This window comes from Strongylocentrotus purpuratus, unplaced genomic scaffold (genome assembly GCF_000002235.5).
Source record: "Strongylocentrotus purpuratus isolate Spur 01 unplaced genomic scaffold, Spur_5.0 spur5_scaffold_17, whole genome shotgun sequence".
Lineage (NCBI taxonomy): Eukaryota > Metazoa > Echinodermata > Echinoidea > Camarodonta > Strongylocentrotidae > Strongylocentrotus > Strongylocentrotus purpuratus.
In genome coordinates, this window is record NW_022145602.1 from 27388557 (window position 1) to 27449504 (window position 60948).

The window sequence follows — 60948 nt, forward strand, 5'->3', positions numbered from 1 at the left end:
CATTTCAGACTTGTTGACTATTTATAACTCACAAACTAATTTGCGATCTGCAGGTAAATACCTGCTTGAGAGTCCCCGAACACACTCTCTTCTAGGGGATCGATCATTTACTGCCTGTGCAATAAGGTACCGAAGCTGTGACATAAAAATAAATTTTCAGAATTTCTCAACTTTCTCAACTTCATTACAGAAAGGGCATCAAAAATAATGCCCAAATGCCCAATGTCGAAAAGCAATTGAACATGTTAAGTTTTTGCTGAGATATGACCATTTGAATAAATTGATTTCCTATAGGAACTCAGTGTTATTTTGCTCTAAATCCTAAAGGTATATTTGGTAAGGATGGTAGAGCAGGTTCACAAATGATAACTACATACTACCAGTCTTTGGTCATTATTTAAAAAAAAATGCACCTCAAGATCGTAAAATTTACTTCGTTTAAGGCCTGATCAGATCTCGTCGCCGCCGACTACGATAACTGTAATGATAAATTAACCATCCCCAAATTGCTCCCCTGTTGTACATGCGGAAACTTGTTGTAGGTCAGACCTAAACGATTTATGCCGATGAGCCTCCCTGAACAATTTTATCGTTTCTTTGGGATATCCCGGCCATATTTTTTTTTGGTGGGGGAAATATCTGTGATGGTGAGCTAACAACTTTATTTTTGTAAAACATTATGAGCCCTGGCCACTTTTATTATTATTGTTTTTGTCATTAAACCATTGTCAAAATACATTATATAGTTTACTGTTATTGATGAGGTCCATTGATGAAGGCCTTAAGACAGCGATCTGTGCGAAATTCAAATATTATTTATACAAGGCTGAAAGAGATTAGAGGGGTTATTATATCACTCCCATTTAGTCATGGTGGAATAAACTGTACATTTCTAAATGTTCATAATGAAAGGAATTTATAACATCAAAGAGTTTAGCCTCCTCTGGAGGACATATGTGAAGTGGAAGTTCTCAGTGAATTCCTACTCTTCTTTACTTCTATTTATTTGTGTCAAAATGCCAGCAAGATTATCGGGCTGTTCCTGACATTGTATAGAAATTCTCGAAAAATAAAACACTCATGAAAATAACAACGGATACTGCATCTTATTCAAGTACTACAGGGACATAAATAAAGTGGAAGCTCTCACTGAATTCCTACTCTTTTTAACTTCAATTCTTTTGTGTCAAAATGCCAGCAAGAATATCGGGCTGTCCCTGGCATTGCATAGAGATTCTCGAAAATAAAACACTCATGAAAACAACAGCAGATACCACATTTCGTTCATTTAAGAGTTCAGTTTACTATGAGGGACACGCAAAATGGAAGCTAGCTCTCAATGAATTCCTACTTTTCTTTACTTCTATTCTTTTGTGTCAAAATGCCAGCAAGACTGTCAGGCTGTCCCTGGCATTGTATAGAGGATCTTGAAAATAAAATACTCATGAAAACAACAGCAGATACCACATTTTTTTCATTTAAGAGTTCAGTTTACTACGAGGGACATTCAAAGTGGAAGAATGAATGGGTTCTTCTTTACTTTCTTCAATTCTTTTTTGTCAAAATGCCAGCAGGATTATCTGGCTGTCCATTGCATTGTATAGTGATCGCTTATTGATCGCTTCCTTCTATTGTTATCCAAGTGTAGATGACGTCATCATGGTTATACCAATCAATAATGGTTGCGTTCTTGGAGTGTGTACTCTGTAGAGAACCGGCAAGTTATTTTGAATTATTGATCAGGTGGTAGATTCTAATCCCGTAGTCGTGTTGGGAAGGCCGGACCAGCAACATATAAACAAAAGGAGGACAACTTGTGGAATGCTGGATCCACTCAACAGCACTAACATGAATATGCACCAATGGGACAATACATTATTATGGTGGATAAGTTGTTAATGCTGATGATCCATACAAAAAAATCATGTTATTTTGTATCCATTACTTTTAATAAATAATGCAAATTTTAAGAGTTTAGTCAGTTATAACATGGTAATACTAAACATAATATTTTGATAATTTTATAAATATATTTTGTTGATACTCACCTCGAAGAGTAGGTTGTTGTGACTTAATCAAGTGCAATGCATACCACTAATACACAAGCTTCAAAACATGCATTATTTTGGATTTGCCACTCTCCATCCAAGTGTTAATTGGGTACTTGTATTCCCTGCATGCTATTAGCAATGAAATTTGTAGCCTAACTAGACAAGAGTGCAGTATTAGAGCGCCCTGAACTTCATTGTAATGTACATATGAGCACTTTAATAGTATCCAATATTACTGTTTTTACCGCCATCAATGCCTAGTTTTAATTCTTACCTAAATGAATAAATAGTTGAATAAATTACATTTTACTGTTACACTGTGCTTTGTACCATTTGGTACTCTTTTTTTTTAGATACCCTGTAGTGGTCGTTTAACATGAGCTCAGGTGTGCCTGGTTTCCACTTTATTTATAATGGTCATTTATCTCTAAGGATGAGGCATAGCGAACCCCACTTTCACACTAACAGGTTTCATCGTATAGCGATAAAAGAATGGTAGAAAGCTATACGATAAGTCCACAATTACCTTTTTTGAAAGTCTTATAATGATAATGATGATAATAATGAGTCACCCTGTCTAAATATCAGAAATAAATAAATAAATAAAAAGATGTCTTGAATACCCAGGATAGCTCATCAGTATTTGTACTGTTTTTTGGAGTCTTATAATAATGATAATGATAATAATAAGATGTCTTGAATACCCAAGGTAGCTCATAGGTATTCGTACTTTTTTTTGAAGTCTTATTATGATAAAAATGATAATAATATGTCTTGTTTACCTAGGGTAGCCTCAATTCAGTATTCATACAGTTCTCCTTGATTGCCCGGCAATCATTAATGTTGTATATAAAAATGTTGTATGATGAAACGTTATATATCAAAACGCATCCTTGAGCATCATTTCGAATGAATACTCAATATCGAATCAGGGTCTGTTCTAGTGTGAATACCATACCATTCAAAGATTGTATAACTTGGCGGGGCATATCAGGAGGGTGCACTGATGACTGACCAACTATCTTATCAACTAGTTTCTTTATAGGATGTTGTTACTGTAGACTAGACGTTATACCCCTTTTGTTTTATGTACAATCATTCTTTATACAATGTTTCTGTATACAAGTTTTGTATAAATTTACCTTAGTCTGAAGGGGCTTATCAGTTTGTGGGAGATTTTCATGATTAGGCAATTCTCAGGCTTTTATTTGCCAACTTGAAGTGCAATCGCATGCCATCAAAAGTTAAGTGTTCTGATAATAACTAGTCTTCACCTGAGTCACTGTTTTCAATCACAGACATCGATCGACCTGTGAAGGTCCATTGATATCAATGCCCGCCCCCCCCCCCACTCAGTGTTATTTAGGGTACGCATATGCTTGTTCCCTCTTTTTGAAAGCACCGCCTATCTGAGGACTGCCAACATTTCCGAACCCCCCTTTCGCGGGCTTTTCACAGGCTTTTCCTGCCTTGGAGACCCCCCTAAATCAGGAAAAATGCTTAATGTACCCCCCTAAATTCGGAATAACTTCTCAGGAGTCCAAAGAGATGAGAGAAAAAAAGGAAAAACACCCCCTTTTTAAAGAAATCTCCCGGTGAAAAGTCAAATACACCCCTTTTTTTACAGTTCTCGGGCCGGACTTTGTCGCACGAAAAGTACCCCTTTACCAGACATTTTGGCAACAATTATGCGGTCATTCCGACCCCGGAGTGTGGGGGGGGGGGGGGGGTATCAATGTCTATAAATCTTCATAAACATAGGCCTATCGTATTAAAGGGATTAGGTAACTTTGTCTCAGATTCTGAAACAAAATCCTGGATTTAGCTCATGCAGCAATGATAATTATAAACCTTTTGGTCAGTCAGGAACCCCATGATTTTTACAAGCCTGTCTGTTCTTTAAGATATTTATGCTTGAAAATCGAAATGTCATTTTTCATTTTCCTAATGGTTTTGTATAACACGTACTACAGTCTATTGGGGAAAATGAGTATGTTAAAACCGGTCACTCAAAGATTCTGCTTTTTTTGAGGCACTTCATGATCATTTTGAAGTGCAATTTTTTAGGGCTTTAATATTACACCATATCACAGACACTGACAACATGTAGGGCAATGCATCTCAGATTTAACATTGTTAAACGATGTCTTTAATGGAATAAAGTTATAGAAAATATATATAGCTAGCTGAAGAAATGGAAGTATACCAAGGAGTTATTTAACTCCTGTTGACTCTTGGCATTTACATGGCAGCTGCTTGATCACTCCCTTTAAGGTGCAACGATCAAAGAACACAAGCTAATTAGCATTCTGGAAGATGAGCGTTAACGATCGGGGAACGCTTACTCCGTTGACAGGTACTAAATGCCTTCAACGTCGTACAGACACCCTTCCACTGCTCTTCACGTTACAAGCTGGCAGCACACGTAATGTAATAGTGCTATCTCACGCCTTTTGTATCTCGGCACCGTCGCGGCACCCTCCCACCCTCTTCATCCCTACCCACCGGGGTTTGGTCTTCGTTTCAGCATGGGAAATGTATTAATTCATGTCTTTATTGAATTCTATACTCATTACATGTACACTGTATGTCCCTGGTAATGTCATACTGTTAAGTAAATTTAGAATTATCAGTGTAATTTTGTGAATGTAAGAAATACCATCTAGTATAAAACATGTGTACATTTTGTTCTAATTTACATTTTTTGATTGGTATACAAACAAAATTGTTTACATCTTTCAGGTTTTGTTTTCACTGTTTTTCATCTTTTAAAAAAAAAAAAAAAAAATTTAATTTCTACATGCACTAAGGTTTTTACTCATATTTTACTTTAATTTCTTGAGTTCCTAAAAGTTCAATGTTGTAATGTTATCTTGTACCCGTTATTTGTCAAATAAGTCCTCATTATGCTACTCCTTCTCCTTTATTCACAATTTTGTTGTTTAGTCAATCTTCATATCTTGTGCTCAGAGCAAGAAGGGCATTAATTAGATCTGTGTTAAATAAAAATTAGGAATTAGTGTCCTTCTGGTTCCAAACAGATGACATTATCCCTGTTACCCCTCTATTTTTTTCCCCATATCTGTCTTTTTTTCCCCATATCTGTCTTTTTTTCCCCATATCCGTCTTTTTTTCCCCCCATATCTGTCTTTTTTCCCCCCCATATCTGTCTTTTTTAAAAATTATCCTTCACTTTCTTTTCATATACCGGTATCCTACTTCTTTTTTTCTTTTTTTACTGTGTAATAATATTTTGGTCATTTCAGCTCATTTTAGATTTGTGAATGCAAAAGAGACATACCCTCGATATGATATTCATGGGTCTTGTGTTGTTGTCATTTTCCCACAATATTTATCATTGATTTCACTCTTTCAATCTCATTTTGTCTCATTCTCTTATCTCATGTTTTCCTAAGCTTGAGGAATGATTTGCAAGAGAGCCTCAAAAATCATTTGAGAAAGAAAATAACATCAGAATGTCATGGTACGCCTACACATTAGCCACTGTGCAACACAAATATCAGCTCTGATATGTGACAAATAATGACTTTAAATACGTCATGAAGCTTTTTGTCATTTACTCTATAATCAGCCAGACCTGAAAACTGTCACAATAATGAAGAGTATAATTTATCAAATTGTATGAACCTGTCTATTTGATTGATATAATAAATATCGTAAATTATTGAAATTATTGAAAATAACAATTTGCTTTGAGTTGTGCTAGGGTTTAATCGACAAGGAGTCAATAAAGCATAGAATTGGTGCAAAAAAGTGACATATGTATATAAAAAGACAAAAATAGAAACGCCTGCAGAGATGATTTTTTTGTTTAGCCTTAATAAATTAATTGTTTATAAGATGGAACCAACTAAAAATAAGTTGTCATTTCCAGTCATTCTATAAGTCATGAGAACTGCTAGATGAGAGTAAGAGAAAGAGTTATATGTAATTATCCCTTTAACTTTGCGGTTCGTAAGATGTTGATAAGCCAGAATCAGAAGTATGAATTGAAGATCAAATTGCCAATTAGAACACTTTCATGTTACCGCCCGCCTTCATAAATAATGTTGTCGACAGAATCATGGCCCTGTTTCACAAAACTTTCATTACATATATTGCTATGTGTGAGTCTCAAAAGCAGATATTCTACCTGTAGTTATCTTGGCTCATACAAAGGCATGTTTTTTTAATTTAAACATATGCTTAGAAATTAGGATTTGTGTATTTTATTATAATGATGAACATGATACTGATAATGATAACGATAGTGATGATGATGATAATGATATACATGTAATACTAATAATTATAATGATAATAATGATAGTGATAATGATAAAATTGATGATGATAATGATATTGATAATGATGATGATAATGATTTAAGATAATAATGATAACAGTGATAATGATAATGATGATGGTAATGTTAATAATAATGATAATGCTAATGATAATTACAATGATAATTAATAATAATGAGAATGATGATGATATTGTTAATAATGATGATAATAATAATAACAATAATAATGATAAATAGAACAACAACAACTGGATTAATTTTGCACTTTTTCAGAGGATACAAGGCCTTTATAGTGTAAGAAAAAATTATGTATGCACCCTGAAGATGAGAGAAACCAGATGAATTTGCTCTCTGCGGTTTACCAAAGCTATACATGGTTTTAGGAGAGACAAGCAAATTTCAGACTAGCGACTGCGAAGAGCTGAAACTTGAGCTTTTTGAAGAACACTGAAAATATCATGAATCCAATTTAAGATCTGAAGAATAGGAGGGAAAAAGAAGATGGGGAGATCAAACAGAAGATGCTGGAAGAAAAGGCCTGTCCTCATCAGCTCGAGATTGCCAAATAATCCGCTATTTAAACTATCCCAATCACAAATCATCCAGCTAATTTGCATCAGCTCGAAGTTGCAATTAGCGGGATATTTGGTCGAAATAATCATCCCAAGATATCTAGGGCTAGTTTGCAAAATATCCCGCTATTTGTCTGGTGCGTCTTAACCAGCCCGAAGACTTCCACTAAGCGCAAATGCTGAGCAAAATATCTTGAGCTAATTTCTCAAGCTCGAGTTTCAAGTTTCAAGTTTCGATGACGAGGTTTGAGCTGATGAAGATGCGATTTATAACTTCGGGATTATTTCCCAAATCAGAAATATTGGGCTATTTGGTAATCTCAAGATGATGAAGACGTACCTAAGACGAGAAGAGGAGGGCCGGTCTGATACATTACAACCTGCTGAATAGCAGCTTGGGTTTTAAGTTACATCAATTTGCTCTGTCAATTACTTGGTTTCCTTGGCGATGTGACTCGTACGGAGACGGATTACGCAGTCTGCCCAAGTAAATATGAAAGGGATACACAGAGTTCCATCCGCAAGGCTGATGATTGTGAGGGCTCGCTGTCTTTCATTTTTTGTTTCGATATTGAAATGCAGGCTTTCCGCAAAATCTGGCGACCCCTCTTCCCGGGTTGTTTCGCAACCCGAGACCTTCAGATTTGGATTTGAGATGAAAAGTGATGCAGGAGCAATGGTTGGTTTATGTTCTAATGCTGATGAATTGAATGTTATTTGTTAGGATTGCATTTGTCTCTCTTCTTTAACCTCTAGTTTTTTGTTCTTTTAGTCTCGATGTCTCAGCAATTATGTCATGGCTCTTTTTCAATGTCAGCCATGAATTTTATAAAGGATTTAGTGAATTGTTCAACTATCTTTTTCGAAATTGCTTTTCTCGTTCTGTCTGTTTCTCTCGGTCTGTCTGTCTCTCTCTCTCCATCTCTTTCTCTTTCTCTCTCTCTCTCCCTCTCTCTCTCTGTCTGTCTCTTTCCATGGCTTTTTCTCTGACAATAATATGATATTTATATTTAATGTCAGACTGGTAGCTTGTGGGATTTAGTGAACTCAACCATACCGGTAAGCTCTATTTTTAATTTTTTTTTTTTGTCTCAATGGCTCAGCAATCATACCGTTACGTCATGGCCTTTTTTTTCCAATGTCAGCCATGTGCCCTTTGACGACTAAGTGTATTGTTCTTTTCTAAATAGATCTCTCGCTTTTTTTTTTTCTCTCTCTCTTTCTCTCTCTGTCTCTTTCCATCCGTTTGTCTCTTTCCATGGCTTTTTCTCTGACAATCACAATATCACATCATGATATTTTGTACATCTTTTAAATTTTTTTTTTCACTCTGTCTCCTTCTCTCTCTGGCTTTCTGTCTTATTCCCCCCTCTCTCTCTCTTTCTCTCTCTCTCTCTCTCTCTCTCTTCCCATTGCCTTTTCTCTGACAATAATATGATATTTATTTGTAATGTCAGACTGTAGCTTGTGGGATTTAGTGAACTCAACCATAATCTCTGAAGAAATTGTATTTTTTTGCTGTCTCTGTCACTCTCTCAGGCAATCATGTCATATTTTCCAAGTCCATAACATATCGTGCAGGATTTAGTGAACCGAACCGCAACCTTTCCAGAAAACATGTTTTTCTTTCTTTTCTGTCTGCCAGTTGCTATCTCTGACACTTATGTGATGTTCCTTTTCATAACACTCACATTTAGTAAATAGGACTGATGCAATTAGATTTTTTTCTCTGTCTCTCTCCCCCTCTCCCTCCTTCTTTCTCTTTCTATCTCTTTTATTTTCTCTCTATCTTTATTCTCCTTTCCTTTCTGTCTTTCTCCTTCCCCGGCTCCACCTCTCCCCTCTCCTCTTGCTGTTAATATCTCTACCCCCTTCCACCTCTCTCCCTCTTATTCTCTTCCCTCCCATGTCTCTATACCCTCTCTCTGACTTACAGTAATATTTGATCTTGTGATATCGAGTCTTTGTAGGAGCTCTTTAGTAATTAGCGTTATATTACCAGAGCCATGTCTCATAAAGACTTGATATTAATCTCAACTTATTTGCAATTGATATCGATCACAACTATGTACATAAGACACAGGAGATGCACATTTGTGATCGATTGGAGGACTTGCGATTGATTTAGATCAATCACAACCGTTTAAAGATACTATGTCTCTTTTGCAGCCAACATCAAATTCTGTAGAACTTTGCAGGAATTATGAATATGTTATGTATGTCCTATCTGTGAAATTTAAACGTTAGCAGTGTCCTAATATTCAAATTATGCAAGGAAACCTGTTTACTTGCTAGACTTCACTGTCAGACACTATTGAGTGACTGACTGGCTTTTTTATGCCTCCGCCACCGAAGGTGGTGCCGGAGGCATCATGTTTTCGGGTTGTCCGTCCGTACGTCCGTACGTCCGTACGTCCGTCCGTCCGTCCGTACGTCCGTCCGTCCGTCCCGTTTGACCGTTATCACAATATCTCAAGAACCATTTAAGATTTAAACTTAAGACTCAGGAATAGTATTTATCACCATAGGAAGACGATCTGATTAGATTTTGGAGTACGTAGGTCAAAGGTCACAGGTCACAGAGGTCAACTTATGAAATTCCTTGTATTGAGTTTGTTAGCGCGATATCTCAAGAACCATTTGAGATTTAAACTTCAAACTTAAGGATAGTATGTATCACCATAGGAAGACGATCTGATTAGATTTTGGAGCACGTATGTCAAAGGTCAAGGGTCACAGAGGTCAACTTATGAAATTCCATACATTGAGATTGTTATCATGATATCTCAAGAACCACTCGAGATTTAAACTTCAAACTTAGTGATAGTGTGTATCACTATAGGAAAACAATCTGATTAGATTTTGGAGCACGTATGTCAAAGGTCAAGGGTCACAGAGGTCAACTTATGAAATTCCATACATTGAGATTGTTATCATGATATCTCAAGAACCACTGGAGATTTAAACTTCAAACTTAGTGATAGTGTGTATCACTATAGGAAAACAATCTGATTAGATTTTGGAGCACGTAGGTCAAAGGTCAAGGGTCACAGAGGTCAACTTATGAAATTCCATACATTGAGATTGTTATCATAATATCTCAAGAACCACTAGAGATTTAAACTTCAAACTTAATGATAGTGTGTATCACCATAGGAAGACAATCTGATTAGATTTTGGAGCACGTAGGTCAAAGGTCAAGGGTCACAGAGGTCAACTTATGAAATTCCATACATTGAGATTGTTATCATGATATCTCAAGAACCACTGGAGATTTAAACTCCAAACTTGTTTAAATTGCTCTATTGCGGAGGCATCATTTTTGACTGCGCGCAGTCAAAATTCCATCTAGTTTTCTTCTTTGGTAATAATTAAATGAACTGTAAAGGGTACATGAGCATTTGTCTACACACTTCTTGTAATGGCCAAAATTGAACTTATTGAATCTTTGGCAGCATAAAACGTATGACCATTCGGTACAATGGTCTGAAAATCAGACTATTACTTACTGGCTCTATAGCTCTTAAGTCGATTTGACAACTAATAGTCGTTAAATTTCCCTAAATTAGTATTATCTTTCACATGCCTTCGGAAATTAACCTTTTCATTTTTTTTTGGCCTGCAAATGAGACATGTACCTTTAAAAGATCAGGCCCTGATCTTTTTTTCTCTTACCTATATTTGAGTTTTCCAGAGCTGAATCGCTCTTTGCCTTTGTGTATTTTTTTTACCGACTCCCAAGAGATTTGGGACGGGGACAATCAAAATTAATAGTTTCCTTTAAATTTTCAAATTATTATGTTATCTTGGGCTCCAATCAAACTGTTTGTCACAGTGATCCGGATTGATTTATTAATGGTTCCTATGAGTGGAGTTCCCTGTTTTGAACTATCAAAATGTTTCATCTAGGCATTGTTTATTGCTAATGTTTACTTTAAAAAAAAAAAAAATTATATTCCTTCATTTGTCCTTATAGATTTAATTTCAAACCAAACAATTTAAATGTCAATAAGATAAATTATCCTGAACTTAAAGGGCAAGTCCACTCCGAAAAAAACTTACTTTCAATAAAAGCAGAAAAATCAGACAAACCAATCAAAAAAAGTTTGAGCAAAATCGGATAACTAATAAAAAAGTTATGAATTTTTGAAAAAGTATGTAAAACTATGGAACAATGAGAATCACGACACAAATTGCCAAGATGGTTATCAGTTTGTGACGTAATGTCCTCACAACTTATCAATTGCTTTACATAGTATAATCTCATTAATTACCCTTTTTATCCCCCAAAACTTGATTTCCCCATGCCTTTGCCCAGGTTTATGATTTGTATCATATTGCGTGCATGACATTTCCCAAAAACTTTTATGAATTTTGAAGAATTGATACTATTTTCTGAATATTGTATTTCATAATTATTGATTTTTATATAAATAGTTTATCAATATTCAATTTTTTCATGATTTAACTTGACAAAAATTACTCTTTATTTGTGCATCCACACAAAAACATATTACTTACAATCTAACTTGGATGCTGGTGTGGAGAAATAAGATTCTTAGGGTGAAAATAGGAAATTTATATTATCAATATACAGAAAATAATTAGTGGATAGTGAGGACTATACGTCACAGACTCATAAGTGAGTTGCCAATTTGTGTAGTGATTTTCAAAGCTTTTCATGTCATTAAAAATTCATAACTTTCTTATTAGTTATCCGATTTTACTCAAACGTTTTTCGATTGATTTGTCTGATTTTTCTGGTTCTATTGAAAGTAAGTTATTTTTGGAGTGGACTTGGGCTTTAATGTATTATAGGAGGCACCTGTCTAATTGAAGAAAAAAAATACAACTTATGTAGCTCATTTGGATCTCAGCCAACAGTATATAGTATGAAGTACCCTGAAAAACACTACTGAAATATTATTAATATTGGGATCAATTTAATACTTCCACATTTTTGCTCAAATGTAAAATGGCTGAATAGTAGCTTGTAATATATACACTTGCATCTTGAAACCTTAAAGCAAATCTTGAGCTCTGGTATGGGAATCGTAAAGTCCAACATGATTTAACCCATTCATGATGTCTAGAGGCCAACATCTTCTTGGGGGTGTGTCAATGAAAATCATCGATTGATGGGCAATTCGTCCCTAATTACATGTTTATACGCTGCCTAACCATCACGCCGCACTCAGTCAAAAACCAATTAATTCCATGACAAGAGTGAAACATTCCCAGAGAGGGAGAGAACATGTATGCTTTGCAGTCAAATATTCATGCTCAGTCGTGCTGTTGGCCTCTTACGTCTTTTCTTGGCGATGGCAGGATCGGGGGCTAGACGAAAAAGACACTTAACCGATTTTCCTGTCGGAATGCCGAATGAAGCGCCTTGCGGATCACGTGGCGAGGGATTGTCGGTTTTGAATTCACATTGGAAAGGTGTGTGGGAACTGGGAGGTAACACTCAGCATTGTTTGTTCGCAGCTGAGAATAAGACGTGCCGATTTGGAGAATATGTTATCCTATAGCAGTTTTTTCTCATGTTCTGAATTAATAAATTTCCCTTCCTCCTCTGTTTTCCACCACTTCAGAGTTCGAAATATAGATTCAAATTCAAATTCAAATGAACATTTATTTTCTTTCATTCAATTTGACAACATATTTGACATCTGTTCAAACAATACAATTTATACGTAGGAACATAAATATAATTGAAGAACCTGTTTTACAAGGAAGAAGGCGCGAAACCCGGTAAGCAGAGCTTGTAATGGGTGTGCCCGAATACACAAAAACATATTAATTATAAGTAGAAGAAAAGAGGAAAGGAAGAAAGGGATAGGCAAAGAGGAGAGAAGATATGGTTATCAGATGAACCAAAGTGAACAAGAATTGCAAATTTAATCCTAAAGATGTCAATTTGTACAAGATTATAGTGTTTCTTTAATTTTTTGCACTGCTCAACAAATTTAGAGACTTTAATGATTTCTTTCAATAAAATTGCACTTATTCTAGAATGGCGCAATGCACTGCATTAGAAATATACTGGAAAATTTCTGTGATTTTTGTGAGTGATCTCATATTTGAAACATTCTTAAATTCTTATTATTGGTTTGATTTATTTCAAGCTTTCACCATTCTGCTTCTCTTATAGTTCTGCTTTCATTCAGATGAACTTATTACAAGGGTTTGATTGCCTTTTAATATGAAAGTAATTCATATATATGGCAGTTGCAGCACTTGATGTACCTTTTGCCAGAAGACATAGTCATGTGGGTTGGACTTGAACATGTGCATACAATGTAGACACACTAATTTTCATGTAGACTCTACATGTTGGATAATTTGCTTCATGAAAGTGGGAAGCATATATTGGAATTGTTGGCATTAATTCAATTTAAATTGTATAATTAAGAATTGATTGAATGCAGGGTCTACAAAAGGAGGCGAAAAGAAAAATCAATCACTAAACTACTGTGTATTCTGATAGAAAATTGTAAAAAGCACATACCTTGATTGCGTGTTGATTTCCCAATCTATGATTATACACTGCATAGCTGTATTGTGGGAATCTGGAGAGATTTACATTCAATCATTGATTATCTCTTAGACCATGTTTTGAAGTCAATATTTCATTGAATGTCAGAGGTTACTTTTTTTATTCAAATGATTTCATTTCTCATGCAAAACATAACACAATAAATAATTATATCACTAAAAGTATGCAATGAAACGACAAATATAATAGAAAAAGCACAAGAAAAGAGGAACTAACTAGAAGCAGAGTTTGTTGAAGTGTTAGTTTCTCAGATGCTGTTTTACATTATAACATAAATAAATTATGCTTAGAAATCAATAAATAGACAAATATGTAGCTAAGAAATTCTAGATTTTAGGCGGGGGGGGGGGGGGGGGGGGGGGGAGGAGGAAAATAGTAGAAGGTAAAAAGAAAGAAAGATACAAAAAGAAAAATGAATGATTGTAAAAGCTTTAGAAAAAGGAAATTAGATCAGTAGAATGAGGGAGGAAGAGATTGAGAAAGAGATTAATTGAGCCAAAGATTGATGGAAGATTGCAAAAGAAATTTTGGTCAGGGAGCTAAATCAGTTAATCAGGGATTTGCTTTTTATTTAAGTGAGCTACTGGGCAGTTTGTTTGTGTTAAATGCAGCTTAGAGCAATTGAAAATATATCTTCCTACCTCTTTTAAAACTGTATACCATCCCAAATTATCAACAATGACAAATCCCGCCAAAAGCATGATATGATGGTGTATTCCTACATGTATATAGGCATGTATTGCATTTTTAACACTTGCATGTATTGCATTTTTAACACGTGCATGTATTTTATTGTTCTCCTTTTCATCATAATAAATGACAAATGTTTGCCTCTAACTCGCAATTTATCTTCATCGATTGGAGTACTTTGTCATTAATCAGCTATGCCTTCAAGTCTTCTGCCGTTTCCATAGCGATCGCAGGACCCGTTTCATAAGTGAAGGAATACCTGCTTTATGATAGCAGCTGTTGATTCATCGTTCCATTGCTCAGAGGCATTAAGGGCGTTCAAGTGGTCGACGACTTCTGGTAATGGCCAAAATGAGAGCGTTTTCATCCTTTTAAAGGCATTGTTTATTAAACAATGTTTCTGGTTCTACAAATCTGAGATGCAATTAGGCCCTACGTGTTATCAGTGTCTAAATTGCGCTTCAAAATGATTCATGAAGTGCCTCAAAAAAGTAACAATCTTTGAGTGACCGGTTTTACCATACTCATTTTCCCCTATAGACTGTAGTGTTATAAAAACTGTTGGGAAAATGAAAAATGAAATTTTGATTTCCAATCATAAATATCTTGATAATCAGACAGGCAATCGGCTTGTAAAAGTCATGGGATTCCTGACTGACCTAAAGGTTTATAATTATGATTGCAGCATGAGCTAAATCCAGGACTTTGTTTAGAATCTGAGGCAAAGATACCCAATCCCTTTAAGATGGAAGAGTGTTAAAGTATCAGTGAAGCAGTCAAACCTGCTTTAGCGACCACCTTTCTGTTTCCTATGAAAGTGGTTTCTTATTGAAACAGAACGTGTTTATACATGTAGAGACAACCTGCCTTTTAAGACCACATGTTGTCTTTAAATTCAGGTTTTACTGTTTATGATTGCTCTTGAAAAGTTGAAATTCCCTTGAATATTCACTAAAAATGGACCAAAATTTGATGCAAAATGTTATTGTAGTTTGTATGTGTCCAAATTTGGGTGCATTTTTTTTTTGACACTGTATGCTTTTTGTTGACCTGACATTTGTTCAGATTTTATTTTGGTGAAGGGTTAGGTTTGTAAGGCAGTCCAACCTTTGTAATAAGTCAATTTGTATGGAAACAGAGAAATAAGGAATCTGATCTCTTATCAGATTTTCATCAAAACTTACACCGATCTTCTGTTTTCATTTTTCTGCTTTTTTGAGGGTGGACTTAATTTCCCTCTATAATGGGCCTTAAATAGCTCTTGCCCTCATTTTGTTCAGCACCTCATACAGCCCCAGGACACTAGATAAATGATGCATCATGTCTGTAGAGGGCAGTATTTATTCAATTAGCTACAGCGTCGGTTTCGTTAATGGTATCCCGGGGGACTTCGTTATAAAAACTAACCAAGATGGGGCAGCTAGGAAACAAGGCCAACTTGAATAATTTCTGTATATTTCTTTTCATTTGTGTTGCTTTTGTGAACAGATGTACATTATTAGAGAGATTCAAAACAGTTTTGACCTTTTCCTTGACTATGTATGATCTACACAGCACATTTCAGTCTGCACATTTTCAAAATCTTCCCGCTATTAAAATAAGAAATTGTCGCATTTGACAAAATGTGTGGTTGTGAGTTGTGACACTGCTGATATGCACTTGATCATGAACTTGATCATGAACATATAGCAAGGTGATACAGAGTATATATATCAAGCCCTTATATCTGGCTGTTGGTCAATTATATGTACCTGTAGTTCTATATGACATGCACATATTGAGGTACTGGTATATTTAAAATGATTTTTTTAATCATTTTAAATTGCAATGATATATAGGAAGGATTTATTTAAGACGTTGAACAAAAGTTGGGCGTTTAAAAAAAAATCACTTTCTTTTTATTGATCAAACTTGGACATTAAAGGAGACATACATGTAATGGCCCAGGACAAAACCAAAGATAAAGGTAGATAGACTGCATATAAAAAGCTATGATATACATGTACATGTAGGCCCATGTGTACACGGAGGACTTACTAGAATTACGCAGATAGGTTGTGCAAATGCTTCACCATATGGTGTCTCTGTTCTGGTTCGATGTTGTGTCTGAGACGAGGAGTTTGCGGAGAATGGTTTATTTTTAGGATGGAGTGGGGCTCTCAGGTTTGATTTAAATTCCTAGGCTTTGAAGAGACGGACTCAGCGACAGTCTTGACCTTGTCGCCATATATACATCCCCTTTCATATCTTAAAGCCCCACTGCATTACTTATAGCTACTTGCGCCCTCTATATAGGAAACAATGCCGAATCGGTGCCTGTTGGTCCCCCATGATCCCATTTTTCTTATGTTAATTGAGAGCTGATTTGATGAGATAACCACCTGACCTTGCAGGGAGGTCTAATCCCCCTGACCAAACTAGTGCAGACAGGCTTTAATAGTTATCTTCGGGTTTGATGTAAGAAGAAAAACAATAGATATTCTATCAAGACTTTTCTTTTGAGGCCGCCACCCTAGTCAAACGTTGTTTATGATTGCAGTCTCCTGCACTGTATTTGCAGATAGTTTGGATAATACTTTAAATTATAATGATATGTAATAGAAATATTATGTTTGTTATTATTTGTTTATAAGTAAATCACAGTTTGACATGAAGTAATATCATTGTTTGTATATTTGTATTATACCTTACGTTTGTATGTTCTTTATTATCCAGTTATTGTATTTAGAAAAATGCAGAATCAAAATCACGGATGCTGCCTCTTGCACATGTGACTAATAGTCTGATAATATGATTTGTTTCTGTGCTGACATATTTTATTTCTTTTTTTGTCTCCCTTTCCTTTCTTTGCTCATCATGCAAACTTGGAAATGCTGCATCATCTTATAGGTAAGTCATGTTTGTTACTAAGCAACTCATTTTAAAACTAATGTCCTGTAATTTTCATATTTTAGATTTCTTGTCGTCGGTTGACCGGTAAAAGGGCGCGTAGCGTGGGTGCTGGTAAAAAAGGGGGAACCGAGAAAAACGCTTTTGAAATTTTAACACCGACTTCAAGTGCTAAAAACGTCAATGTTTCTATATTCTATGTTGCCAAAACTATTCTTAGAGAAAGATATTTACCTGATTTATTATGTTCTCAAATTTATTTGTAAATAAAATATCTCTTTTGCTACACTTTCTTTTACTGGAAACAAAAAAAGCTTGAACACACAATTTAACTTCCCGGCAAAAGGTAATGTAGTACTATGCAACATTTTGCCAGGCAACCGACGTTGTATCGTTCAGTAAAGCCTTTTTATTGCCTTTCCAGAGTCTCATTCCCTGTTAAACTGTTTTTCTTCAATTGATCTTGATAGCAATTTAGTGCAAGCAGAATGCCTGCCCTTTTTTCTCTCCTATAATACAATGAGTCAAAAGGACAAAATGAGACAGCACATTTGTGAATACAATCTCTATGGGTTTGTATGAACTAGTGAACTTTGCATTTATACTCAATCTGATCACCACTAATGTTTGGAGTGAGTGCCCTCTACAGGTGAAAATGTTATAGTCCTTATCCAGACACAGCTGGTGCCTTGTACCTCCAGCTTTAGAAAATATTAAATTATTAGGTTTTTTTCTTTTCTTTCTTTATCCATTTATTCATTAATTTATTAATTTGTTTGTTTGTTCATTCGTTTGTCAAAAAGCTATAGTGAGAGGTACTAAAGTACAATTACATGTACATATGATCTTTTTTTGTAAGTGTTGAAATTATGAATAAAAATAGGAGAGCAACTTAAGAAAGCATTTTAACAAAGCTCTTTATTCAGAATATTTATTTCATATTTCTTGTTTATGAAAAATGATACGTGAAAAACTCAGGATGAAACCCCCCCCCCCCCCTCAATTCCTCCATCAATCGTGTCTGTAAGGCTTATACAACTTTTCATTGTAAAGAGAGACTGGTCTCAGTTTTTTTAAAAGCCAACTATTTTGTAAATCTGTTCTTTTCCTATTCCAGCTTTCGCGTCTATATTGCCCAAGACTCTAAATGCTAAATTCATAATGTCCTTGGCATTATCAGAACTAATTTACAGAAATTGAACAAAGTTATCCTGATACACTGTAGTGTATAGGCTTTCCTCACAGACATCTAGACAGGAAATGTTATGGACAAAAGTAGTAGTTGAAGAAAGTGAAAGGAATTTGATTTTTTTTCTTCTTATAAATACCTGTCTGCATGCTCTCGTACTGTCTCAATAGACCAGTTTAATAATATATTCACATTTTATGCAAGCTTTTTAAATAAAGGTTGTTCTTGACAACCTGAGAGACTGCCTAAGGCTTTCCCAACATAGCAACAAGTAATCTATGCAGACTGGATTCCAAGTATTGTAGTTCATTTATTGATAACAGATTATTGGAATATCTTGTTACTAGGTCCCCAGGAAAGAAATATCCATAGATTTAAATATGTTACTAAACCGATCTATTATATACCGTATGAAAATGAACATGAATCAGGATATGTTAATTGTCTATAGATGGACTTGGATGAATAATGTGTCGGGCCTAAATCATGAAAAAGAAAATGTCCCTATTTTAATCCTACATGAGGTTATGGTTCACAGACATGACTCTCGCACTTTCCTCAATTTTGTTTGGTCTCATGCATGCCTGTATAAAGTCCCCTTCCTATCGCTGAATTTTATTGCGTGTGAATGCATCCAACTCTGGATGATTTAGTGTTCCAGGCTTGTCATTACCACAAATCGCTGAATTGTATTCCCATAAGAACGCATCCATCCCTGGAAGGTTTGATGCCTAAGGCATGTGGTTACCACAAATCGCTGAAGTGTGTTGCCATGTGGACACATTCATCCCTGGAAGGTATTGCCTTTTGTGATCACAAATCACTCAATTGTATTGCCTTGTGAACGCACCCACCCCTTTTAGAGTTAATAGTGCCTGACGTCTATCGCTCTCACAAATCACTTAATTTTACTTTTATATGAACACACCCATCCCTGGAAGGCTTAGTTCCTAAGGCATGTGGTTACCACAAATCGCTCAGTTGTAGCACCCAAAAAACTCACCTGCATGTACGTCAAAAAGGTCGAGTGGATTAGGCCGGGAAAAATGCTCAATTATGGTACCCCGTGAAAGGAGGCTATGGTAAGCGCAGATCACTGACTAGCATTGCTGTGTTAACGCACTCACCCCAGGAAGGTTGAATGCCTAGGGCCTGTGGTTAGTGCACCTGTCTGTGACACGCAAAGCCAGGGCCTCGTTCAGATCCAGGGTTACCACCGCCGTCAGGGCCGTCCTGTCATATCGTGTGTGCTCGTTAGTCATCCCTGTATGACAATGACAGACCTTGAACTTGTAGCTTCCCTAATTGCATATTAAGGATGAGGGGGAGAGAGAATAAAGGTGTATGTGTATTAAAAAGAGAAAGAGAAAGAGAGGGAGGAAGGGGGAGTGGAGAGAGAAAGGGAGAGTGGAGAGAGAAAGGGGAGGGAGTGAGAGAAGGGGGGGGGGCAGACTGAGAATTGTACAACTGCACAAAGGATGATCAAATTGAAAGTCAGACTTTCAATTAATGGAGGTGTTTCCGAGGAGGGAATTAAGCAAGAGTTTAATAGTGGGGTGAGTGTGTGTGTGTGTGTGTGTGTGTGTGTGTGAATGTTTGAGTGGGAGAGAGAGAGAGAGTTAGATAGAGAAAGAGAGAAAGAGAGAGCGATAGAGAGAGTGAGAGAATGAGTGAGGGACTGAGAGAAAGAGAGTGACTCACTCTCCCATCAATGCACACTTCTTGCGAAGTCACACATTTGAAGGGATGAGGAGCATCTTCAAAGTTATGAAAGTGTTTAATCAAGAAAAAGGGAGAGAAAAAACAAAGAAATACACCTGTAGAGATAGACATAGAAAATATATTGAGATACAGATTTAAAAGAGCAAAAGGAAGAGATAAAGAGAGAGAGAGGGCAAACGGGAGGTAGAGACAGATAGAAACTGTTACCTTGATTATGGTATGAGCAAATCAAAGTGACAAAATTAATCATTCATTTATTCTTCACCATCAATTCAGTGACATATTCACCATCAGTGCAGTGACAGATTCACCATTAATTCAGTGACATATTCAACATCAACTATCAATTCAGTGACAGATTCACCATCAATTCAGTGACATATTCACCATCAATTCAGTGACGTATTCACCATGAATTCAGTGACGTATTCACCATCAATTCAGTGACAGAGTCACCATGAATTCAGTGACATATTCACCATCTATTCAGTGCCATATTCACCATCAATTTAGTGACAGATTTACCATCAATTCAGTGACATATTCACCATTGATTCAGTGACATATACACCATCTATTTAGTGACATATTCACCATCAATTCAGTGACATATTCACCATCGATTCAGTGACATATACACCATCAATTTAGTGACGGATTCATCATCAATTCAGTGACATATTATTCACCAACAATTCAGTGACATATTCACCATCTATTCAGTGACATATTCACCATCAATTCAGTGAGGTGTTCACCATTAATTCAGTGACGTATTCACCATGAATTCAGTGACAGAGTCACCATGAATTCAGTGACATATTCACCATCAATTCAGTGACATTTTCACCATCAATTCAGTGATAGATTCACCATCAATTCAGTGCCATATTTACCATCAATTCATTGACAGACTCACCATCAATTCAGTGACGAGTTCACCATCAATTCAGTGACAGATTCACCATCATTTCAGTGACAGATTCACCATCAATTCAGTGACAGATTCACCATCAATTCAGTGACATATTCACCATTTATTCAGTGACATATTCTTTATCAATTCAGTGACATATTCACCGTCGATTCAGTGACATCTAGCCCAATGTCAAACATTATTGAGCACCTTTAAAATTGTAGCCGTTCATGAGAGACGAAAGACGAGAGACCTAGACCCAATTTTTGCTCTTGAACCCTCACGCTAGATCGCTGGATAGTCTCGTTGAGCGGAAGCACCCTTCAAATCCCTCTAACATCAAAATTTATCCATCCTTCCCCCTCCGAAGAGTTTGGTTGTGTATCACCCATCCCTATCCTTCCCGTCCCCCAATGTCGTCATGTGACGTTGACCATGTGATTCATGGAGGTCACCAACAAATCTAGTTCAGCGATAGCCAGGGTTAAAGATAAGCTGGGTGATGTGTGTAAAGTTAAAAGGCCTGTCCTCATCAGCTCAAGATTACCAAATAGCCCGCTATTTCTGATTTGGGAAATTACCCCGAAGTTACAATTCACGTCTTCCTCAGCTTGAGACTTGAGATATTTTGCTCAGCGTTCGTGCATAGTGCGAGTCTTCGGGCTGGTGAAGACGCACCAGCTTAATAGCGAGATATTTTGCCAAATAGCGGGATATTTTGCAAACTAGCCCAAGATATATTGGGATGATTATCTCTACCAAATATGCCACTAATTGCAACTTCGGGCTGATGAGGACGCAAATTAACTGGATAATTTGTGATCTGGATATAGTTCAAATAGCAGGATATTTAGCAATCTCGAGCTGATGAAGACAGGCCGAAAGTCTCTTAACCCTGATCGACAAGGAATTTTGTGTGTGTTATTGAAATGATAATCAAAATGTTCACTGAATAGACAAGGTGGAACAGACAATGTGGAACAAAATGTTTCATGTGATTCATAGGAGTCCAATGTTGAAAGGTTTGACAGATTTGTTTTCTTTCTTTATGGCCCCACCTGGGGCATGGAAGAAATACAGATAAATGGTACAAAAATATGCTTCAACAAAGACAGTAAACAAAGAACATCTCACAAAAGAAAGGTTTTTTGGCAATGTGTTCATTTGAACCAAATTCATGACCCCATACCAAAACTTTGCATAACCTTTAATGCTATGTTATGTTTGCATTTTAAAAACAGAAGTACAAAAAACACATATAAAAATATCTGGATGTCAGATATAATTTTCCAATTAAATTACACACTGTATATACATATTTTTTTCCTTTCTGTACGAATGATTTGAGTTAACCCTTGTGGGGCAGAGACTTTATTTAAGCATAATTCAATAACAGGAGAAGAGATCCATACACCACATTGAACTGTGGGGATGTTTTTTGCAAATCTTTAATTGATCTGTCAACCAGAAGTCGTCTTATGACTCGGCTATCTTCACCAGTAAATGTTAATTACTAATAGCACCTTCGTGAAGGAGGGGGACAAACACTTTAAGTGAATACATCCCATCACCTTCACCCAAATTTGTCTAATTCTGCAAGACATGGAAACACTCAAAAATACTTTGAAAGTAGAAACTCGCCTGACCCCAGCTGTCCTATATAGTTTGCAGTGGTCATTTTTGTAGCAGGGAACTTTCGCTTACTGGTATTGCAAAATGTCGATGACGTAATTGACTAATTTAGCACTGCTCAGGGAAATTTTGGACAACTTGAACACATTCAATTTTCTTTTAAATGATTTGTTTGGTAAAGTTTCTGGTTTGTTTTAGTCTCAACAGACTTTGCTCCAGATGTTGTTGTAGATCGAACATCATGTTTTAGGCTTGCTGGTTTATGATGCGGCAAAATCGGTGGGGTCTCCTTTTAGGCTTTAAAAAAAAAAAAAATTTAAATCTTCAAATGACACTGCGAAAATTTACCCTAGCAACACTAAACATTTTAAAGCAGTCTTTCAATCTCTTCCATTTCGTTATTCCTTATTCTGTATTGTTCTTTTATTCTTTAGAAATAAGTGCAGATAAGATATATGCAAGATATTGTAGTAATTAAGAGGATAATTGGGGTAAAATGAAGGGTTGTTGAGAAAGGCTTTTATTTTGAAAAAAGTACAGAGTGGAGCCACATGAATATGCTTTGCTTTTCTTTTCTTTTCCAATGTATCTCCTTCCATTTCTTTCCTTTCTAATCCCCCATGTTCTCTTTAATCGAATTACGCAGTTTATGCAAAAGTTTTCCGCATGATACTCTAGACTCTGGGTCGTTGTGCATGTGACTTATGTGGTTTCCTGCAAGAGAAAGTATCTCCATCATAGGCCTGTTTACATCAGCTCGAGTTTGCCAAATAACCAGCTATTTTAACTTTAAGACGCAGGATATTTTCCCGTTGCTCGAAATTGCATCATCACCAGACCGATTCGCTCATCACAAACTACAGTGTAGCTCGAAAAATAAACCAGAGATTGGCGCATGCACGCGCACTTCAGAGACCGACTGTATATAAGGGCACAGATTTTAGGTTTTACCCGCGCTGTAAAACATGTGTCGTACACACATGTATAGTTTTTTTTACAAACACTGAAAACTGGAAATCGTGCCTGGTGGGATCGAGCAGACTTCGTACTTCTGTCTGATGAAGGCGAGTGCAAATTAACCTGTTATTTCGCAAATAGCAAGCTATATTTTGGAAAGACCAAGATGTCTAGGGATATTTTCTCGACCAAATAACCAGCTATTTGCATCTGCGGGCTGATGAGGACGCAAATTGACTGGCTAATTTGAGATCGGGCTAGTTAAAATAGCGGGTTATTTGGCAAACTCGAGCTGATGAAAACAGGCCTATTACATAGAGGACTGTACAAACGTCTGTGTGTGCCTCCTGTATTTTTATCCTGAATCACTGTGCTGCTTCGCAACCAACACTGAAAACATCATTACGGCTGCTTTCACACCAGTTATGTTATCAATTTTTCAAAGAACCTAAGAACACTTGCAAAATTCTAAAAAATGTTATGTATAGTAATGGTTCTGGTTTTCTCAACAGACTTTGCTACAGATTTTGTTGTAGATTGAACATCTGTTATTGTTACCCATTAAGGCTCATTAAGATGTGATGGACAACAACTGGCAGGGGCCTTCGTTGATACTAAATGGATTGTCCAACATCTTTTAGGTAAAAGGAGCCACTTTCCTAAGCTTTCCGGGCCAATTTCTGAGCCAGTTAGATCTATTAAGTGCTGTGGAAGTGTAACCCAAGAACAGTGAAATCTTTAAAATAGTTCTTCTATCTACCGGTAATAAGATCTATACATCCCTTGTCTGCCTTTTATTTGCGCCCTCTCCTACTACTTTTTTGTTGTTGAATTCAAGTATAAGAAAACTGGCCCATTACACCTGAAAGTTTTGATTCTCTTAGTTGATGTAGCATTGAGAATTATGATTTGATGAAAAATTCCCCCTTTTCTTTCTTTTGCATTGGTAGCCAGTTGAGCTTCCAATCATTCTTTTTGTTCACTGATTAAAAAATCACCCCAAAAAATCATTCTGATGATAAAGTTGTTCGTGATAATGATAATGACTCATCTGTTTGGGGCTAGAGGGACATTAACTCATATTTGAACAGAGAGTTAGTGCCCTTCTGCTTCTCAATACACAAAATAATGATTAGTAATTAGGACTGCTAGATAATGATCCCCTGATGGAAATACAGTCAGGTCTCTGTATAGAGTTGCTATGGTGAATTTCCTCTCAGAGGAAATTGTAGCTTATTAGAAATTTCGCTGAAAATGTAAATGATCTGCTTTCTATGGTGTGACACATCTTAAGTTAAGTACTTAGAGTTATGAAACTGAATAAAATATTGAGACAAAAAGGGATATCATGAATGTCATAAATGAACAATATAAGAATCATAACAGAACTACAGATTTGTTTGTATAAAACTTTTTAGTTTCATAGTTTTTAATATGCAGCTACATGTTTGCAGTTTGTAATAGAGTTTTGTTTTAAATAGAAATTTGAGCATTTGCTATGTTGCAAAGTATTTGCAAAGTATAGATGTATGGAGTCTTTGTCAGCCCTTTGGCTTTTGTGAATTTGACCAGTTTTGTTTGAGTGCACAATGTGCATACACGTTAATATTTTTTTGAACAAAAGAAATTGGATTGTTTGTAATAAAAATTATGTCAGGTATGACAAGACTTTGTTAAGCCAGAGGTATTTATTTGTCAAACCAGAGGTGTTTATTTGTTAGATTATTCAGTTTTATATGATTTTGCAATGGTTGAAAAACTCAAAACCAAAGAAAATGCATTGTTCGTGACTAAATGTCATTTGAGCATGACGATAATGAATTAAATTAACAAATTAACCGTCAGTGAATCAGCGTGAGATAGTGAACAATGTTAATAAAAGGGGAAATTTCTACATGGTGTGAAACCCCCTTGCAATGACCTTTGGTTGAACAGGGTATGGGGAGGGGGGCAACTGAGAGAAGCGAAAGTAAGAAAAGCTAAGAGATGATTCAGTTTGTCAATGACTACATATTCATTTCCTCCCCAGCTCACCCTCACTTCCTGTGGCAGGAAACCCCCCTCTTAGGGTGAATGGTATAGCCCATCGAGTTGTGAGCTTGTTTTTCTTGTTGTTCTCTATCTCTTGCAAGACTTTCTGCAGCTGGCACATCAACTGCAGTACGTAACTTTTCCCTTGCAGTTAATAGAGTGGGCTTGATTTTCATGCCGCTAGGGAATAGGAATTCAACATAGTCTCCAACTTGGCCAATCATAAGTTGTCTGGTAGAGACTTCATACAAACTTTTCATGCCACGTAGGGTTACAGTTGCAGGTACATTTGTGCACCCCGTTTGCAGGAATCACCAGGAACAAGCCCATTTACCTTACAGGAATGATATATGCAGTTAACGCACGACGGACGAACTACGACTAACCGCTGCTTTGTTAATGACTGTCATGGGATGTGATGAATATGCTGATGAGGACTTCCTTACAGAGATCATGGTGATATGACGTGCCGCCGCTGGGATCGACTTGTTTTGTTTTTATCTGGAAAGATCTGAGACGGTCATGTGGTGCTTTCCAAGTCACGTTTCGCTTTAAAGTTCTGTGTGCTCTGCGGACGTCAAAGACTTGCCAAGTATTGAGCAGTTTGTCAAGGAAGGCGCAGCATTGCCAACACACAATTGACATGGTTTCAGGGAAAAACAATGTATATATAGGTTTATAACCTATGACGAAAGGATATATTACACACGTAGTATGATGTTAAGTCTATTGGACTTTGGAAGCGTATAAATAACTCATTTTTGTCTGGCACGATGTTGGATGTACTCTGAAAAAGTGTATTAAGACGGAAGGTTTGAAAGGTTAATTTCGTGAATTTCAGACTCTGTGCTGTACCCCGTGGATATCATGTTCATTTGAAACTTGTCAAGTTTGTCGTTGGGGATATTTAAGTGTGATTTGTTATTCCAGAAAGGACACGATGTGCTTCGGATTCTGAATTGTCAGCTAGGAGTATAACAGGATCATGCATGCACATAGTGCCAAGCTCAGCCACCCTCATGGGTCTGGGAAGAAAGCAAAGCGATCCCTCTCTCATGAGCATATGCGGACACACTCAAAGGAGAGCAAGGACCAACCGGACCTAGGGGGTGCAAGGTCAGGCATGGAGCCGAAGCCTGTGCCTCATCCGATTGATATTTCTTCCAACCATCACAATTATGCAGAAGCACACCCCAATTTCCAGGATGGGAAGGGGAATTTCTTGAGCAGGGATGGTCTAAGATTGAGCAAGGAAAAACAGAGGTCACATGATGCTCCATGTTCACCAAGGTTTAAGGAATCGTACATGCACCTTGCAGATTCCAGTGGCTCACCCCGATCTAAAGATTCTTACATGCATCATGCAGATTCCTCCAGATCTCCCAGACTTAAAGACTCATACATGCATCATGCTAAGCCGCAGTCTCCCAGATCCCCCTTGTCTCCAAAATCGCCCAAGATCAAGGATTCCCATTTCAGCTTTTGGCCGAATTCCCCAAAGTCTAAAGAATCATACACGCATCATGCAGAAGTTCCGAAGTCGCCAAGATCAAAGGAGCCAAATAGACATTCCGGTCATGGACACCAATCCCCAAATGCAAAAGATGTGCATAGGATGCAGGATCCTGGGTCCCCAAAACACAAAGGGAAAGACCCACATCATCAATGCCCCTCAGACGCTAGTAGTAAGGATTCAAGGTTCCAAAGAAAAAATTCTGCAGAGAAGCCTAGCCCAGGAAAGGGCGGTGACATAGACAATCAACATGATCCTTTGGTTCCTGTGCATTCTGGCTCGCCACCAGTGATACGAGCAAAAGATGCCAATGGACATGTCCAGCTTCGAGAGGCTTATGCTCATCGAAGAAGAACGGGTGCCATGTCCCACCCAAATCTCCACCACAAGCACCTCAACGGCTGCAAATCTAGGGGTGAAGACCCTCGCGATCCACCATCACCTGAACTACCAGCAAAGTCTTCCCGGAGGAGGGCTGCTAGCTCAGAGGACACGACTACCATTGGACCCAAGTCACCAGACCTAACTCCACTGATTATAGGGGTGAGGCAAAGCAGTGAATCTGTGGAACACAAGAGGCAGTCATCATCAGCTCCAATTTCTCCCCAGAGGTTTTTTCAAGATAGCCATGACTCTGCTGGACAGAGTTCCCCAGAATTACCAGCAAGGGCACGTCGTAAAAAACAAGATAAAGCTGGAAAATCAAATGCGCACCAATCTCCAGAGCTGCCACTACGTGTGAATGGAAAGGAAAAGAATTGCAATGTCTTTGATAGTTCAAAGAAGCAAGGGCCAAATGCAAATCATAAAACTAATGAAAAAGGTGTCCGTCAAGATAATACCAAAGATGTGTCGGAAAATAATTCTTCCGTTTTCAAAAACTCTGATAAACTATCTGACGGTTCCTTTAAAGGGCTGGAACGTGATACCCATTCTGAAGTTGGGAAACAGAAGAGAAGTGATAAAGTGGACCGTGATGTCGTTGTAAAAGAAGTAAAGCCAAAGGTTACTGATCAGTCAACCACAATGTCAATACCTGTTATTGTAGCTGATAAAGAAGCCAAGCCACTGACAGGAAACAGAGTCCCCTTTGGGGAAGAAAACCAGAAGGAACTCCTGGACATGATTGACAATGATTGCAGGACCAAGCTTCATCCAGGACGCCTGGATGATCGTTACCTCGGAGGAGGTATGGTCGGTGGCCACCTTGGTGTCTACCGGTCAGCCTCAATGCCAGGGTTCACTGACAGCTCCCGTCAACTGGTCAGTCGTGCCACCTGCATGTCCAGCGGAGGTGGTCTCATCAGTGGCCTCACCAGGAGCTCCATGACCCGCAAAACCTTACGTCAGAAGCAGACCAAGTCGTGGACAGGATGTGGTGATGGCTCTCCGGGATGTTCCGATAACTGGAGATTCTGTCCGGTGCACAAGGTTGGTTTAAATGTACATTAGCAGTGCATGTGAAATTTTTCCCCCTCCTCAAGAAATTGTTGAATTGGAAAGGGCTGTAAACATGCCTGGAAACCTCTGTATTTGCTCTAGCAAAAAAGAAAGAAAAAAGAAAAAGAAGTTTACTAAGAAGACTTCATTTTGCGTGGGATGCATGTATGGGGTGAGGGTGATGTTTTTACTAGGATTCTGCCTCGTAGTTCAAGGTTGAAGTTAGGAATTTTACCAGGCAGCAAATGTTGCTGGAGCATGTTTTGTAAAACCCATTCATTCTTTAGTTAGTATACAAATAATACACAGCAGAGACAACCCTATGTCCCAGTATGAAAGGGTCAAGACAAAAATTTGGAAATCCTTGGAAATGTCTGAGGTGCCGACTCAAGTACATATGTGAATCATTGCTGAGCTCTCGCTGCTCTTGATTCAGTGACCTGTATATCAGTAATTGTAATCTTCTTTTGGTTACTGGTCCATGGATGCTTAGCACATGATCCACTGGTGACTGCATTGGACTTGCATGTACCTTTGGTGGTCCAAACCATAAGGACAATGTATAGAACAATCGAGGGTAGTGTGATCTGAGTTTGGGTGCTTAAGAAGTGGTTTCATTTTTTATTTATTTATTTATTTATTTATTTATTTTTTTTTTTTTTTTTTGGGGGGGGGGGGGGGTATTAATGATATATATGCCGGTATACTTAAGATAGGGTGCTGCAAAATGCTCTAAAACTGGATGCATTATGAGAGGGTAACTGATTAATATAAGGAGTTTTATATACTCTTGTATTGCTATTGAAACAATTTTGTTGGAGTCAGAGTTACTTACATGTAACTCACTATCCTCCACCAAATAGGCCCCTTGATTCAAAGCACGTGGGACTACATGTCTACAGCGCTGGTAAATCAATGTTGCTTAGATCAGTTTCCGCTGTTTTAGAGGCCCCACGAAATGGAGCACATGGGACTACAAACTTCTTTAACTGGTACAATTTTAGGGTTTCCTGCAAAATTTTGAGTCATTTTGTCTGGAAAGGGAGACATTCTTAGAAGCCTTTCCGCCCGGAGCATTACCATGAGACATTGATGTGACAATTGCTCTAGTGACATTAGCGCCAAGCTTTGTTTTGTTGTGAATGTAGCATTAGGATTACTCTTTGGTTTTAGGTTAAAGCCCATCTGCACGAGTTTGGCCAGGAGGGATTAGACCACCCTGCAAGGTCACTGACAGGTGGTTATCTCATCAAATCAGCTCTCAATTAACATCAGAAAAAGGGCATCATGGGGAATCAAAGGGTACCGCTTAGGCATTGTTGGCTATACAGAGGGCTCAAGGAGATATAAGTAGTGCAGTCCCACTTTAAAGTTAAGGAGTTATAGGGTTATTACGCTTAGTGTTTGGTTCAGGGTTAAAATCTGGGCCAGCAGTACAATTGTGTTTTAAAGCGATACTGCACAGATGGACTTTCTGGTGCATTATAGTACATTGTGGTTTAAAGTAAAGATTAAAATTAGGGTTAGGGTTACATGTAGGTGTAGTGTCTGGTCCAGGGTTGATGTTCATAATTGGTTCAATGCAGGATATTTACTGCGGAACAATTGTCGCCTGAGCATGTGTCATAGAATCCATCATACCCCCACCTGTGAAGGAAGAAAAAACATAAAACAAGGGCAGGTCATTTTCATAAGTGGCAAAAAAAAGAGAACGGGAGATTAAATGTGATGAAATTAAAACAATGATCCAGTTGAGGTGGTTATAATGAAGATGAAAGAATGCTGCATGTATCTAGGCTAGTAGACTTTCAAATGTCACAAGTAGAGTAGATTTAATTGCAATCTGCCCTATATTCTGGAGACAAAATGGTTTAAAGTGATACTCTAAACTATGGTGTAAATTAGGTCCTCCAAGAGCTACATTTCAGATCAGTCCCTTGATGAGTGTAATGGACTCCTATAATTGATTTCTTCCACAATTTCTCAATTTTAAGCCCTTTTCACACATGATAAACATGGCAAAATGCAGAATGCCATGATGTATCATAGTGCTCTTCAGATCTGTGTATCTTATAACATAGTCCTACATGTTTGGTTCGCCGGGATCTGCAATTTAGACCAGTCCTGTTTTGCGTGTAATTGCCTCCTATTATTGATTTCTTCCCCAACCTCTTCATCTTGAAGTCTCTTTTACCCCCGATGTGATCAAATTTTGGAACAGAAAAATACGCTGCAGCAAAGTGCATTTTTGTATCGTAATATATGCTTTAGATTTCAGTATCTTATACCAACCATAGGTGTGGTGCGTAACGGGTTGTGTTTGTGTGACGCTACTGCTTCTTAGCCTTTGCCATTCAGTCACTGGTAGGAATGTCCTATTTTTTCTATTTTTCTACGGTGGTATTCTTTTAAACCGTTTATTTTGTTGTGTCTAAACGAGGCTGTCTAGGTGTGAAGTTAGGTCAAGGGTATGGCAGCTGATATCCTTGAGCTTTGTCCATTTTCTTGCAGGATGCACATCAATGACCTTGTCAACGTCATTGTCCCTGACCCTTATTTCACAAGAGGATGGTTCAGATTATGACGTTGTAGAACTTTCAGGTGCTAGCGATTATCATGAAGTGTCAGGATTGGGATATTACTCTGTTCTTTCTCTCTCCATTTCTTTCTCGCTGTCTTTGATTTTCTTCAATTTTACAGGTATGTAAACGTCATTATCCCTGACCCTCTTTTAACGAAAGTAGGTTTCGGATGATGACGTTGTAGGATGTTCAGGTGCTAGCGATTATCATGAAGTGGCAGCAGTGGGATATTACCCGTACTCTGTTCTCTCTCCATTTCTTACTTCTCTCTGTCTTTGATTTTCTTAAAATTTAAGGGAATTTGAGTTTACCAGTAATAACGTCATTGTCCCTGACCGTCATTTAACGAAAGTAGGTTTTGGATGATGACGTTGTAGGATGTTCAGGTGCTAGCGATTAACATCAAGTGTCAGGATTGGGATATTACTCTGCTTTCTCTCTCTCTACATCTCTTTTTTTCCCGCTTTCTTTGATTTTCTTAAATTTTAAAGGAATTTGAGTTTACCAGTAATAACGTCATTGTCCCTAACCCTCATTTACCGAAAGTAGGTTTTGGATGATGACGTTGTAGGATGTTCAGGTGCTAGCGATTAACATCAAGTGTCAGGATTGGGATATTACTCTGCTTTCTCTCTCTCTACATCTCTTTTTTTCCCGCTTTCTTTGATTTTCTTAAATTTTAAAGGAATTTGAGTTTACCAGTAATAACGTCATTGTCCCTGCATGACCCTCATTTACCGAAAGTAGGTTTTGGACTATGACGTTGTAGGATGTTCAGGTGCTAGCAAGTGTCATGAAATGTCAGGAGTGGGATACCCTGTTCTCTCTTTACCATTACAGAAACTTAACCTTGCAGCAAACTTGTTGCAAGCTTGCGGCAAACTTGCTGCAAGCTTGCAGGCAAAGCAGGCAATTATAAGCTTGCAATCCAAATTTATGCTTTCATAACTTGCTCGCAACCTTACAACAAACTTGCTGCAAGCTTGCAGGCCAAGAAGACATGCCCCGCAAGCTTACAGAAGCGCAATCTAAAGCCCTTGCAATCTTGCAGGCCGACAGTGTATCTCTTTCTCTGTCTTTCTCGATACGTTTAATTCTCCTAAATTTCACAGGTATTGAAGTTTACCCATCACCAGAACATGTTTTGCTCTTAATGTACGGGGTTGCATGTGGCTATACTATCTTTTAACATAGGAGCTGGGAATATATTACTTCTTCAAGGAGATACAGTAACGATTTTACAATTTAAATACACTCTCTGTAAACATAAAAATGACTTGTTGAGTAGACGAGTCAACGGACACATACATGCTTGTGTAGAATAAGGAGCGCATGGAATCTAAGTCGCACTGGGGTTTTGATGTATCGGATCAGAATTTTATACTACATCAGTTTTTTTTTTCTTTCTTTTTGTTCTCTTTAAAAATGAAATTGTTCGAAAGCGAAACTGATTTTTATTTGCATGGATGGCACATACATTGTACTTGATTTCAACAGCTACAAGTACCAATTTCATTGCAAATCAATATCTAGCATGATGGTGAAATTGAATACGCTTGTTTTTCTCAAAACCATCACGTTGAACTAAGCTCTTGTTATATGCCACAAATGGAACTTGACTGTACTTAAAGGGATCTGATAACTTTTTCTTAAATCCTTTAAACAAATCCTTGATTTAGGTCATTCTGCAACAATAATTATAAACCTTAAGGTCAGTCAGGAACCCCATGACTTTTACAAGCTGATCGCCTGTCTGATTATCATTATATTTATGATTGAAAATCAAAATCAAATTTTGCGTTTACTTCATAACACTACAGTCTATTGGGGAAAACAAGTATGGTAAAACCGGTCATTCAAAGGTTTTTACTTTTTTGAGGCTCTTCTTGATCATTTTGAAGCGCAATTTTTTTAGGGCTTCAATATAACACCATATCACAGACTCTGATAACACGTAGGGTGGTGCATCTCAGATTTAACAATGTTAAACGATCCCTTGAAGACTGAGATTTCTGTGTACGCTTCACCAGTGATGTCAGACTGTGTTGCAATACTACTGAGGCAGGGGAAAGGAGAGGGTGTAGGATCGGCAAACACTCAGCTGTCTCTAATTGCAGTTTCCTGGCAAAAATCATGAAGGATATTGATAAACGTTTGCATAATGATCACAAAAAATAGAAAAGATGCACTGTTTTACGGTAAAATCTTTTACAAATTGGGGTCTGGAGTGCTCTGGACATGGATTTTTGGTGCCCATGTGTCCTGGGTTCCTAGTGTCGATCACTGCATCATACAAACCAAATATAAAGATGTGCAATTGAAAATAAGGACACCGCAAAATAAGATTGTTGCCCATTAAAGCCTGTCTTCATCAGACCAAAGTTACAAAATATCCTGCTATTTTCAGACTCTGGATATTTTTCATAAGCTCAAAATTGCGTCTTCACCAGACCGATACGTTCATCACAAACTTGATGAAGACAGGCGCATATTAGCCTGCTATTTCCCAAATAGCGGGCTATCTTGGAACCAAGACCAAGAGATCTTGAGATATTTTCTCGACCGAATAACCCTCGAATTGCAACTGCAGGCTGATGAAGACGCAAATTAGCTGGCTAATTTGAGATTGGGCTACCGGTAGTTAAAATAGCGAGTTATTTTGCAACTTCGGTGTGATGAAGACAGGCCTATTGTGACGTCATGACAACTTGTCATGACGGCACTGATCTACAATCCGCCCTTGTTTATTAAGTAGGGAATATGCCTTTAATCTTGTGCATTGTTTCTGGCACATAACCAGGTTTGGAAGCAGACAGACTGTCTGTCTGATGCTGAAGTGTGGTCATTAATTAATTGTGACCGCTGATAGCACCATCCCAGGGGTGTTTACTGTCTCCTTATTGATCAAAATACGTTTACTAGATCAACAGTTAGCCTCCGTTCAGACGACAAAAATTCACTTTATATCTATATAACAATGACATAGACAATTTTAAACAAAACATATAACAAAACATATTTGAGCATCATTTTGAACGAAATCTTGATAAAGAATCAGGGTCCTGCTCAAGTCTGAACATCATATCGAGGAGCCAGTGACACAAAGACGTAACTCCATTTTGGCCATTCTGAGAAAAAGTGGTTTAAGTGTCACTGAGCACTTGGGCCGTAAGGAGTTAGGTCTATGTTTCACTAGCCTTTGACTTTAATGTGGTGTTGGGCGAAATTTAGTCTTTGTGTTTCCTGGAAAGCCCACATTTTTCTTAATATTTTGATATCAAATACTCATTTTGGCAAAATATGGAGTTAAGTCTTTGTGTCACTTAACCCTCGATATCATACAAAACGGTATAACAGATTTGACTGTACAATATTTCTTTATACAAGCTTCATATACCAGTAAATCCCTCTTGTCTGAATAGCCTACATGTACCTCCTTGTTGACAGCAACACGTTCACTCCAAACAACTTTCCAACCGATGTACGAGAGGGTTCTTTGAACTGTATTATTGTGACTCTAGGACAATACCCCTAGGGAGTGTTTCACAAAGGCTAAGATCGACTTTAAGTTAAACGTAACTATGGCAGGCTGTCCATGCCACTTGTTGCTCTCACCATTGGTCTCTCAAGAGACGTCACAAATCTACAGAATTGAAATTTGTTGGTAGTTCATTGTTGAAGAAAAAAAAGTTACTTAAATTTGTAACTTTGACTTTGACTTAGGTGCATAGGACGGTGTGTCCCCTTGCTCCCCTTCGAGAAATCATGCTCCAGTCTGATCTGTCCTGGGCTCGTTGCTCTGCCTCTTGTGTGGATAATCCCACATCGCATTGAACCTGGTCCTTCCATCTCTTTGGAGGGCGTCCTTGTGGTCTGCGTCCATTAAAGTCATTTTGGAATGCTTGGTATGGTAGGCGGTGATGCGGCATGCGTAAAACATGGCCAAACCATTTCAAGCGACGTTTGGTTATATCCTCGCATATGGTGCTTGGGACATTCAGTCTCTGCCTGATCGCATCGTTCCTTATCTTGTCCATTAGGTGAACTCCAAGGATGGTCCGGAGACACCTCATTTCAAATACCTCAAGCTTATCTCTATCAGACTTTCGGAGAGTCCAGGATTCTGCTTATTTCTGCTATATAACTTAAGTTATATATTTAAGACTTTTTTTTCTTCAACAATGGTGAGAGCAAACGGTGGCTTGAACGGCCTGCCATAGTTTAGTCCAACTTAAGTCAATCTTAGTCTTTGTGAAACACCCACCTGGTCATCTACCACCTGTACTTCAGGGCTTGACATAGACCACTGTCTAGACTGTTTCCGTGTCACGCGCCCCATCAGCTGAGAAAATAGCTCGCCCTCAATGCTAGAACGGAGACAGTCCTTTGATTCTTCCACTGGATGAGGTGTATTTTCAGGGAGACTTTGCACTTTGTGTGGGATGTAAGGGAGGAGAAAAATTATGATTGAAGTGAGAAAATAAAATTTAAAAAGGACAGAACCTGGACTAGGCTTGACACTAAGGTTGCGTTTATCTAGCAAATTTTTGGCTAGAATCAGGTTTCTCAAACGTCTTTCAGGCAAATTTAGAAGTAGATAAACGCAAAGCCTTTTTCAAACGTCTTTAGATATGGGCATATCTAAAGACGCAAAAAGGTGCGTTTTGAATGTGACATACAGCCAGAATCACGTTTCTGAGAGATCGATAAACGCAAAGCTGTTTTGAACCTCACATACAAATATGACCACCCAGGTGTTGTGTACAAGCATACGTGTGAAGTTGACCTCCGAGAAACTGTCTGCTTCCCGGGTCAAAACAGCTGGGCAGACACAAGGCCTTTATTTTGAATCGTGAAGGGTCGATAAACGCGACATCCCGCAAATCACGATCGTATAGTGGGGTACGATAGTGGGGTTCGATAGTGGGGTACGATATGTACATATCTAGTGGCAAGCCTAGATAAACGCGCTCTAAAAGGGATGTGGTTCACCAAGGCTTCCAATTTTAGTTCTGGTTGCGTCACCAATCCAAAAATCAAACAGGTGTCCCTTAATAGACAAATCGACCTCATACACACTCCAAGAGACAGAAGTCAATGTGGAGCCCTGCTTAACACCTGGATTAGTGAGACAACCACCTGACTATGAGACGACCACCTGACTATGAGACGACCACCTGACTATTACCGGTTTGTTGTTTTTTGGTCTACTCCCAGCCTGTCTGCTATCCACATGGTCTAATAATCATTTAATCATTAAATGATTATTAGACCTTATGGATGAAATGGGCAGTAGACAAACTGGGAATTAGACTACCGGTAACGGGTTATTATACTAAATAAACAATATATGAAATGAGTAGAAGACTAATTGAAGATTAGACCGTATGCAAATTAGTCCCTGTCCCAGTACTCTTTCAGAGCTTTCCAAAGCTAAGTTGCTCACTGCTCATGTATAATTTTTTTTCTTCTCAGACAAGAACATATAAGGTTGTGACAGTGTCATGCACTGTGAGTGATGCGGAGTTACTTTTTAAACCATTATGCAGAACACAACATTTGATTCTCCCCCCCCCCTCTCTCTCTCTGCCTCTCTCTGTTTCTCCAGGTATGCAATTCAGTGGTAGACATAACCGTTAATGGCATTCATAGCCTTCATATAAAGTTGTGATAATGTCATGCAATGTTGTACTGTGAGTGGTGACAAGTTATTTTGTATACCATTATGCAGAACACAAAATTTAATTCTCTCTCTCTCTCTCTCTCTTGTCCAGGTATGCAATTCCGTGGTCGACATCGCCGTCATGCAGGAGGCGCACGGCCTCATCATGGACATGCTGGCCGACTCCACCCTCCCACCGAACGTCGTCAGCGGTTTGAAGGCGGTTAGCTCCCTCTTGAGTCCGCCCACCAACTACAACACCTTGCAGAGGCCCAAGATCAGCCCCTTGGTGGCCCTCAGTGAGAGCATGTACACGTCGGATATTGATGACTCGCCCTATGTAGGGGAGCGCCCTCTGTCGTTACCAAAGGTGAGGTCTTTGGTCCTTAGTTTTTTTTCTCAATGTAATTATGGCCTAAACACCTGCTTTAAAGCCCATCTGTACTAGTTTACAGGAGGGATTAGACCACCCTGCAAGGTCACTGACAGGTGGTTATCTCATTAAATCAGCTCTCACTTAAAATAAGAAAAAGAGGATCATGGGGGACCAATGGTCACCGATTAGCCATTGTTTGCTATAAAGAGTGCGCAAGTAGCTATAAATAGTGCAGTGGACCCCAAAGTCTTTTTGTGATCTTGTTTATTGAATGTTTATCCACTGTCTGAGCATCCATTTTGCTTCTCTACAATGTATCAGACACTACAGCAACATCACTTAATTAGGATTCTCTATCTTCTAACAGTTTCTTTTGAACCTTATTTCATAACTATACTCTTTGTGTAATTTGTTTCTGAACAGAGATTAAGAAGAAGTCTGCCACCGAGTTTGATACGACGGATGTCAACAACTTGGACCACTACAACTTCAGCTACAGGTGGGTCTATTAAAGTAAAAATGTGAAGAATAATGAGAAATAAGAAGAAAAAATATATAGAAGTAATGGAAAGCTAAAGAACTCCAATAGATAAAATAAAAATATTTCCTATAGGAGATCTATTCATTCAGATGGTCATCTCACCAATACTTACCTTTTTAAGTGGTTTTCAACATTTTGACATTATTTTGTATGCTTTTTCGGAAAATGAAGAAAAAATTGATAAATTCTAAAAATAGATTTTTGATGACGTCACACTTCACCCCTCTATGAAGTTCAAAAGATCTGCACAAAAATGTATAGGGTACATTTGCATGTATCTGATACTGATACAAGGAAGTATTACAGTTATATCGTAGCATATACATGCAAAGAGAAATCCCATCATCATTCCTTCTCTCTCTCTCTCCCTCTCCCTCTCTGCCTCTCTCTCTTTATTCTCTTCCCCCCTCTGCCCATTCATTCCGTTCATGTATACCTCTCCCCTCCCCATCCACCCCCTCTCCCTCTCTCTTTTCCCTTTCTTTTTCTCTCTCTTTCACTTTCTCTCCATTTGTCTTTCTTCTTTATCATCACGCACAGAAAGTATAGAGTATTTAGATCTCTTTTTTAAATGTATTACTGAGGTTACAAGAAAAATTGGTTGTGTTTTAGACTTTTAGTTTAGTTTTAGGTTCAAGTTACTTTAATTCATATTTCAATGAGAAACTCTGTTCAAGGGAAACATAAAAATATGGTCTTAAGAGACAGGTGGTTGCTCAAAGCAGATTTGTCACTGCAAGGGAAGATAAGTCAATCTGAATTAATGAACAAAATAAACTTATACTTTGTATACATGCAATTGTTAAGGTGAAGTTGAACAGGCATAAAACAAAACAGCTTAAAAACAATTCACCCTGTCTACAGTCTTGCTGCTTGAAAGAAGGGCATATATTTCCAAGTTCAGGATACTTTGTATGTGTCTGATACAGCTGAACAGGCATAAAACACAACAGCTTAAAAACAATTTACCCTGTAATCAGTCTTGCTGCTTCAAAAGAGGGTATATATTTCCAAGTTCAGGATATTTTGTAATGTGTCTGATATGTTATCGCCGAGTTGCATAGCCATGCATCCTTAGCATTAGAAAATTGGCTGAATTACGTTAATTTTGACTGACAATTCCACACGACCATGCAGCCAATTACGTCGTTTCCTCTCGCTGAAAGCCGGTGACTACGTCATCACTCCTTGTTTACGACATAAACAGAGAAACGCCTTGAGAGCATTAGGCCTGTCCTCATCAGCTCAAGATTGCCAAATATCACGCTATTTCAACTATCCCGATCGCAATTATCCAGTTAATTTGCGTCTTCATCAGCCCGAAGTTACAATTAGTGGGATATTTGGTCGAGATAATCATCCCAAAATATCCTGCTATTTGTCCGGTGCGTCTTCACCACCCCGAAGACTCGTACTACATGTATGTGGGAACGCTGAGCAAAATATCTCGAGCTAATGTCTTGAGCTCGAGTTTCAAGTTTCGAGGTTAAGTCTCGAGCTGATGAAGACGCGATTCGTAACTTTGGGATTATTTCCCAAATCAGAAATAGCGGGCTATATGGCAATCTCGAGCTGATGAGGACAGGCCTATTGAGATGCCTGCCGTACAAACGGGTTATCTTGTCGATAAGACAGAATGAGGACGGCCCTGTAGTGTCGTTCAAACACTACTTGACTCTTTCCCAAATTGGCAACACCGTCTCAAACACTCGTCTGCAGTCCAATTAACATGCCCTAGTAAAAGGAAGTCCACCGTGCTGTCAAGATTATTTCATTGAAAATGGAAAAATTAAGGCAAAGGCTCTATTAGTTTTAAAAAATCAAGTCAATTTAATTTAGTTTTTAATTTAGTTTATTCATTTCCATAAAATCACATTACATGAACACAATTTTTTGCAAATAGTACTGTAAATAACATGCAAAATCTTTCACTAAAATGTATATGAGTACATTAAAATATTAAACAATAATGGAAGAAGGGAAGTTATAAAAACCCAGATAAATGAGTTTGTTTGAGATGTCTTCCAAAAAACGAATTAAACAAAATGTGATTAACATAATAAAGATTTGAAATTACATAAAATCTGATGCAGAATGGAAAAATCCCTTTCAAAAATTTAGTAAGTGCTCACAAATGAAAGCATAAGAACAAAACTTGTTAAGAGATTTTCAGAACAGAATACATTTTTTGATATGGGAAATAGTTTACCCACTGTACCTACATGAAAAAGAAAGAAAAACAAATTTGGTTGATTTTAATTTCAAGATTCAATTCAAGATTCAAGATAATTTATTGTCTGATTTTAAAAAATAAAATGAAAACAAATTTATTTACTTATAATACTTAAAGATGTGCTTATCGACATGTTGATAAGACATACTCTAATAATCTGTAGTATAGTATGGAGGTTTTTTGCTTGTGCCTCAAAGTCAGATGAGATATTATTTGAACGTGAACTGCATTATTTTAACATTAAGCCTTTTTATAAAGAAGACACAGTATTTCATTTCAGTTTCTCATTACCTGGAAAAGTTCACTGGTATGAGTGGAAGAATAACTTGGAATGAGGGCAAGTGACAAGAGCACATGCTGAAGTTGTTTTTCAATTAATAAACGATAACCCTCTTGGTAGCTTTTTGTTGTTGAATGACTCGTATTTAAAGGGGAAGTTTTCAATAGTGATAAATAAATTGGCAGCACTGTGACATACATGTATCTTGTTCTGTGCTGAAAATTTCATAAAGTTTCATTTTCTTAGTTATTGCTGACGGAAAAGATTTGTTTCGTACAGGGGTTGAGCAGAAACATGTTTGCATTAATCATATTTGGGGTGCATGTATGACTTACCATTTTCTGAAGGGCAAAAAGAGATTCCTGATTTCTTTTTGTATAGTACGAACGATGCGTTCATACGAATCTCCCTGTTTTTTCATTGTCTTTCTGAATGTCCATTGTCTGAAAATCATTCGTACCGCGTTTGTAGCAGTTTCTTAATGGCATTTGTGACCGAGGCTTATTAAACCTGTTTCTCTCATTTTCTGCTTGTATTAAAACAACTTGATATCAGACGGCGCTTCTTTTTTAAAGTGACATGTTCTTTAATGTGTTTAAATACATCTAACTTTTATGTCTGATTTCAACATCTTTGCAGGTATGCCAACGTTAGAACCGCAGCCTCTCAGGACCCGCAGCTCAAGTTTCCGCCATTCTCGCGATCTCACATCCTCCCCAAGCCCTGGCAACAGTCGCTCCAGTAGCCCCGCCCCATTATCGCGGCAAGGAGGAGGAGATGGCTCCTTAAAGTCGCGGTCGTTCTCCGTCGGCACGGGAGGTCTCGGTCAACGATCGCCATCCCCGAATCTCATGCCGCCCGACGGGAAAGGGTTACGGTCCTCCTCGCTACGGGGATCGCTCGGAGGCAGTTCGATGCCCACGTTGCTCAAAACTGAAAATGGACAATCGCCAAGACTAGACGACTCGTTGGACGCCGCGGAGGAAAGCGACGATGACACGTCGCGGCTGGAGGAGCTATCAAATCAGCCGATCACGCTGACGATAACGCCCGACGACGCCGTGAAAGATGCATCAGAGAACGTAGAGAATGCAGAAAGCACCGCTGCGCCAACAGACAATAATAATACAAACAATGTTGAGAAAAGTGAAGAACCCTCAACCCTTGGGTCCTCTCTTAAACCTAGGGGGAGCAGCAAAAAGAGGGGTAGCGTGACAATAAGCGAACATGCTACTATCATTGAGGAAGGCATGGCTAGGACGATACCAGTAGACGAGACCGCCATCACGGAAGCGACAGAAGAGCAGGTAGGAAAATCTAAGAAATTATTATATTTGTTTTCTCCATTCTTTGAGCTGATGTTGAAATTCATTTATAAGTATGATAAAGAAAGGATAAAAAGCAACAACAACAAAAAGGAAAAAGGAAAAATAAAAACAACAATGCATACATGTATCGGCAAATCTGTCTAAATATTTGAATATTGAGCAATAATCTCAAAAGCCTTGTGTAAAATTAGAAAAGTACATTATTTATATACTTGTATGTACATGTATCTACATGTATCTTAATCTATCTTTCTATATATTTATGTTCCTTCCATCTATCTTTCTTAATATCTATCAACCTGTCTATCTGTCCTTCCATTCATCCATCCATCTAACTATCTATCTATCTATCTATCTATCCATCCATCCATCCATCCATCTATCTGTTTATCCATCTATCTATCCATCTGTGTATTTATTTATCTATCTGTCTATCTCTCTTTGTATCTGTCCATCTACCTATCTTTCTATCTATCTATCCATCTGTGTATTTATTTATCTATCTGTCTATCTTTCTTTGTATCTGTCCATCTACCTATCTTTCTATCCAACTATCTATCTTTCTATCCATCTATCTGTCTATCTTTCTTTATATGTTCATCTATTTATCTATCTATCTATCTATCCATCTATCTATCCATCCTTTCATCTATCTATTTATCGATCCATCTATCTGTCTATCTGCCATGCAGGATGAGGAGTTAGCAGTAGATGAAAGCCTAGAAGAAGAAGTAGATCCAACACATGGAGAGTGCAGGGAGCTCTTAGGAAGGTTGGATGAATGGGACTTCCCCATATTTGAAATCTCAGAACTATCAGAAAACCAAGTACTCAGTCAAGTAAGTATTACAGAAGGAAAGATAGGAAGAGAGAAAGAGAGACAGAGAGAGAGAGATCTTAAGAAGGTTGGTTGAATGGGACTTCCCCATATTTGAAATCTCAGAACTATCAGAAAACCAAGTACTCAGTCAAGTAAGTATTACAGAGGGAAAATGAGAGATAGGGGAAGAAAGCTTCCTACCACAGACCGTTTTTGTTCTGCCGAGAGTGCGCTTACTTCCAACATGAACATGGACATTCACATCCAAAAATTACTGAAAGAATTCCATGCAAATGCTATAATATATTTCAGTTATCTAAATTTGTCATGATTTTCTCAGAAAAGACCAATAGGGAAGACTGTATAAGAGTTTAAAATGAGTGTCAATTGTGTGGTCATATTTTTAAAGATGTTTATAATTTTCAGTTTTTATCAACGAAATCCATTCTCATGCCTGATTTATGGATTTTTTTTCCTGGGGACCTAGAGTGATGAGCTATTCCATTAAACTTTTATTAATGAATGAACTGCAATACTTGGAATCCATTCCGCATTCATTACTTGTTGCTTTGTCGGACAAGCCTCAGGAAGGTTTTAAGGTTGTCGAGAACAATCTTTGTTGAAAAAGTATGCACAAAATTTGAATATGTAAGTAAACTGGTCTATTGGATATATTGCACCTCTCATTCTTCATTACATTGCTTTGTTTTCCCAACAGGTTGCATACCGATTGTTCACCGATGCTGGCATCTTTGAAACATTCCGAATCTCTCTCCCAGAATTCATGAACTATTTCCGAGCGCTGGAATGCGGCTACAGGCATAAACCTTGTAAGTTTTCGTTGATCATCGGTTTACGTTTCATAGAAATTTGTATTGACAAAGGCCCTTTCTCAGGGCTGTTGAGTTTCATTTAATTTTATTTCTTCTACATTGTGCAGTATGAAAGAACATACAGGTTTCTAAGCGCTTTACATTTTAATTATTATTACCCGGTCGAGTAGTTTAAGTACTTGACATGCAATTCAAAGGACGTGGTTCAATCTCCGATACGGCGCTAATGTCCTTTGGCATGGCATTAATCTTCATTTGCCACACTCAACCCAGGTGAGGTAAATGGGTACCTGGCAGGAATTAATGCTAGAGCGCTGTAATGGCAACTAGGTTAAAGCCGGGGTAATAATTAATAAGCCACGGAATAAAATTTCTACATAGACGGCGCTACAGATAATGTGCCCGATATCAATCTAGCCATGACTATCCATTGTTCTCTTGTCTTCTCTCTCTGTCAGACCACAATCGTATCCACGCTGCTGACGTCCTTCATGGCTGCTACTACATGTCAACGCAGCAGATCCCTGGCTTCACCCAGGTCAATCCAGAGGACCTCGATCCTATGGGGCGACAGGACGGTAAGAACCACCGTTGCGTAGATGGTTTATTGTCATAACAAAGATTTCATCAAGTATTTACACCATCTGTAGGCTAGAAAATGTTGTCCGTCTGTCCAGTATGATTTCCTAAGCTTACTTGCTTAGTAGGTTTACTCCACAAATACCATAATAATATCATTTTTTCAATTAAAGATAGTGTGGTCTAATGTATCAATGGCTTTACTTAAATCTAAAAAAAGTTTATAAAGAGTGTTGAATAAAATTTGAATAAACTTTGAACCCATCTTTAAATCATCAGCATTTGACCATTTTCTTTATCCAGATGACCCAGACAGTTTTCACACACCAACCGTGACGCCAAGAGCGAGTATATCGTCAGATTCGAGCTACGGCATCCTTGCAGGGAATCTCCCCGCGCTGGAGCTGATGGCGCTCTACACAGCGGCTGCCATGCATGACTACGATCATCCTGGCAGGACGAATGCATTCTTGGTTGCTACCAGTGCATCACAGGTGAGTGGAAGATAGTCTTCTCTGTGCCTTAGGTTCATCCGTTGATTTATTCATCCATTGATTTATTGATCGATCAGTTTGTTGAGTTATTAATTGATTGATTGATAGATTGATCGATTGTTTCGTTTATACAGGCATTCATTCAATCGATCGATCGTTCATTCAGTCAGTCAGTCAGTCAGTCAGTCAGTCATTCATTGATTGATTCATTGATTCATTGATTCGTTCATTCATTCATTCATTCATACAGATATTCAAAAAGGCATTCATAGAGGCATTCATTCAATCGATCAATCAGTCCGTCAGTCAGTCAGTCATTCATTCATTTATACAGGCATTTAAAAAGGCATTCATTCAATCGATCAATCGTTCAGTCAGTCATTTATTCATTCATTCATTCATTCATACAGATAATCAAACAGGCATTCATAAAGGCATTCATTCAATTAATCAATCAGTCAGTCAGTCAATCATTCATTCATTCATTCATTCATTCATATAGGCATTCATTCAATCGATCGTTCATTCATTCAGTCAGTCAGTCAGTCAGTCAGTCAGTCAGTCAGTCATTTATTCAGTCAGTCATTTATTCATTCATTCATTCATTCATTCATAGAGATATTCAAACAGGCATTCATAAAGGCATTCATTCAATTAATCGATCATTCAGTCAGTCATTCATTCATTCATACAGGCATTCATGAAAGCATTCATAAAGGCATTCATTCATTCATTCAATCAATCAATCAATCAGTCAGTAGTTCATTAATGATTCATTACTTCATTGATTGTTTGATTCTTAATCTTATTTTTGAGAATATATCATATCAAAAGTTTAATCATTTTGGAAACATTCACCGTACCAGGTGCGTAGAATTCTAATGCACTCAACAATTCCTAGAAATTTCACTTTCTTATCAATATTCTCATCTCTCTCTCTCCCTCTCTCTCTCTACAGGCCATTCTGTACAATGACCGGTCAGTTCTTGAGAACCACCACGCCGCTGCGTCATGGTCCCTCTTCCTCTCCAAGCCAGAGTACAACTTCCTGTCGTCGCTGGACATCGCCGAATTCAAACGATTCCGCTTCCTGGTGGTCGAGTACATCCTCGCCACGGACCTCAAGAGACATTTTGACTTCTTGGTGGAGTTCAACTCAAAGGTCAGCAAAGGTCAAGCTCTCGTATGAGTTTCATTGCAAGTTTCTAGGAGATTTGTGGTTTTTATAATATGACTCTTCCATTTTTGTTTGCCAGATGCTCTCATATGGCTTTGTTTGTTCCTTTATCTGTTCCCTTTTCCTACATGTAGCAAGAAAAAAGGTTTATTAAAAGTAATGTCTCCCCTGCTCTCTCTTTCTCATATTCTCTCTCTCTCTCTATCTCTCTCTCTTTATCTGTCTTTCTCTGTCTGTCTCTTTCTTTCTCTCTCTCTCTCTCTTTCTCTCTCTCTCTTCTTTGTCCACTGACTCTCTACATACAGGTTCATGTTTGCACATATTTATTGATATCTCTTGGTTGTCTCAATACCACGCACTCTATGACCTCTACATTTGAACTTTTCTACTTGTACCTTTTCTTTCTATTTTTTTCGTTGGGGGGGGGGGGGGGGAGAAAGAAAGAAAGAAAAAAGGAAAGAAAAGATTAATGCCATAACTTAGACAGTTGATCAACAGTCATAACAGATAAAAGACTTTAAACTTTAAAACACGGCTGGTTGCATAAAATATAAATTACTTGTAGCCCAGGGTACAAATATGATTAAATGAAAACTGGTAGTGGACCTATAAAATTACTGATTTCTATTTTTTTCTTTTCTTTCTGATAGGTCAATGATGTAGATGCTCCGGGCATCAACTGGGCAGTGGAGAGTGACCGTTTACTGGTCTGTCAGATGTGTATCAAGCTGGCCGATATCTCCGGACCGACCAAGATCAAAGATCTCCATTGTAACTGGACGTACAGGATATCAGAGGAGTTCTACGAACAGGTATGCAAGAAAAAAGACAATAGGATGTAGGCAGATATTCTTGAAAGCCACCCAACATCAGACAAAGTGTTCACCCGGCAGAGAAGGTTAAGTTCTAGGAAGAGGTGACGAATAATTTGTGAGCGTTATTATTGTTATTATGCAAGCGTGGAAAAATATCAGAGAAAAAAAATGTTCCCTGAAAAGCATGGCTCTTTAAATGCCTTCATATTCTAGGTATGACAAGTAACAGCTTATAAATAAGGGCTGAGTTTTTTGCCACATGTTTGTGTAGTCCCATATATTTCTTTCTGTGTACAGTGTATGTTACTTTACCAAGACTAGGCCAAATTCCTTATCATTTTGATGACTCCAGAACCTTGCAGTACACACTAATACTTATATGCTAGATGATCAACTTTTCTGATCGATTTAACGCCATTTCTTTCACAATGCAATCGCATGACCAGATCTTGGGCCACTTTAGAGCTGGATGCACATGAGTAAAGTTAAAAGAGACATACATGTACGGTATGCGCGAGGACCAGTATTTATTCTGTCATCACTAAATCTATGATATATTGAAAGTTTCATGTGGTGTAGTTTATTTCACGGTTTCAATCTTTTGCGATCTTAATGTTTTTTTTCATAGGGTGATGATGAGAGAAACCTAGGCCTGACGGTGTCCCCCTACATGGACCGCAACGCACCACAGCTTGCCAAACTCCAAGAAGGATTCATCAATCACCTGGTCGCACCCCTCTGCAATGCTTACGGATCGGCCGGACTACTCCCTGGACGATGGCTCGATGAGGAGGATGACGACCGTAAGTATCGTCCTTCTTGTCCAGTTGGTGGCTCGATATTATGGAATAGTGTGCAACATTCAGTATGAAATTGAACAACTGAGGGATCCTTTATTCCTTCAAACTGATGAATGCATATACATGTACCATAAATGTCATGTTTCTAAACTATCAGCACCAACAACTTGGTATACCAGTAGTTTGACTCTTCATATAATTCGTGTTTATGACACCTTGTGTATTTATCTGTATTTCAACAGTGCAGTGCATGCCACTGATGGGGCTATCACATATAGATTCCTGGAAATTTTATTTCAAAAAAATTCCAACAGTGACTGCCTTTTTTCAAAATATGTTAAACACACTTCTATTGAATTTATGTATGTCCATCAAAGTGTGAAAATATTTTGTTTTCCTCTAATTTTGATTTCCATAAGCTTTAAATGTTTAGAAGTTTATCACGTCATGACTACACCCTTACAGTATTTAATGTAGCTAATCAATGCAAATGGTTTGTGTGTGTTTAAATTGGGTTTTTACAGACGCATATTAATCAGATATATTACCGTCTTTACAATGCGCTTTACAATTATGTTTACAACCGAAGAGGTGAGTTTTAAGATGTTTTCTGTATCCAGAGATTGCTGTTTGCAAAGAAATCTGGGTAGGTTATTTCACAGTTATGACAAATCCCATTTTTTGGACCATGTGTAGTATGATCCCACCTTAGATACATTTTTCACTACCTAATAAAGAGTAAAGAAAATAATTTGATAATGATAAATAGGAGAAGGTGAAGAAGAGAAGGAAGAAGAAGAAGAGGAAGAAGAGGCAGAAGAAGAAGAAGCAAATTGATGAAATCAAAGGCATGGCAAAGTAGCAAAAACAAAGTCTGTATAACACCTGTACAATCCTACATGACATCTACATTTATACATTTAAATGTCCAGCATATACATGCTTCCTTTTTGTACCGCCTTCATCAGCTTCTTTCCTCTGCTTGCACTTTCATTTTTCACACCCTGCCTTTCTCTTGTTCCATCTGTAGATGCTGCGCAGTCAGAACCCAAGGAAGAAAGTGAGATGAGAGAGTTCAGCGACAAGGACAACGATGACGATGATGATGATGATGATGACAATGATGAAGAATCTAATGATGGTCAGTTTGTGATGGAATTGAGATAAATAGGGCCTTGTTTCATTAAAAATACTTGTTGTCATTAACAAATTCTAAAATTCTGTGACAAATTTGCTCTCAGTCAATCACATCATAAATGCAATAATTTCAGTAGCTTATAACAGTTATTGTAACTTGTTAATGTTATAATACAGTATAACATGGACATGCTGCACCACTTTTGTGAAACAAGCAACTCTGTAACAAAATAAACATGAATCGCCTAGAAACTGAGTTTTTGTTTTAATACACAGATAGACTAATGTTGTATTCCCTATATAAACAAGTATGTAATTTAATCTCTATAGCCTTGAATGTATCTGTAGCATATACAGTCAAACCTTGCTATTGAGGCTATCCAATGCAAAGAGAGAAATTGGCCACTGTGGACAGGTGGTCTTTCTAGACAGGTTTTACAACAAGTTTCTTATTTGAGGGATACAAAATACATGACCACTATAGAAAGGTGACCACTATAGAGAGATGGCCACTAAGACAGGATTGACTGTAGTTGTATTTGTAAGAAAGTATATTATTGTAGTGCCTCCAATGATACTACTTTGCACTTTGAAATTGATGCTATTATTGCTTTCCTTATTACCATCTTTACCAGGTGATAGCAAGTTGAATCTAAAGAGCGCCGGTCAGCAGAAGACTAGGAAGATGGTAGTGCATTAAGTCATATTACTTATAGCTATATTAACACTATCATTATCATCCCCATTGTTATTACCATTATAATCAGGTGATTCCAAGTTGAGGCTAAAGAGCGCCGGTCAGCAGAAGACGAGGAAGATGGTCAGTATCTTGACCAAGCACCTCAAGGAGAACCATGAGATGTGGCTCAAGGTCTTGAAGGAGGAGGAGGCGGAAAAGAGGAGGACGGAGAACCCAGACGGTCTTCCTCCGTCACCGACGTCCAAGGACAAAGAAGATGGGATGGTAAGGTTTTCAGATCTTAATATCTCAGAGTAGATTTTTTGAGGGGAACAACTGCAGAAAACTACACCTCAATAGTTACCTCGCATATCAAGGCTTAGATTTAGAGTTAGGATGAAAGTTAAGATCAGGGTTAGGTATAAAAGAGGAGGAGGCGGAGAAGAGGAGGACAGAGAACCCAGACGGTCTTCCCCCGTCACCGACGTCCAAGGATAAAGAAGATGGGATGGTAAGGTTTCCAGATTAATTTTTTTTTTAAATGAATGATGAATTTGGGGATCAACTGCAGAATACTACACCACACTGGTATCCAGGGGGCCATTTTCTGTGTTTCTATGGGACATCTGCGAGCTAAGACTCATGACGGTTTTGACAAGGGGTCAATACCCTAACCCTAGTGTAGGGCCTGATTTTAAACTTAATCTTAATCCCAGCCCTAACCTTAAACCTAACCCTAGCCCTAAACCTAAATCTAAACCTAAACCTAAACCCTGATATGCAAAGTGGGGTATTCTGTAGTTTAGCCTCAGATTTGTTGTTTGAGACAGTTTTTTTAATCAATTATGAATCTTTATGGGTTCTACAGATGTGTTGGAACCATATCAAAGATGAGACTCTAGAAATATTTCAAGAAGGAAGAAATAACCTTGACATTCCAGAATACCTACCTGGCATACAATCTGATTCTTAGAAATCAAACTACATGTACGTGTGAATTAGTACATGATATCACGCTGTGAAATCCAACAAAATCAGAAAAACTTTACCAGATTGCATAACGTATGTACATGTACATGTACTTTTAACTACATATAAATGTACACATGTACATGTATGTACTTGTGTGTACATGTATGTGGTCATGATATACAGTACATGCATTTAGATATACAATTGTCTACTTTTGTAGAACTTTGTATTGACGACTGTTGTAAAGGTATTGAAATGGCAGACATGGAAGGTTGCAAAAAGCCATGATTGTGATTGAATTTGCCATATGACCTCACTGTGACCATATTGTATCGTCCGTCTTTATGCAGATATTATGATGGAGCTAATATTCCAGAATATTGTGTAGTATTTATTTAATAATCTTTGTCATTAGGCGTAACAAAAAAAAGATGTTGTATTGCCCATTGCGACAGACCCAAATATCTTAACATTTACGGTCATCTTTTTAATAAAGCTTTTGATTTTACTGGTTTTTTAGAAGAAAAACAAATGTTTGATGAATAATAAAGATGTATTGTGTTTGTTTAAATGGGACATAAATGCATGAAATGAACAAGTAGACCCCGGCCTGTGTACTGTATAGCATGCACTTTACTAGCAAGATTTGGGCGACGTTCCCGGTTTAGAGTTTTTTTGACGACGGTCGCTGTTTTGACGGGAGAAAAAAATGAAGGAAGAAAATGGAAAAAGAGATTTCCGACTGACCGATCAACCCAGGTTCTGCCACCTCAAGGGCAATACAACACCTTTTTGTTAGGCCTTAAGTCCATACTTTTATGTCATGATTTATTTTTGTTTTTCTTTGAAGAACTTAAGTGCAATCCATACTCCCAACCACGAGATTATAAGACAGGTTTTTATTCCAAGGGGCCAGGTAATAGTTCACAAACATTTGATTTATTATTTTATTTCTATCCCTCCTCTATTTTACATAAAGTTTGCTTTCATTGAAATAAATGGGATAAATATACCCAGCTTTGCTTTTTTTGATTGGTGCATTTTTCGATTAAAGAAATGCACAACTGACTTGGGATTTGCCGTGACAAGTGATGATTTGCATTTTGCGGACACTATTGAAATCGGAAAGTATTCATTAAATGCATTGTGGTTGTAAGTCATATCTGCATAATGAAATAAACAATAACATCAATATTCATTGAATCGGACATGTATTTTCACATATCAGTGGGAATTACATCAATTAATGTGTGTTTGGTTAAGGGTTAATTTTTGCTGTGATCTCTTTTTTACAGGGTGTATATTGAAGAAATTTAACAAAAAATGGTTAACAGGTGACTGATTTGCACAGGTGAACTGACTGGCTTTTGAATTAATTTACATTAATCAAAGCTTCAAATATTTTGAAATCTTGATTTAAGAGAAAGAAGATGAATACCGTAGGTATAAAATTCTATCGATTGATGCCAGAATTTATCAACAGTAAAGCATCATGCACGTAAGACAGTATTTTTTATTTTAAATACCAAAAATATGTCCCCCTCCCCCAAGGTACTGTTTAAACATATCTGTTTTATCATGTTTCTCTGGCCTTAATACCTTTAGTTTCAATTCATGAGAATTATTCTTGCTTAGAAAATTATATGAAATAATCGCTCATTCTTCTTACAAGAAATTGAAAGCAAGCCAAAAGTTCTGTGCAAATTTGTTTATCTTTCAAGATTGTACAACTTGCTTGAAATTCTCTCCTATTTTTGTTTTCAAAATGCTACTGTTGAAACTATTTATCAACTAAAAGCAAAACCACATTTGTATCAAACTGCATATATTCATACATACACCTGTACATGTATATCATATGTAAGACATATGTTGTAAATAATATCATCTTTCTATCAAATTCCCTTCCTTGTTATATATTTAAAGACACTTTCTTTGAAAGATTGTCTCCATTCCTGAATAAAATCTGGTATTCCTCAAAGTGAACACTAATTTTTCTCTCCTACCCCTGTATTAAAGTGCCATGTTCCATTAAATGTGTGTATCGGCTTGCATGGTGATGTAGATATACAGTAGGCTTACGGTTGCACCATGTGAGAGAGGGGGAGCATTGGGAAGTCCTGAAAAGGACTGTCGAGCCCCTCCTACTACCCATCCTCTCCAACAGGCTCTATACATATAGTTCTCTTTAGAACTATAAGCTCAAGAAAGATTACCAACAGTCCTTTTCAAGACTACACACACTCGAGAAAGAAATATTACCGGCAGTCCTTTTCAGGACTCCCCAATAACCCCCCCCCCCCCTCACATGGTGCAACCGTAAGGTTACTGTATATCTACATCACCATGCAAGCCGATACTTTAAGCAGCATATAAGATTATTTTGTGGACTTTCCATGAAACATTACAAGATGTGCATGTTTCAAGGGGATGTCTGCTAACTTGTGATATTTTTGCAACAGGCCCTCAAGATTTTTGTGTGTTTATTGGTTGAGAGGTGGGGGGGGGGGGCGGGTAAGGGGCAGAGATGGACAGTGTTGTTGTTTCATAAGAAGGGACATAATCATGTAGTGTAAATGCAAGATCAAGATAAATAAGTTTTATTTATGTTCACCTTGAAAGTCGTATACAGTACTTGAATATTAGGACTTTGCAGTTTATGGGCAGACAATGTTGATGGCACGAGCTGTTAAAGATGAAGTTGAGTTCTGGTCATGCGATTGCATTGTGAAAGAAACGGTGTGAAATCGAACAGAAAAGGTTGATCATCTAGCATATAAGAATTTGTGTGTATTGCAAGGTTCTGGAATCATCAAAATGATAAGAAATTTGGCCAAGTCTTGGTAAAGTTACAAACACTGTACACAGAAAGATGTATATGGGACTACACGAACACGTGGCGTAAAAAACCTACCCCCCGAGTTTTACGAGTTACATGACATATTTAGAATATAAAGGCATTTGAAGAGCCATGCTTTTCAGGGAACATGTCTTATCTGATGTTCTTCCACACTTGCATAATAAGAATGATAACGCTCACAAATTATTTTTCACCTCTTCCCAGAACTCAACCTTCTCTTTAAGTCTTGTTCAGATATGATGTAGCAACATGTCAGCAGTTTGTGGTGATGACGTAAAGTGGAGTACGCTTCACGTGTCTGTGAATTCTAACACAGAGCTATAAAGTGAATATGAGCAAGACCTGTGTTGCACGCAGTTGCTACCGTAATTAACGGTGTATTAACCGCACTTTTTTGCCGCCGAAAAAATTCAAAGTCGGGTGCGTCTTATACATGATACACAAAAAAAAAAATTAAGTTTCAATTTATGCCCCTCCACCTGGCGCTATGCCTGGCAATGTCTCCCAGCTCAGTAATTGGTGTGTTGACTCACCACTCGGAAACAGAACAACACTCAAATTTGTCTGTCGTCTTGGTTTGAAAGTAATCTTTCTGATAGATCTCAATATGTAGTTTATAATAATAATTCCTCCAATTTTTCTTCTATTACATGGCGTACCACAAGGTTCTATCCTAGGTCCTCTACTGTTTTTTAATTTACATTAATGATCTTACACATTCAGCTGCACCTCGCAGTTAAATGAAAGGCCTTCCTGCGTGGGTTTTTTAACACGGACCTGGCCTGCTGCCGACAGAGTCGGCAAAAAAAAAGAAAAGAAAAAAGAGGGGTGCGGTTAATATACGAGAGCGGTTTATACACAGTTAATTACGGTATTCATTTATACGTGACAAAACCGTGTTTTTTTTTTTTGTGGGGGTTTACTGCATCATATGTGAATGACTCTTAATGAGAGTTTCCAGACTGCATGCCAGACCGACATGTCATTCTTGTGGGCTCTTAGTTTGTTGGCTGCGTACATGTATGTGCACGTTTTTCAATGCCATTGAAAAGCAGTGCTCTTCTAAGAGGACCATTCTATCCACCAAGACCTTTGTGATGTCAAGACTTTAAGAGATGATAGAGATCTAGACCAAAAATTGCAGACATTTCATTATATTGACCTGTAGGACTAGGCCTACAAAGAAACATCCTGGTAAAGTAGTAGGATTAATACAAAATGCTTTATATCATCACAGAAAATGCAAAAGATTGAAGTTTAGTGTTACAATGATATAAAGTAACGATTATGCAATTATTAGAATTTAAGTACGTGTATGTTACACAGCTACTTGTGTTGTGCTCGTCTATTGTGGTATGTTCTTGTATTTTGTTTTTTGTCAAACCTCTGAATCATCCCTTTCCTTTAATTTTGATTTATAAAGAAAGGTACATGTACAGTGTATTATATATGGGGTAAATGTAATAGACATATCATTGTTGTGCAATTTTCTAAGGGTGTAGGGAAACTGAACTATGGTAATTTGAATGTGCTTACCTTTACTGTATACCAGCACTGTACCTTTTGGCTGTCCGTGTACATTTACATTGGACATGTACAAGTATTAATGGGCAGTTACTAAGCTTGGAAAACTGGATATGATATTATATATATTGTGTGTTTGGACTTTGGAGCAAGAAGGCCATTCATTCATTTACTTTAACAGAGAGTTAATGCCCTTCTGGCTCTGAACAGGCGATGTTAAAGGTAAAGACCAGTTATGGTCATGCGATTGCATTGTGAAATGTGGAATCGATCAGAAAAGGTTGATCATCTAGCATCTAGCATCTGCAAGGTTCTGGAATCATCAAAATGATAAGAAATTTGGCCCATTCTTCGTAAAGTTACAAGCACTATACTCAGAAAGATGTATATGGGACTACCCTATATCTCTCACAGACCATGAGAGAAACAAATTTACCAAATATATGAATTAGTAGGCGGTTTCCCTGCAAATTTTTTTATCATCATGTATTAGTCAAAACATATTCTTTCACATGATTGGTAATGAGAGCTTCCATTTCATTTTTTGAAATTGGGGCGTTTCCAATACTGGTCTTTACCTTTAAGTGTTTATGAAATATACAAGATTTATTCTGCTCCCATCTTTATGATTTTATTTTGTCTCTACAATTGTTGTTACATTCTTTTTCCCAACTGTTTTGTGTGTGTTGCTGCTTATTTGAATAATATAAATTGATAAGTTGCGAAAGAAATAAAGTTTGTGGTTTTATTCTCCATTTTCCCAACTAAGGAGATCAGTCGTACGATCGCACAACTCTGGCTCTAACTCTGGCTCTGGCTCTGGCCACAATTGCTCTGCAGTCAATTTTGTACTCCAGCCAAATTCCTAACTACAACCCTTGACCAAAGGCTAAAAACTTCAACCTAACCCTAAATTTAACCTCAAACGCAATTGTAACATTAATTCACAACTTATTTCTCTTATAAAATAAACACTGGATAAAGTGCCCCATGGTGCAAATTTTGGATAATCATTAACACTATTGTAAGTGTAAACCAATCCCCATTTCAGGCCTGATAAAAACCTGATTTAGTTCAGTTTCCCAATTTTTTTATTCTTTTCCCCCCCTGATTTTCTCCTGATTTTTTTTTTCTACAATTTTTTTTTCTTTTTTCTTCCTGATTTTATCCTGATTTTATCCTGATTTTATCCTCATTTTTCCCTTATTTTCTCCATTCTTCCCTATTATTTCCAAATTGTTCTTACTCAAAAGGGGGGAGGGGGAATGTTGTTAGATGTCATTCCCCCCCCCCCCCCCCCCCGAATCCTCTTTTCTTTTTTCTTTTTTCTTTTTTTTACTCAAGAGGGGCATGGTTGAGGGGGAAAAAAAAACAATTTTTTTTTTAAGGCTCTCACTATCACCCCTGCCATTTAGAGTTACCTTATACCATCACGTTTGTTCATTTGTTTTTATCATGTATTACCTTCAAACATTAGGATATATCCCCCAAGAATGAAAGCAAAGAAAGCAAAGAGCCGGAGTGTGTGGATGAAGAGGAGGTAAGGTATCTTGGAAGAGGAAAATGAATTGTTATGGAGAAGTAAAAAAGAAACTAATTCCCATAAGAAAATACTAATCCTTCTGATTGTATACGGTGCGGTGCTTTTAAACTATATGTTAACACTTAACTTTGCATACATGTACCTGAATTTAATGCTCTGCTGTTTTGTCCTTTTAATTCTTTTGATAGGGTTAGGGTGGCGGTTTAGGGTAATGGTTACAGTTTGAAGTATCTTAGAAACTTTAAATCTTTGGATTAATCTTAAGCAGTGAAGGGATGGTCAACCAGTGGAAATTTTGGTCAACTTTTGTGGTGGGATTTTCTAAAGTTGTTCAAACCATAACAAAGATAACTTCATATCTACATGAGATATCTTTATGTGTATTTATGCCACTTCATAGCTTTTATGACAATATATCCTTGGCGGCTGGCAGATGGCATAAAGCAAAACCATGGCAGATTTTGTTAATGATAATTGAAAGTGAATTGCACTTCACATTTTTACTGTAGTTCAATTTTGTATGTATAATAATGATAATATTGATTATATCCCACATACTAAGAATCTTGCTCTACGATTGGTGAAAAGTAAATCACGTGAGGAAAGATAGTTCGCCCATTATTGATGGGAGAAGCAAAAAGTTTGTTACACTGTGTAGATAGTACTACTATCTACACAGTGCAACGCACTTTCATTGAAGATAGAGGTACTATCTACAAAGGGCAACGCGCTTTCACTGATGATTATCCAAACGCGCACTAAAACGAGCGTAATTAAGCGCGCATTACCAATGAGCGCATTTAAAGAAAACACATGCGCGCACCTTACCCTCAAGGGGTTGTGTTAAACTTAAACTTTTTTGGTGTGACTTTTGGCCTATGTGTCTTTTATGTAGATGCATACACGTCCTTTTCTTTTTGTAATTAAATTGTTTTAGATGTGGAATATAAAGCAAATAATCACCTTTTGGTTTTCAGGCGATGGCAAACTATCACTTCCTCGTCGATCAGAATATATACACTATCTTTCCTCAGCTTCGCTTCGGAAAGATAGCTACATCCAGATCGCCTCGGAAGTGATAGTTTGTCCCATCACCTTCACCAACGGTAATTATTTGCTTACTATCTTTCATGGTATATCAGATATATTGCATACAGTTGGCATGAATATTGCACTCTTCTTCGACTCATACAATATTGCACTTGTCTTAGACTCGTGCAATATTCCCAAGCTGAATGAAATATATTTGATCTACCAATCAAGGGAAGCCAATATTATGTTATGATTATTTTAAATGTGTATCTAATAATTTCTAAAACTATTGCTATTATTAACACTCCATATATTTACTGTGAAAATGAGGTTACTCCAATGGTGAATATATACTGCCAGTTCGTATTCTGGTTAAAGCGTACCAATCACTTGAAAAAACAAATTGTGTATAGCTAGAATGTATGAAAGCAACTTATACAAATGTTACCTGGCATTCTGTAGGTGAACGGATAAAGAGTTTCGAGAAAATAATGGATAACGTAAACCATGCATAAAGGATGGAGCCCAAGTCGAACTTGGATTCTGTGCGCATCCTATTCTATGAAAGTGCGTTCATGTGTGTTAACTAGTCTACTCAACAAGACCTTTTGCTGTTCACTGAGAATGTATTTAAACTATAAACTCTCTTTGGAGAAGTAATATTTGAGGCTTTCTTTTTAAAGACAGTATAGTAACATGGAATACATGTTTTGGTGATGGGTACACTTTGATATATTTCTACACTGAATAGCTGCAGAAAATTAATTACCAGTACTTTTAACCTCTATATTATTCATTTACTTTATTTCGTCGCTGTTTTCACGAAGTGACGGTAGTGAAAAAAAATTGCATTCACTTTGCGTTACGATTTTCCTCACTACTGTCACTTCGTGAAAATAGGGACGATTTTACTAATTTGTGAATTCATGATTGTATTTGACGCAGACATGCTATATATGATCTTAAGTAATAACTAATCATAACACGTGTGTTTTTACCATTTTGTAACAGCTTTTCTTTCCTCTAAAAAGTCTATTCTCTAATATGCTCTCTCCTATACAATTTGAATTTTATCATGAAAGTTGCTGTTTATGTGAAATTCTACTAATCAACATCAAATCTATGCTCATCTTCTATCTGTCCTATTTTTACAGTTGTATTCAGTTGTACATGTATTTATTTCATAAACTGTAAAGATACATTTACGTCAAGAAATGAATTGATTGATATCAACATTGATTACTGTAGTAAAAGTAGTGAATAACAAAGATATTCTGTCGCATGAACTGTGCTCTAAAAGTAAATATTCATATAATTGTAAGTTCTTTCGCTCGTTTTTGATCGATGCTATTCTTTGAGGCATGTATTTTATAAAATGTTTGATTAAAAAAAAAGAATACTTACAAATGAAAAAATAATATGCATACACAATCAACATTTTGAATAAGTTTTAGATTAATGACCATACAAATTTTGATGGAGGCATTTTTTTTTTGAAGTAAAGAAAAGTAAAGTTTTTAGATAATTCTGCTATTTATCATCAGTATTATGAAAAATTGCATACCGGTAAGAGTGTCTTCATTTTGTTAAATATATATATTTTTTTCTTTACCTCATCTCTCTGTCTATACTTTTTTAATTATTATTCCCTTCGCTCTCTCTCTCTCTTTCTCTCTCTCTCTCTCTCTCTTTCTCTCTTCCTCCTCCCACCCAACAGTCGATGAAGTCCATGGCACCCATCCGGGAGGACTCTGAGGAGCGCACCTCCGACTGCAGTCGCAGCATGGAAGGGGACAACGGCATCGCCGACCAAGAACTCAGCGAAGACGGTTGCCAAGACAACACCCCCACCAAACCAGATGAGGGCAGCAGAGCAGGAGACGTTCAAAAGGCCGCAGAAGAGACGTGATCCACACAGAGCAACCCCAGCCGCTTCATAGCTGCGTCAACGCTGCGACTATCAGAAACAAAGGCATGGAGCTATCGCTTTAAACCAGTCAAAAGTGCTATAATGTCGTCGAAATATTTATGTAATTACTCGAAAAAACTGCCTCAGTGTTTGTGATAACTTGTAAATTGAAGATGGATGACCGATCGTGGGATTTTAAAGCGGATACGTGAAGTCCTGTCTGCGATAAATGTCAGTACCTTGTAGGTAGCAGTATGATATGTTTATGAAATGTGGCATTTTGTTGCCTATGGTAACAGGTAGGTTATTGACCCCACATTCATCAAAATCTCCTTTTAGAGGTGATAGATACATTTTATATCGCCATGACGATTGTATTAACAAAAATTGTACATGTTATATTGATGCTCGGCTTTTAATATACTGTAGAGCGAAAGAGTGGTGTAATAGCAATACTTTGGGCACGACGAATGTAGACGAAGCAGGAAATTGCCTGCGAGAAATGAGAACAATCTTTGCACCTTAGCAGGAGATGGCGCTTTGCATTGATAGGCGCATCCTGTGATATTTTTTGCAGTCTGCCTTGCATCTTTAAAATTTTTAGGATTGACACCACACATTTTGTGCCCTTTTAAAAATTTGAATGGCACCAAGACAAGTTACCCTAGATGCAATGCACTGTGATTGTTTGTGTGTATTTAATTGCACTACCTGATAAACTGACTTTCATCCTCAAGTGCGAAGTTTGTAGTTAACGTGCCAAAAATTAATGAGGTGAAGAAAACAAAATGGATAGAAGTTGCCATTTGTAGTTTGAGCTACGCCTACTTATGCTTCCAGTAGTAAATGTACATGTAGCTTTGTCAATTGGTTTGTCAATAGTAACCGTGGGATATGTTTTATGTCTGGTGTGCTTTAGTTGTTCTTTGTCTTAATACATGTACCATGATAAGAATATGGTTTCATCGGTCAAGAGCATCGGTCAAGAGCCAGAAGGGAGTTGGCTCTGTAAGAAAGGTATGAGTTGATGTCCGCCGGGTTTGCGGCTGACCATGTCGAGAGTTAATGTTGCACAGCACAATATAGGGCTTATTTCCCTATCTGCATGTGAAGCAGTGTATTTTGTTTGAATTTATTTGCTAGTTGGCAATCAATTAGAATACTAGAATGATTTGAATTTGGACTTGGATTGGAAAGGAGAAGCAAGTTTGAAAATGAAACAATGTCGAGGCTCACCTTTTCTTGAAAACATTGTCCAGTCACAGAGGATTAAATACTGTATCCCTTGAAACCCCCGAAAATGAATTCTGGATCCATTCGGGATGAAAAACATAGAAAGTGCTTATGAAGGTCAGCGGTTCAAGTCCCGCCGTGGCACTAATGTCCTTTGGCAAGATGTTGATCTACATTTGCCACTCTTCATCTAGGTGTTAAATGGGTACCCGGTAGGATGTGAAAGCTAATGTGGTTAACTGAGCAAGTGTGTGCTTGTAAAAATAACGCCTGGCTGGAATGCTCCCCAGGGAGCGAAGAATGTCCATACATTGTGTGCGGGTAAGCCTGAATCTGATGCCCGGGGTAATAATAAGTGTGCTAAATGTGCTTCAAGACCACAGGGGTAAAGAATTGTGCCGGTACTTCACTCTAAAGCATTATCCGGCCTCAAGGTGTACTAGAATAGTGAGGTGGTGTAAACAGGTTCCATCTGAAATCTTGTTCAGTATTATACCACAGGTTTATGTTGGTGTTGCTGGAAAATGAATAGCAAATTGGGATGAAAAAAAAGCTCAGTGCAACAAAGGTCCTACGTGTATTCCCTGAAATTAATCTGTGTTAGATACAAAAGATATGAAAAATTGACACACAGGACCCTCTTGCGTTAAAACCACAGTAGTTTCCTGATACTGTATTGTTTATTAAACCTGTTTGATGCTAAGGCAGGGATAATTTGAGAGACGCTTATTGAATAATAATTGATTTATTTGAAAATGAGTGAATAGATAATGATATATAAATGAAGCCGCCTTCAATGAGATACCAATAGAACTGCAACATGGCACGAGTCAAAAGTTATTATATATATTTATAAGAATGAGTATCGTTTTATTTGATATATTGGAATGGTTATGTTTGGTAGTTTGTAATCATTATAGTTTTCAAACTAGGGTACGCTCTAAGATTGTTATTTGTATGATAAAGAACCTGTGTGCTAAATATTGCATCCTGTCTGCTACATACATGTATATCTACTGCAATTCAATTGGATGGAATCACAGTTAATGTAACTGTTTACTTTTTGATT

General features: G+C 37.6%; 1 protein-coding gene across 6 annotated transcripts; it reads left to right on the top strand.

Annotated features, from left to right (window-relative positions):
• Positions 1–25566: 25566 nt before the first annotated feature.
• Positions 25567–60431, top strand: LOC589178 (cGMP-inhibited 3',5'-cyclic phosphodiesterase A). 6 transcript variants are annotated; one of them, XM_030988008.1, is made up of 16 exons: positions 25567–28461; positions 36827–37084; positions 37514–37589; positions 40784–41451; positions 42165–42311; positions 43011–43122; positions 43584–43703; positions 44008–44198; positions 45157–45360; positions 46026–46187; positions 46819–46993; positions 48021–48131; positions 48895–49091; positions 50629–50694; positions 55640–55702; positions 58455–60431. In XM_030988008.1, exons 1-16 carry the CDS (start codon positions 26503–26505, stop codon positions 58644–58646), a joined length of 4701 nt encoding a protein of 1566 aa, XP_030843868.1. In that variant the 5' UTR covers positions 25567–26502; the 3' UTR covers positions 58647–60431. The 6 variants fall into 6 exon arrangements, with proteins under 6 accessions (XP_030843868.1, XP_030843872.1, XP_030843874.1 ...); XM_030988012.1 differs by lacking the exon at positions 50629–50694 and adding an exon at positions 49243–49317 and having other exon boundaries at positions 48895–49016; XM_030988014.1 differs by lacking the exons at positions 50629–50694; positions 55640–55702 and adding an exon at positions 49243–49317 and having other exon boundaries at positions 48895–49016.
• The last annotated feature ends 517 nt before the right edge of the window (positions 60432–60948 follow it).

Excerpts from the sequence above, each read along its gene's own strand:
- LOC589178 (XM_030988008.1), top strand. The coding sequence starts at position 26,503 with ATGCATGCACATAGTGCCAAGCTCAGCCACCCTCATGGGTCTGGGAAG. Across the intron at positions 42,312-43,010 it reads AAAACCAAGTACTCAGTCAA|GTTGCATACCGATTGTTCAC; the intron begins GTAAGTATTACA and ends TTTTCCCAACAG. Across the intron at positions 44,199-45,156 it reads TTGCTACCAGTGCATCACAG|GCCATTCTGTACAATGACCG; the intron begins GTGAGTGGAAGA and ends CTCTCTCTACAG.